This window comes from Ixodes scapularis, unplaced genomic scaffold (assembly GCF_016920785.2).
Source record: "Ixodes scapularis isolate PalLabHiFi unplaced genomic scaffold, ASM1692078v2 PGA_scaffold1__304_contigs__length_218370807, whole genome shotgun sequence".
Taxonomy (NCBI): domain Eukaryota; kingdom Metazoa; phylum Arthropoda; class Arachnida; order Ixodida; family Ixodidae; genus Ixodes; species Ixodes scapularis.
This window is the reverse complement of record NW_024609846.1, coordinates 68,989,994-69,062,082: the sequence shown is the minus strand read 5'-3', so window position 1 is coordinate 69,062,082 and position 72,089 is coordinate 68,989,994. Positions and strand designations below refer to the sequence as shown.

Below are 72,089 nucleotides of genomic sequence, written 5' to 3'. Positions count from 1 at the left end.
TCATCATCACTGATGACGTCACCGGCATCCACATCGTCATCGTCATCATCACTGATGACGTCACCGGCATCCGCATCGTCATCGTCATCATTACTGATGACGTCACCGGCATCCACATCGTCATCGTCATCATCACTGATGACGTCACCGGCATCCCCATCGTCATCGTCATCATCACTGATGACGTCACCGGCATCCACATCGTCATCGTCATCATCACTGATGACGTCCCCGGCATCCACATCGTCATCGTCATCATCACTGATGACGTCACCGGCATCCGCATCGTCATCGTCATCATCACTGATGATGTCACCGGCATCCCCATCGTCATCGTCATCATCACTGATGTCACCGGCATCCACATCGTCATCGTCATCATCACTGATGACGTCACCGGCATCCACATTGTCATCGTCATCATCACTGATGACTTCACCGGCATCCACATCGTCATAGTCATCATCACTGACGACGTCACCGGCATCCGCATCGTCATCGTCATCATCACTGATGACGTCATCAGTGACGTCACCGATGTCGTCACCGGCATCCGCATCGTCATCGTCATCATCACTGATGACGTCATCAGCGACGTCACTGATGACGTCACCGACATTCGCATCGTCATCGTCATCATCACTGGTGAAGCCATCAGTGACGTCACTAATGACGTCATCGGTACCCGCATCGTCATCGTCACGGATGACGTCATCAGTGACGTCAGTGATGACATCATCGGCATTGGGGGTCACGTGACCCCCAAGGTCACGTGACCCCCCCCCCCCCCTGGTTAGTTTACCCCCCCCCCCGTGCCCTTCCCTCCTCCTCCTCAAGAGCTGCGCTCTAATTCGGCGTTACAGGGAGTTGTAAGCGGCTTTCATTTTTTTTTACGCTCATTGATTTGAAATCCGAAAAAATATCAATTAGCTTAAGATACGCATCCTGGTGATTAAAATTTTCAATAAGTATATTCCAATTATAAGAAGAAATTAATCTATCAAACTGACGGGAATCCACGATTGTTGTTTCTTTTTGCTGTTGTATAGGTTTTTCTGAAATACCACAAAAGTTAATGCGACACGCTACGAAATAATGGTCCGCCAATTTTCGCAAGATTACTGCCGATGTTACAGGTATACCAGAGTTTCTAACGTTTATATGATCAAGGCAAGACGAAACCAGTTTATCGGACAGGTGTTCCTCTCGTGTCGGTACATTTATTATGCATTCGATGCCGTAGTTAGCGAGAATATTTAAATAGTCACATACGAATGATCTTGAAGGCATCATTACGTCAATATTTAGGTCACCCACGATGCAAAGTTTACTGGTAGACGCTATACTTTCTAAATTAGTATTTAACTCCTCTAGAAATTTGTTCACATTTTCTGAAGGTGGCCTATAAACCGAAAATAGAAATATTTCGAAATTATTTTTATTTAACTTCAGCGAGAGACACTCGGCATGATTAAAGGAGACCGCTAAATCTACTACTGACCATGTTTTGTTTACATACACTGCTATTCCTCCTCCCCTCCCTGCGTCACGCGTCAAAAAGAAGCTGTCAAATTCCGGTAAAGAAAACTGATCCTGTGAAACGAAAACCTCCCGAACATTTATTTCGGTTAAAACGAAAACGTCGACAGAATTCTCGACTGCTCGAGCAATCAACTGAAATTCATCCCAATATTTTCTAATGCTTCTTAGGTTAACATGAAGTACAGTGAGCGCACTAGCACTAGGCGGGAAAAGGTCAAGAAACGAAGGAAAGCCAGAAAGTACTACTGGGTTTTCCATTATCATACTATTTTTTGTAAATCCCTAGTGCTAGAGATGCGCACTGCCGTCGAGTTTTCGTCCTTTTTTGCAAAGATAGTAGCGTTCTTTACCCAAACAAATTTGTAGGATTTGTCCCTGCCTTTGGTTCTGGCTTGCCAGAACAGGTCCTTGTTTGTTCTTGTCAAGTTGTCGTTGAAATAAATCTTTGAACGGAACTCTGACCGAGGTAGCGTTGCCAACTTCTTACGCGCATTCATCCAGCGGTCCTTCGTGGGAACCGAGGTGAACTGAACCAGTATGGGAGGGGCCCCCTCGCGCCTAGAGCGCAAGCGGTGACAGACTACCACATCGGCGGGGTTAAAATCCGCGATGTTCAGTTTGTGTGCAAGGTCGGTGATGGTGGCCCCCAAGTCTTCCTCATTCACGTAAGAAATACCATGTATTTCCATATTGCATCGTCGGCTATACTGTTCCGTCGAGTTTATGTTTGTTTGTAGTTAATCGATCATAACGGTTTGCTCAGACACGGTGGCCTGTAGTGCTCCAACTTCGGTTCTCAGTAGTTTAACTTCTTTATCATTTTCTGTCACAAGTTTCATGGTAGATTCATACTTCTTCACAGATTCTTGGAGGCTCCTGATTGTTTCTTTCATCGCATCTACTGATGGCTTCAGGGCAAGGAGCTCTTCTACTTTGGCAGGAAGATCTGAGAGTCGATCAACGTTTGCCTTTAGTGAATGAAGAATTTCGAGCTTGGCGTTTATTTCGGCTAGCGTCGTAGGGACTATTTCGCTAGCAGCTGGTGTCAAAAGTTCACTGGAACCTCCGGCACTCATCCTGATTTCACGATGCCTGCACGTACGGCAGTTCCATTTTTCGCGTTTGGCGGTGCCCATTGATTTGAAAGTTCTGTCCGCGATTCCAGAGCACGCCTCAAGATGGTAAACGTGACTGCAGGAATAGCACTTCATGAAACTTCCATCACCCGGCACTGATTTAAAGCACACAATACAATCAGTGTCACTTGACTCAGACATGGCTCGTTCAGTTGCAAAATTTGATAACACAAAAAATAAAGATACAGAGATACAAAACGCACTTGTTGCAGTCGACGGCAAAGTTGAAGATAAAAACTAATGAAGCATGGTTACAAATACAGATTCTCACCTGCCGAAAACGACACAGTTAGTATCGAGCCGATGACGGGCCGCCGACTGCGCCGAAGGAAGCCGTGGGAGTTGTTCTTGTGGCGTCGGATCCAGTTTCCCGGATGACGGCTCACCACGTGGCAGCAACAGCGTAGTCGACGAAGAGCTGCGTCAGGTCCACTTCATCTGGTACTGTCCGGGTGCGAAGATGACGCGCCCGAAGTCCAGGAAACGCGGGACTGCTTTGCCCTGCCGAAAACGACACAGTTAGTATCGAGCCGATGACGGGCCGCCGACTGCGCCGAAGGAAGCCGTGGGAGCTGTTCTTGTAGCGTCGGATCCAGTTTCCCGGATGACGGCTCACCACGTGGCAGCAACAGCGTAGTCGACGAAGAGCTGCGTCAGGTCCACTTCATCTGGTACTGTCCGGGTGCGAAGATGACGTGCCCGAAGTCCAGGAAACGCGGGACTGCTTTGCCCTGCCGAAAACGACACAGTTAGTATCGAGCCGATGACGGGCCGCCGACTGCCATGTTTTACTTATAGGAAAAAATTTGACAACAGCGCATATATATTCTTTCCTTAGTTTCCAGAGTGTAAAAATAATTGGATTGTTAAGAGATGTGTGCAAAAAAAAAGTAACACTTAAAAAGTCTTCACTATTTTTGTTTTGCTATGCTAACAACCCTATTGAAAATTCTGATTTGTATGAGAAATTCCTTGTGTCCAATAAACACATATGAATCATACAAGATATATAAGAACATATAAGAACATATAAAAACTATATAAGAACCATACAAGAACTATATAAGACATATAAGACCATACAAGCACCACATAAGCAACTTGAGAGAATTTTTTTTATAAGTTTCTTATATGGTTCTTATATATCTTATATAGCTCTTGTATAGTTCTTATACGGTTCTTGTATGGTCCTTATATGTTCTTATACATCTCGTATGATCCATATGTGTTTATTGGACATAAGAAATTTTTCATACAAATGACTTTTTTCACTAGGGAATTCACTACATGTAGAAATAGTCACTTCGTATTAGTATCCGTTTGTTATTACGTTTACTTTAAGTTGCCCTGTTCACTTCGAAAATGTCATAGCGATTCTGCCCCCAATATGTATGGACTCTACCGAGGACTACGGTTCATTGCATACCAGAGACGAAGCTTTTTCTTTACTTGTTTAGTTACGGACGCCAATAAATCGAATCCAGGTTGACGTTTCCGTGTATTGATATACGAGGGGCGTTCATACAGTTCGTATTAACGGTACAAAAAATTTAAAAAAAAACAGAACAATTTAGGCATCAACATGAGCGTGCGTCCCTCTAGTTTCCGCACAGTATAGACGTCGCATGCTATAGTAGCTCAAAATGCCCCTAGGGAGTCGAAACAAAAATGACACCGCCCGTCGGTGCCAAGCACATGCAGTCATTCGTATTTTATTTTTTTATTTTTTTTTTTAAGGGAGGCAATGCAAAGAATATTCGTTCCAATCTGGAAGCGTTGTTCGTAGACAACGCCCCAGTTTAAGACACTTGGGTTAAATGGCGCAGACACTTTCAGTGTGGCCAAATAATACGAAAGCATTTCAAGGACGGCGACCAAGTTGGCTTGACGTTCCGCGCTTGTATGAAGTTCAAAGGCAGCCGTGAAACGATGCCGAGACATCAAAACTCTATTCATAATTTCGATATCTATTTTTCTTTTCTGCGTCCGAAATTGAAATGGTTTGCCTCATAGTTTAAAAGGCATTGTACTTAGGATTTTTTTTTGTTATAAGTTTACATTAGCGTTCTTATTTCCGGGTTACTAACCCTAATTTCTACTAATATTCCTTACAAAAATATTTCGTACAACTTTATGGCGCATTTGTGTATAATTTCTGCCATCATGCCGTACACAACTTTATGCCTTGGCCGGCGAAGACCGATGGCAGTTTTATTTACATAAATAAAATATAAAAAATCAAATTACTAGGCTTGACTCGTTGCTTCATAGATTTCCTACAATCTTGTTAGTTGAATGATAATGTAACTGTCAGTTGTTTATGGTGACAAAAAAAGGAAACTGAGAGGTCCATCTGATTTTCGATATCAAAATAATATATTCGCGATCAGTTGTTCTTTCCAAATCCACGTAACGAAAAAATAAAAAGGAAACTTATTAACAAAGAAATAAAAAAAAAGGGCGTACATCCAAAGTTCGACTTGCCGACGTTGGCACTGGCTTACGCTGGTTCTAGGCGCCTCCCCGGTTGCAGAAGCCGGTCTCGTTTGGCTCCAGCTGCCAGCGTACCGATGGTGATCAGTCAACCAGTTGTTGTGATGGCTTTGCCGGTGCGTTCTTGAGACAGGCTTGCCGTTTAGTGTTGACGGTGAGGACTGGTCGGCGGACTTCTGTGGACGACAGTTTCGCCGGTGTATTCCGGAGCCAAGCTTTTCCGAATGCGTCCGCTCTCAGTTCAGTTCAAAGAGCGTTTATTGATGCCATTAAGCAGGGAGAGGGGTGTAAGAATGCATCCGTGGCTAATAGTCGAGGCCTGGATGCGGCATACTATTTAAAATATGTACACTAAATAAACGATTCCAGCTTTGCCTCGTGGAGGAAGTCCAGGAGACTTCGCAGGATCGCTCGTTGTTGGTTCTCGTTTCCAGGGGGATGAGTCCAGCCTTCCAGAGTGGCAATGTTCTGAGGTCGAAATTTTGCCCTTTCTGCGTGATACTTGGGGCACACCCACACTTGGTGGTATGTGTCCGCCTTAGCGTTCATGTCGCACTGGGAACAAAGGCCAGACCTTTGCCTTTGTTCCACGATGCGAGTCTCGCGGGTGATAGTGTTGCTTCTGTGCGGACTCGGGTGAGCAGAACCTGCCCTCGTCGTCCAAATCCCCGTGAAGGGAGCAGGGGATGTGCCGGCTCGGGCAGGAGCTCTTCAAGTTTCGCCTGGTATTCATTTTTTATCCCGGCCTTTTCTTCGGCGGGGTCATATTCTTGTGACTGCCAATCGACGATGGATGCTCGATCTCGAGCGGTCACGTCATATTGGTGATCTTGAAGTGGAAGCGTTTCATCTCCGGGCCCGCGGAAGGAAGGGGTAGCAAGGGCGTCGCGGGCCAGTTGATGGGCTTCTTCGTTGCCTGGGATCCCCGCATGACCAGGAACCCACTCGATTCTTATAAAGACACCCCGCGACCTAAGTGTCGTGGCGAGCTTTTTTATCTTGCGTACTTAGACGCTAGGGCTATTCTTGCTTCGACACTCTTTCACCGCCTCCTGTGAATCCGTAAAGATCCTGAGGTTCTCAGGGAGGTCGGTGGCTTGAGTGACGACCGTCTCTAATGCAAGGCGGATGGCTGCCAGTTCTCCTCCCTTTGTCGACACCGTAGGGGGTAATGCTTCAATTGCCTCGAGTCGAAGTGCTGGGAATACCACGGCAGCCGACTTGAGGGTGACGGGGCCTTCAAGCGATGCAGTGTCCGTATAAGCAGCAACTACGGTCTTGCTTTGCTTCCAGCTCTCCACCATTTTGTTGTGTGCTTTTACCCGGCGGGCCAGTTGTTTGGTGTCCCCTTTTCTGCATGCCCTTAGAGGCTTGCTGCTTGTGATGGCCGCGAGGTCTTCCCACGGAGGCAGTTGTTTCTGCAGCTCTGGGAGGCCATCTACCGATTTTTTTAGGAGTCGCATGATGCCTCTTCCTTGCGGTGTCGTCTTAAGGCGTTCGTCGTGCGCGTTCCTTCTTGCTTCCACGACGTCGTGCAATTTGTTCAACTGCGCGTACTGCCTCAGTTTGACGAGAGGAGTGAAACGGGGCAGTCCAGTGATAACTCGCATAGCGTGGTTGTTCAAAGCTTCGAGACGTTCCCATTGCCTTGCTGTCAGCCAATAGTGGCGTGCTCCGTAGCATACCCGGGATACTACGAGAGCCTTGACCATTTTTTTGGCAATGTCTTGTGACGCTCCTCCGCGTGCATTGCAGATCCGTCTGATCATGCTGAGCACCGAGTTGCACTGTTTGAGTGTGTCGCGGAGCCAAGCGTCTCCTTTGCCGTTCTCCTCGATGGTAATCCCCAGGATCTTTACCGAAGGGGACGGCTGGATTCGTTTCCCCGCCAGGACCAGGTTGAGTTTGGCTGCATAGTCCTCCTTCACGCGAATTCTCGGGCTGCGTACGACCGTGTAGTTCGTCTTTTCTGGTGCCGCCTGCATTCCCACACGGGCCAGGTGAGCCTCGATTATATCTAGTCCAGATTGTAGTATATCTCGCTGCTTTTCGAGATCGTCCCCATAAGCCCAGATCGAAACATCATCCGCGTATACGGTGAATTCTAGGCCAGAGATCTTACTGAGTTCGTGTGGTAGCGCCACCATCGTCAGATTAAATAGCGTAGGCGAGAGGACCGAACCTTGTGGGACACCCACGTGGTTCGCTCTTGGCGCGCTATCGTGCCTGCCGCAGCGTACCGAGAATGTCCTCCCTTCCAGGAAACTCTTGATGAAGTTGAGGGTCCTGCCGGTGATGTTACGCCGGCTGGCTTCCTTGATAATTGTCGAGTGGGGCACCGAATCGAACGCTTTTTTCACGTCGATGGCCACGATGGTCCGGAATTTAGATTTGTGCACGTTGCAAATGACGCTGGACGATATCAGGGCCAGACTTTCTTGGGTGCCCAGGCAAGGCCTGAACCCGGTCTGAGCTGGATGAAAGGCCCCCGTAGATTCGAGATGCCAGTCAATTCGGGCCAATACCATCCGTTCCATGACTTTGCACGTGCATGATGTTAGAGAAATTGGCCGATAATTGTTTAGTGATTCTTTGTCCTTGCCGGGTTTCGGTATGGGAATGACCAAAGAGTGTTTCCAGTGCTCGGGCAGCTTGCCGGTGATCCAAATGAGGTTAATCCAATTTAGCAGTTGGAGCTTGGTGTTTTCGGGGAGGTTCTTGAGCATAGTCATTGTGACTTTGTCTGAGCCGGGAGCCGAGCAGGATTTCCCCTTGTGGAGCGCCCACTCGAGCTCACCCAGAGCGAAAGGCCGGTCCATGCCTTCGTCCGGTGCAAGGACATCTATGTTGTACGGATTTCCGAGCCCCTGATCATCCTTACATGGCGGTTGAGGAAAAAAAAGATCTCCGGCCATGTCAGCGAGCTGCTCCTCTGTCTTGTTCATCTTTAGTGCCAGTATGCTGGTGCCCTTCTTGCTCTTTTTCTTCCCGAGCAAGGCTCGACTTACCGCCCAGAGCCGCTTCACCGAAGTCTTCTCGGTTAGCGAGGAGCTGAAGCCTATCCACCTATTGGTGCCGAGTTGCTTAGCGTACTGCTTGGCCTCTACCGTGGCTCGCGTGATTGCTCGCCGGGCTTGCGGGGTCTTGCGTCCATTGCGGTACCGCTGCACCGCTTGAAGTCGCTTAGCCCATATTCGCAAGAGGTGCAGGTCGGGAGTTGGCGCATCTTCTTCAATTTTGGTCTCGGTGGTCGCTTCTTTCAAGGCGTTGTTGAGCAGACTCTCAAAGCTGGACCCGGGAAAGTTGTCCGCTTCTAGCGCTTGTCGAAACTTGTCCCAGTGAACCGTTTGCACGACCCTTTTCTTGCTGCTGCCTTTAATCTTCCGAGTTGGTGAGAACTCAAAGTAGATTGGCCAGTGGTCGCTGCCCCAGAGGTCCCTGGCTCGCTTCCACTTTTGATGTTGAGTGTAAGGGTTCGAAGTCCACGTGAGATCAGGGGTGGTGTCTTTCTGCCTGACGTCCCCCATTCGCGTTTTGACTCCTGATTTGTTCACTAGTTGGATCCGGTGCGCCTGCATTTCACCGAGCAGCTGCTCCGCTCCCTTTGTGTTTGCATCGTAACCCCATAGATGGTGTTGTAGATTAAAGTCACCTCCGTAAAGCTTTTGCTCCTTTGGGTAGAGACTGTGTAAATGCCCTATCCATCCGTGATCGTAGTTGTGTTTCTTGCCTCTTATAGGTCGGTAGTAGACTGATGTGAAGATGACGTTCACTTGCCGCTGGACCGTGGTGCGAACTGCTACTATTTCCTGGTCGTCATCGCAGTACTTTGACAGGTCAACCTGGTGCTGATCCCAGTCCTCTTTGATGTAGACCAGGGCTTTCCCCGGAGGGTCGGCGCTCTGTCCCGGACGATTATTAGAGATCGATGGGCTTGAGTAGAGAATAAAACCTCGTAGGTTAATGTCGTGTGCGTTGGCTTCCTGCACAAGCAGGACGTCGGGCTTCTCGTCGGGTTTGTCTTGGAATCTTGCTCTGAGCTCCGCCACTCGACTGCGAAGCCCCCGGCAATTCCACTGAAGCACCTTGATTATGCTTTAATGCCACATATGCTGCTGGCGAGTGTCTTCCATTGGTTAAAGGAAGCTTTGTATTGTCTGTTTTCTTCTTGCAGCGTTTGAACCGTGGCTTTCAGCCTATCCAATTCTGCTTTCAAGGGAGCGTAGGTGTTCTGATCTGCTGGGGGTGCTGCCGGGTCGAGTCCCTTACGGAGCCTGTCAGCCCAGAGTTGTGAGGCGCTCGGCGGCACCTGGATCCTGATCTCCCTGGAAGCAACCTCTCGCTTTTGCTGCAGCTTGTGCTGTTCCTTATAGCTTCTGACTTGTTCTCTCATCCGTTTGTTGGTTTCTTGCCATGTGGGGCAGGCACGGTTTGTGCCTATGTGCCCAGCCTTCTTACACCCTTGGCAGAACAGGGCGTTCGGAGTTGGGCATCCCACCTGGTTTTCGCTATGCGTGTTGCCGCACGCTGCGCAGACCGTAGCAGTCGGGCAAATGTCCGGCTTATGCCCCAAGCGGTGGCAGTTAGCGCAGGTCACTGCTTTTGGCATGTACGGGAACACTCGCATGTACCGCCTTCCGTACAAGACGGATCGCGGTGGCTTGTCTCCGTCGAAGGTTAACATTGCGGTGTTGGTCTTGCCCAGACGTCGGGCGGCCACCACGCGCACCTTCTCCGATTCCAGTTCAAGGTTGAGTACCTCGTCTTGGGGATCTTCTTGTAGGGTGTGAATGTCGTAAATTACTCCCTTGCAATAGGTTGCGCCGTAAGTGCGAAAGACTTGAACGGGTATTTTCTCGCCCTCGATGTCGACCTCGACGATCTTCTCTAGGACGGCCGCCAATGCCTCCGAGTCAGTCCTGACCGAGATGGTATTGGCCTTTTCTATTAGGTACATGGTGTATGTCGTTGGTGCATGTGTGAAGTTTAGAAGCACTTTGAGTCTTGGAATGAGCGGCTTGATCGAAGTACGTGATCTTGTCAGGCGGATCTTGTACTCGATTTGCCGACGCTTTTGGGGTTTGGCGACAACCCCCGTTATTAGAGAGTTTTAGTAGATCGTTCCGATACCTCCGATAGCCCCGATAACGATACTATGCATGCGCAAGGGAGGCGGTGGCGGAGTATCGGGATATCGTTATCGGAGTCATGGGAACGATCTACTAAAACTCTCTATTGCTTGCGCATTCGGGTTCCCCCGTGCCCGTTTGCCTTTTTTCTTGTGTGTTACGGTTATCCAAGGATCTCCGCTGTCTTGCGGCATGGGCGCTTCCTCTACCACAGCTGCAGCTCTTGGCTGCGACGTCCTATCCTCCGTCGTGTCGTGGGGCTGACTTCGCGGAGGAATATTTGACGTAGCGCCTGCAGGCGTGTGTGTAGGGACGGTCGACGCCTTCTCGTTGGCCTTTTTGGCTTTCGTTTTCTTCTTCTGTTGCTTTTTGCCAACAGGAACAATGTTGTGAGTCTCTCCTAAAATGCTTTTGAAAATGTCTACAAGGCTTTCCTTCGAAATGCTCGAAAGTAAAGTTCGTAGAGCCTGCTCAACAGTCGGTGCTGAGTTCTCTGGTGAAGAAGTGGCTTGCTCACCGAAATGAAATACAGTGGGCAGCTCGATGACTGGTGTCATAACTAGCAAAGGTTTCGCTGGGGTCGAGCTTGCCGGTCCCGTCATGACAGCGGCGGGTCCGGCGCTTGGCCCGGCGAGGTTTCTCGTGTCCATGTCCATGGTTTCTAATTGCTGGTCTTGAGGGCTCGAAGTCTTGGCCGCTTCTTCCTGGTTGTCCAGAGGAGCCGGCATCATTGTCTTTCGACAACCAGCCCCCCAGACTTTCAAGACGGGGTGTATTAGGTGCTAGGCCTAATATCGGGAGCCTAGAAAAACGCGTCCGATCTCTTCGGTACTTTCTTCTTTCTCCTCCGTTCGCTCTCTGTCCTGAATCTCGTCGTACTCCTCCTCTTCTTTTTCTTCCGTCTTTTTTTTTGTATTTTAGTATCCTTCTATTGCCTTCCTCTTTTTGTCGCCGTGTTCATCACATCATTACAATACCACATCCTTTTTTTTTCTTTATGCAACTTTGGCGTTGTTTTGCCAAGCAGTCATAAAGTGCAGGCGAGCTGGTAATAGATCGACATCTTGTACACCCTGAGATGGGCAACAATAAAAAAAAAACGGACGAAGACAAGAAAATCTCAAACGCAGCTGAAATTTATTGATTTGAGCACACCAATAAATAGAGTATTTATTGTCTATTTATTGGTCTATTGATTATTTGGAAGTCTATCATTGATCCTGTTATTAGTTGGTAGTATATTTATTTGTGTGCTCAATTCAATAAATTTCAGCTCCGTTTGAGATTTTGTTGTCTTCGTCCGTCTTTTATCGTTCCTCATTTCCGAGTCTACAACATGTTATTTTTCTGTTCTTTCAGGTAAGAACGTGTAAATTTTCCGGGACTTATATTCCCTTATTTTTTTCTTATGTTTGACTAAGCCCGCAGTTACCGTAACTTTTGATCGGACGGCGATGCCCGTCTGCAGGTTCAGGGTAACCGTCTAAAACACAATGAGTTTCAACAGACTGGCAAAAATCATCTCTTAGCAACGTTCCTCAGGTTAGTATGTTTGATTCAAGAAATAACAACATGGAAGCGGCAATGACGACGTAAAAGCGATCTTACTACTACTAGATCAAACAAGGTAAACGTTTCTCCTTCTACGTGTGCGCTTGTTTCTCACCTGAACTTCAGAAGGCACTGAGCAATTATTGACTTTTAAGGTGAAGTCATTCCTACCTTAAGTGTCACAAACAGCATCTTAGTGTTGCTAAATGAAAGTCCCTTGAATTATCAATTCTGTCGGATGTACCACCTCTGCTTTTTTATTAATTTAATAATTTTCTACGGGTAGAAGAGACCACGATGCAATGTCATTTCTTTGCTGACGATTGTGCTTTGTGTTCCAGTTTATTATATGTTACTTATCAGAAAACATTCGGCAATAGCTCTTCATATACTCCTTTCCTAATCTCGAAACTGAAAAATGAATTTGAATGTTAAAAATCTGTGCAAAGAAATTAACACTTGAAAAGTCCTTCGAGGTTTACTTCGAACTATAATAAAAGGTTCACTTCGATAATATTATAGCGATTGCGCCCCCGAAAAATGTGACCTCGGCACAGGACTATCCGTCAATGTACACAAATCCAGGTTTACCTCTTCGTGTGTTGGTAACAATACATAATTTCTTTAAAAAAAAAAGAAAAGAAACAAAGCTCGTGACGCACACTTTTTTTATTTATCCTCTATTAGATTGTGTGGCTAGAAATGTGACCCGCATTTCAAGTCGTTATCGACCAACCAGAAAAAGTTCAGAAAAACACACTTCGATTTATTTATAATGCATAGGGCAAAGGCACATCTGTAGTATGCCTTTATGACTCGCCCAAATTAACCCAGTTATTGAATCGCGGCAAAGGCAAACGTTTGAACTTTTTCAACAAAGCATGATAAGCTTGCCTTTACGTTAGGCGATTATATCTATTCAAAGTACAATGAAAGTCGTAATATATGATGGAAACATGAAAATTATATTCGCAAATTTTAAAATTGTTTTTTGAAAGCTTTTGAAAAATCGAGAAAGATGCAGTCCACCTAAGATCCCTGATCAAAAGATCAAGGTCGCACTGATGCCTGTGCGACCTTGAAGTTTTGCAGCTGTAGGACCTTGAAGTTTTGAAGCAGCCATTAAAAAATTCAGGCTGGTGCAAAGCCCACGCAAATTAAATCAACATGTGTCAATATTGAAAATGAATGAAGAAATGATTCCTGCCGGGTAACTTCAAAACGAGAGTTATAGGACTTCATTTTTTTTTTAGAAATTCTCCTCAATGAGGGTTTTCTTGAAAACTATTTTCTATAAATGACTAAGGCTCTTACAAGGTATAACGAACACTAGGCATATGCTTGACAACAAGCTGGATTTACTTGAAAAGATTTCTTAAAACTTTGATACCACACCCGTGAAAATGGTTTCAAACTGAAGCTGAGAAAAATATGAGAACGCCTAATAACAAATATGTATTAAGATATACATATATATATATATATATATATATATATATATATATATATATATATATATATGTATATATTGCAATGTTATTTGTGACCTACGTTTTGTCAAATGTTGCTCTTCCAATCTGTTATTTTCGTTCTCCACTTCGCGCTTCTTAGTACTGTGTATATCCATCATTTATTTATGTCGATTCTGGTAGAAACTTCTTTACAATGTATTGTACTAACCCTTCGTGTCACAAACTCCAAAAGGAAGTTAGCAGTATTAATGAAAATAACAATACTTGTTTTACGTGTCGCAGCTTCCCAATACTTGGGTCAAAAGCTTGTACTGAACTCATTCATTTCAATACTTTCGATGGTTTCATTATAACAGGACGCTTCAGCGACATGAATTAGCACTTTGACCTGTTAGCGATGAACGTTAAAATATCATATCAGCAGTCGTAATTTTCTGAGCATGTCGATAATCCACAACGCAGACATGAGACTCCTTTCCTAGACAAAATGACTTGCAACTGTGTTTATACATTTTTTGCAAGCATGACCTATATACAAGAGCGGTGCTAAAAGGATGTTTATAACTATAGACCTCTCTTATTATTTTAGCTAAATTATCGAATATTCTTTTTTTATATAGACATTGTAACTTTCTTGGTACCCACGCATTTTGGTAAGACCAAATGGGGTCCCATCCGGAGACTTAACCGTGATCCTATTTAGTCACACGAGTTATGAATTCGCTACAATATAGGGTAACGATGGCCAAGTAGATGCAAATGATTTATATTTCGCGAATACTTTTGAGAAAGCCTCGTGCGCTACGCAATTTTTGGCTTTGCGGTGGACTGAGATTTTACCTTCTGAATTGCAAACAGCTTTTTACTGTTGTTAATGAAAAGTCCCTAGAACTACCAGTTTGATTGGGGGATACCCCAGGCGTCGCTTCTTGGGCCTCTGCTTCTTCATTCGTTTGATAAATTTCTACGGGGAGCGTTTGATATAATGTAATTTCTTTACAGACAATTCTGTTTCGTGTTCCACTCTATTATGTTTTACTTATAGGTAAAAATTTGACAATAGCGCACATATATTCTTTCCTTAGTTTCCAGAGTGTAAAAATAATTGGATTGTTAAGAGATGTGTGCAAAAAAAAGTAACACTTAAAAAGTCTTCACTATTTTTGTTTTGCTATGCTAACAATTCACTACATGTAGAAATAGTCACTTCGTATTAGTATCCGTTTGTTATTACGTTTAATTTAAGTTGCCCTGTTCACTTCGAAAATGTCATAGCGATTGTGCCCCCATTATATATGGACACTACTGAGGACTACTCTTCTTGCACGCCAGAGACAAAGCTTTTTCTTTACTTGTTTCGTTACGAACGCGAATAAATCTAATCCAGGTTGACGTTTCCGTGTGTTGATATATGAAGGGCGTTCATAAAGTTTGCATTATCTTCTCAAAAAAATTATAGAAAAACGGAACATTATAGGGCCTCCAACATGAATGAGCGCGCGTCCCTCTAGTTTCCGCACGATATAAACATCGCGTGCTATAGTAGCTCGGAACGCCGCTAGGGTTCGAAACAAAAATGGCACCGCCCGTCAGTGCCAAGCACATGCAGTAAGCCGGGTTTTTTTTTTTTTTTTTTTTTTTATTTTAACGGAAGCACTGCCAAGAATATTCATTTCAATCTGGAAGCGTTGTTCGGGGACAACGCCCCAGTTTATGACACTTTGGTAAAATGGGGCAGACACTTCCAGTGTGGCCAAATAATAGGAAAGCATTTCAAGGACGGCGACCAAGTTGGCTTGACGTTCCGCGATTTCATGAAGTGCAAGGACAGCCGTAAAACAATGCCGAGACATCAAAACTCCATTCAAAATTTTGATATTTATTTTTTTGTTTTTGTTTTTTTGTTTTTTTGCGTCCGAAATTGAAATGGTTTGCCTCATAGTTTAACAAGTATTGCTACTTAGGATTTCTTTGCTCTAAGTTTACATCGGCATTCTTATATCCAGGGTTACTAGCCGTAATGTCTACTAATATTCCTTACAAAAAATATTTTGTACAACTTTATTGCGCATTTGTGTATAGTGTCTTTCATCATGCCATACAGTACTTTATGCCTTGGGCGACAAAGACCGATGGCAGTATTATGTACATAAATAAAATATAAAAAATCAAATTACTAGGTTTGTCTTGTTGCTTCGTAAATTTTCTACTATCTTCTTAGTTGGATGATAATGCAACTGTCATGTTTTTATGGTAACAAAGAAAGGAAACTGAGAGGCATGTCTGATTTTTAATATCAAAAGAATGTATTCGCGACCAGTTGTTCTTCTTTCCGAATCCAAATAAGGAAAAAAGAAAACTGATTAGCAAAGAAATAAAAAAATGACGTACATCTAAAGTTCAACTTGCCGAAGTTGGCACTGGTTTACGCTGGTTGTAGGCGCCTCCCCGGTTGCAGAAGCCGGTCTCGTTTGGCTCCAGCTGCCAGCGTACCGATGGCGATCAGTCAGCCAGTTGTTGTGATGGCTTTGCCGGTGCGTTCATGAGACAGGCCTGCCGTTTAGTGTTGACGGTGAGGACAGGTCGGCAGACTTCTGTGGGCAACAGCTTCGTCGGTGTATTCCCGAGCCAAGCTTTTCCGAATGCGCCCGCTCTCCACACTGAATCTCGTCGTACACCTCCTCTCCTTTTTCTTCCGTCCTTTTTTTTTTTTTTTTTTTAGTATCCTCTGACTTTTTTTCTATTTTAGTCGCCGTATTGATCACATCATTACAATAACACATACTGTTTTTTGTTTCTTTACGCAACTTTGGCGTTGTTTTTCTAAGCAGTGATAGAGTGCAGGCGAGCTGGTAATGAATCGACATCTTGAAGACCCTGAGATGGTGAACAATAAAAAGAAAGGGACGACACAACAAAATCTCAAACACAACTGAAATTTATTGACTTGAGCACACCAATAAATAGACTATTTATTATATATTTATTGGTCCTTTTATTATTTGGAAGTCTATCATTGATCTTGTTAATATTTGGAAGTATATTTATTGGTGTGCTCAAATCAATAAATTTCAGCGGCGTTTGAGATTTTGTTGTCTTCGTCCGTTTTTTATCGTTCCTCATTTCCGGATTTACAACATGTTGTTTTTCTGTTCTTTCAAGTAAGAACGTGTAAATCTTTGGGGACTCATATTCCCTTAAACATTCGTATGGTTGACTAAGCCCGCAGTTACCGTAACTTTTTATCGGAGGGCGATTAGCGTCTGCAGGTTCAGGGTAACCGTCTACATCACAGTCAGTGTCAATAGACGCAAAAATCATCTCCCAGCAACGTTACTGAAGTTAGTATATTTGATTCAAGAAATAACAACATGGAAGCGACAACGACGACGTAAGAGAGATCTTAGTACGAGATCAAACAAGTTAAACGTTTCCCCTTCCACGTGTGCGCTTGTTTCTCACCTGAGCTTCAGAAGGCACGGAGCAATTATTGACATTTAAGGTGAAGTCATTCTTACCTTAAGAGTCGCAAACAGCATGTTAGTGTTGGTAAATGAAAGTCCCTTGAATTATCAATTCTTTCGGATAATGGGCGTACCAACCGATGGGGGGGGGCGGGGGGGGGGACAAGGGGGGCGCTTGCCCCCCGGTTCTCAGAGTAGGGGGGGGGGGCAAGGCATGTGCTTTGTCCCCCCTGAAACAGCCGCCACCGGGCAAGGCAAACAGTAGCCGGCGGTGCCTAAGGGATACCAAGGGCATCGCCCCCCGGTCCTGAGGGGGGGGGGGGGGGGTTGTCTGGTTTGCCCCCCCCCCCCCTCAAAAACAAGTTGGTACGCCACTTGATGTACAACCTCTGCTTCTTTATTAATTTACTAATTTTCTACGGGTAGATGAGACCACGACACAATGTCATTTCTTTGCTGACGATTCTGTTTTGTGTTCCAGTTTATTATATTTTACTTGTCAGAAATCATCGGGCCGATAGCCCCTTCATATACTCCTTTCCTAATCTCGAGATTGAAAAATGAATTTGAATTTAAGAAATCTGTGCAAAGAAACGAACACCTAAAAGGTCCTTCGAGGTTTACTTCGAACTATAATAAAAGGTTCACTTCGATAATATTATAGCGATTGCGCTCCCGAAAAATGTGACCTCTGCACAAGACTATGCGTCAATGTAGACCAGAGACGAAACTTTTTTCTTTCCTTGTTTATTTACACATTCGAGGTACTCAAATCCAGGTTTACCTCTTCGTGTGTTGGTAAACAATGCATTATCTCTTTAAAAATGAAAGCCCTTTACAACTCCCTGTAACGCTGAATTAGAGCGCAGCTCTTGAGGAGGAGGAGGGGAAGGTACGGAGAGGAGGGTATGTCCCTCTCCTTTCCTGCTCGCCTCCCATTGGGGGGAAATTTTTCCGATAAATTTAGCGGGGAAATTTTTCCGCTAAAATTAGCGGGGAAATTTTTTCCGCTAAATTTAGCGGGGAATTTTTCCCATAGATTTAGCGGCAAAATTTTTCCGCTAGATTAAGGGGGGAAAATTTACCGCTAAATTTAGCGGGGAAATTTTTCCCTTAGATTTAGCGGGGAAAGTTTTCGGCTAGATTTAGCGTGAAAAATTTTTCCGATACATTTAGCGGGGAATTTTTTCCGCTAGATTTAGCTTGGAAATTTTTCCGCTAAATTTAGCGGGGAAATTTTTCCGCTAGATTTAGCGGAGAAAATGTTCAGCTAAATTTAGCGGAGAAATTTTTCCGCTAGATTAGCGGGGAAATTTTTCCGCTAGATTTAGCGGGGAAAATTTTCCGCTAAATTTAGCGGGGGAATTTACCCATAATGCACCGTGGGGTTAAGCCGACGGCGACGGCGACGCCGATGGCGACGCCCCTCAAGCCGGAAACGGGCGCCTGAGAGCTGCGCTAAAAAAATGAAAAGAAACAAAGCTCGTGACGCACAATATTTTTATTTGTCCTTTATTAGAATGTGCGGCTATATACGTGACCCGCATTTCAAGTCGTTATCGACCAACTACAAAACGTTCAGAAAAAAACACTTCGATTTATTTATAATGCATAGGGCAAAAGTACATCCGTAATATGCCTTAATGACTCGCCCAAAATTAACCCAGTTATTGAACCGCGGAAAAGGTAAACCTTTGAACTTTTTGAACAATTCATGATAAGGTTGCCCTGTCGTTAGGCGATCATCTATTTTAAAGTGCAATGAGAGCCGTAATATATGATGTAAAAAGAAATTATATTCGCAAATTGTAAAATTAGCCTTCGTTATTTTTTTTTTTTTTTTTTTTTGCTTGACCAAGATTTGGTTATGGTTTGCATCATAGTTTTACAGGCATTGCTACTCATGATTTTGTTTTTGCTATCACTTTATATTAGCATTTTTATTGGCGGATTACTAACTATAATATCTATTACAACGGTTAAATCAGCTGAACTACGAAATTAGGGAGAAAGGAGTAAAGACAGGTGATCGCTGGACCTGTCTTTACTCCTTTCTCCCTAATTTCGTAGTTCAGGTGGTTTAACCGTTGTAATATGTACCACCAACTCGCTCAGCTGTTATAATATATACTATCACTCTTTACAAAATAAAATGCGTCTGACTTGTATTGCGTTTATGTGTATAATATCTGCCCTGATGGCGTATACTCATCTATGCCTGAGCCGACAAAGACAGATGCCAGTATTATTTACATAAATAAAAATAAAATTACAATACTTGCCTTATTTCTTTGTAGATTTCACAATATGATGTTAGTTGAATAATATGGTAACAAATGCCATTTTTCTTTCAGTAATTTCGGCGTTGTTTTTCTGTTCTTTCAAGTTAGGGCGTGTAAATGTTCAGGCAGTTGTATACACTTGTACTTTCTTATGGTTGACCACTCCCGCAGTTACAGCTCCTTTCAATCGGACGGCAGTGCCCGTCTGCAGGCTCCTGGTAAATCTCTACAGCCCAAGGAGTGGCAATAGACTAGCAAAAATCATCTCCGAGCGACATTCCTCAGGTTAGTGTACTTGACTAAGGAAATAATAACATGGAAGCGGCAATGCCGACGTCAAAGCGAGCGTAGTACGTGACTCACCAACGTAAAATTTTCCCCTTCTATGTTTATGCTTGTTTGTGACTTAAGCGCGAAAGCGACCCCGCCTAGTGTGCCTCCCTTATTCCACCTAGACTACGGGTATAAAAAGAACTGAAATTTGCTGCTGTTCACTGGCAGTTTCCCAGACGCATCTCAACTACAACAAGCCATCATGATCGCCGTAAGTCCTCGCTTGTTGCTTAAAAGCATTTAAACTCAAAGGTTACCGCTAAGTGCTGGCTTCACTTGATCTTTTTTTTTAAGTTGACAAAGTGAACAGAATATTATTCTTTAAAATATATATGGTATTGACATCACTCGTACATATAACACAAAAACCACTTGATTCCCCAGATAAAAAGGATGCGCTCCAAAACTAGTTCAAGACACAATAACAAATTTATTTTCATGCGAAAAAATTATCTTTATATTCAATATTTAAAATGTGTAAACTGAAAACTGATATATATAACATACATAAAATGTTGAAAAATATTTCTCAGATATTATCTTTAAAAAGACAAATATTAAGAATAGATGTTCCGTCATCGTGATGGTTCGCCTGAATTCACTTGATCTAGGCGTAAAACAAATTGTACTACTTTTCTTCCCTTCCAGTTCCGTGCCTGTCTCCTCGTGGCTCTGGCCAGCTGCGCATTTGCCGGCTACGCCAGTCCCTTGTACGGCTACAGGACCCCTGTGGCAGCCTACCACGCCGCCCCAGTGTACAGCAGAGTCGTGGCCCCAGCCGTCACCGCCGTCCACCACGGAGCAGCCGTGTCCCACGTGTCGAGCGTGAGCAGCTACCGCAGCCAGCACCCCGTGGCCACCCCGGTCGCCCGCTACGCCTCCGTCCACACGGCCCCGGCTGTGGCCACTGTCCACACCGTCCCGGCGGTCGCCAAGGTTGCCGCCTACGCCGGTCCCGCGTTCTCCGCTGTCCACGCAGTCCCGGCTCACGGATACGGCCTCGGATACGGCTACGGTCTTGGCACTTACGGACTTCGCTACGGCCATGGCCTGAGCACCTACGGCTACGGACTCGGCTACCATCTGTAAAGACTATGTTTTATTTTTAAAAAAAAAGAACGACTAATAAAGTTATCTATTTACTAAAAAAAAAAGCGGCTTACTTTTTAATTGACACCTGCGAAACCAGGCCTTCTATTTCAACGTATGATTCACACTGAGGATAAGTAGCCATGACTTATGCACGTCGCTAAAAGTTTAATACATTAATCTACTCTTTTTAGTTCAACCGTTTTTTGGTTTCTAAAGATGTTTTTAAAAATATACTGACTACTACATTATAAATAAAAAAAAGTTAAGTATAACGGACCATTATTAGGACGGTCAATGACGGCGATGTGAATGAAAAGTCATGGACCAATAACATCCTAAATCAGCAAGCCTGGCATTTATGTCAGGCTGAGTTCTGTGATCGGGTTCAAGACTCCTGAGAGAAAAGATGCAAGGGTGATTGTCCCTCATGCAGTGAGTGAGTCCGGCATTTTGGCCGACTGCCTGAACGTCTTTTGTGAACCCAAATAGGTCCAGCGACGTCGAGTGCGTCTTGATGAAATTGATCGAAAATCTGACAGTTGTCCATTTGAGCTCGTGTGTGTAGAGCGTGTAAAACAGCTTGAAGCGAAGCTCCGTCAAGATAAGGTTTCGATGTCTAACATCGACCGGTTGTCAACACCCGCTCATGTCAATAACATAAACAACAAAGAAAAGGGGATGGTAATGCCACCGGGAACGAGAATGAGAACGGAACCATCTTTGGTGCACTGCCTTTAGAGTGGCCTTCACGGACTTCAATGAACGAATGAACGAGGGATGCGAGCATGTTTTTTCTGCAGGCTGGTACTATAGCCACACGCGCATACGATGGCCGGCTGCCGTACATCCGGCTAACATTACGAAACATTTCAACAAATCTAATAGAATATTGACAAATGCAGTTTACTGCTCTTTGCAACATCTTGTCTGCGTGCAAGCAACTCCAAATGATATTAAATTATCTTATAATTTAGGCCTAACGAGGGCAATGGTTGCTGATAAGAATTCTCTCTGTCTGCATTGCTGGAAATGACAACGAACGCATTTCAGGAAGGCAGTGTGAGAAGGCTCAATATGTCCCTTAGGCACAAAACACGACACACCCTTTTATCAATTTCAGTGGATTAAAAAAATAACCACAATAACCAACAAAATTCTAAGTGGATCTTTTTCTCACCGTGGCTTTGCATTCCTGGTTCTAGTGTTCCCCAATAGATTTGGATTACAATGTTCCTCCTGCAATCATATTGATTTTTTTTTTGTTGGTTTTTTATTGAACTACGGATACACGTGCTCAAGCGAAATCACATCGGAAAAATATCAGTGGATTAAACAGCAACGGTAATAACTGGTCTTGCTGCCAGTTATAGGTGCCAGTTATTCTTATGTTGTACCCACCTTCTACTTCATGGCCTGTAGATGTAGAAATAGAAAAATTAGAAAAAAAAATTATGATTACGCGTATTGAGATGATAGAAAACAGTCATGCCCTTAGTTTTTAAGTGTTCGTTGACCATACGTTGAAACAAAACAAACATGGCTTAAAACCGAAGGGACAGACAGCTTCAATACTGCATCTATTCTTTAGTTGTTCACCCAAAAATTGTATGTTCATTAAATAAAGCGAAAAAAATGGGAGAATAATATTTACGATACAAATATTTAGACGGCCTAATTTCGGTCTGAAGCGGCCTTTTGTTTCTAAGTTTTGAATGTAGGATAATTGCAGCAGAAACTACATAAGAGCAGGCCATTACAGTGGCCGCGTGATTGAAATCAGGTTTGAATATTGCAAATTTAAATATCGTTTTATGCCGGCAAATTTTTCAAGACTAAAGTTATATATGGCTTTAATTTCTGGGAGGAAAGTCACTAATGAGTGTCCTCTTCAAATATACTGCAACTTCTTTCGCTTACATGCCCTTTATTTACATTACTGGACGTTCTCTTTCTTTGCTCCTTGGCTTCAAACTCTGCACTCCAATGTCGTGGTGTCCTCCTCTTCTTTCTCGCAAATCGTGAAATTACTCTTGCAGCAATTCGCTCTTTAAACTAAGATATTGAGGTGGGCTAGTTGGATATGCATGATGTAAAAATTAAATAGCGCAAAGGTTAGACAAAGGACAAAGGACAGAACATGTAGACAGGACAAGCGCTAACTCACAACTGGCGTTTTAATAGAAAAGAAGAGAAGGAAGCAGCATAGAAATACGCCGAAAAAGGAAAAAAAGAAGATTTATAATAAAAGGAAAAAGTGAAAGGTATATACAAGAATGAATAAAAGAAAACAAGAAAATGAGAGAAAGGGGGGCTGCGTAACTAAATTAATTCCTGGGAATATATTGAAATTAAGAAAAGGCTGTAGCTTAAAGAAAGAAGAAGTTGAGAAGACTAGAAGTTCCCGCTGAATCAACCTCAAGTTGGCCACCGAAGGTAAGTTAATTCTTTTTCAGTTAAAGCCACTGAAGGTGCACTCACACAGGCGTCTTCCTTGTCTTTGATAGTTAAGGCCTCGTAGATTTCTCGCGAAGTTTTATCGCGAGAAACGTTTTTGACAAAAACGAAAATCCTACGACGGTTCCGCGATAAAACTTCGCGAGAAATCTACGAGGCCTTAACCATCATAGACAAGGAAGACGCCTGTGTGAGTGCACCTTCAGTGGCTTTAACTGAAAAAGAATTAACTTACCTTCGGTGGCCAACTTGAGGTTGATTCAGCGGGAACTTCTAGTCTTCTCAACTTCTTCTTTCTTTAAGCTACAGCCTTTTCTTAATTTCAATATATTCCCAGGAATTAATTTAGTTACGCAGCCCCCCTTTCTCTCATTTTCTTGTTTTCTTTTATTCATTCTTGTATATACCTTTCACTTTTTCCTTTTATTATAAATCTTCTTTTTTTCCTTTTTCGGCGTATTTCTATGCTGCTTCCTTCTCTTCTTTTCTATTAAAACGCCAGTTGTGAGTTAGCGCTTGTCCTGTCTACATGTTCTGTCCTTTGTCCTTTGTCTAACCTTTGCGCTATTTAATTTTTCGCTCTTTAAATGGCTAAGCCTGTAGTTAGTTTCAGCGACAATTGAATGTTTGCTGAACAACATGGCATGTCTGACTGAAAATACGTAACAAAATTCAAAAATACCACTCTCGCAAACTGTTTAATATTGAGGAAGCTTAGGAATATGAAAGTTGTCTTATAACATATATAAAGGCAAGCTCTAATTTTTTTATATCAAAGTGGGTAAGTGAATGAGGCACGTGACTTAAGACAAGACTATCGGGCGCTGTCAATTTACGTCCTTAGCTCACGTTTTTTTTTTTTTTTTAATACTGAAAAATTGTTAGTGACCTTGGTTTTTTCTGCATGTGTTGCGTCTACAATGGAAAGTTCCCTTCCTGATATTTGCGCATCTCCAAATGTATCTCCAAATTTTAGTTTTATTCATTCTGGTATAAACTTACGTGCACTACATCGCCCTAACCTCTTTTGGCACACCAAAATAGGTTACCAGGTTTATAGAAACGATATACATCCTTAAAACGTCGTAGGTTCTCAGTGCGTGGAGCAAAAGCTCGTGCTGGGCTCATTCATTTCAATATCTACCGTCGTGGTTTTGTTAGAGGGGGAAGCTTGAGCGACGTGAATCTGCTTTCTGACTACTTGACGATGAAACTTAAAGTATCAGATTATCAGTCGTACATGACTCGGAAGGTCGATCATCCACATTGCTGATAATAAGACGCCATTTCTAGGCGAACTGACTTTCCCAGTCTATGTTTTTATTACAGGCAGGGCCTATATATAAGATCACTTTTAAAAGGGTGTTTGTTACTACAAACACGTCTCACTGTTGAGTGTATGCGCAAGGTTCTCGAATATTTCTTAACATTTCGTAACCTTCTTTGTAGCTAAAGCAGTTCTGGAAAAAGGTCAGAACGGCTTCCACGCAGACACTTCACATTAATGTACCCTCTTCACACGTTTCATGAATTCGCTACTATGGTGGATAACGAGGGCCAAGTGAGTTTTCTTGTTTAAGATTTTTCGAGGGCTTTCAACAAAGTGTAGTATCGGAAATTAAGATATAAATTTATGCAAGCAGGGAAAAGTAACACCTATTTTGGTGGACTAATTCTTACCATACAATTCGTAAGCAGATTGTGTACTCTTGCGAAAGCGATGTTTCTATACCCTGTCTCACATTAAAGGGGCAGTGCAACGATATTCTGCTAGTATGTGTTTCTCTTTACATGAGCACGGGCACTAGTGAAACCCAAGTATACTCGCTCCGTAACGTAATTCATCCAGAAACCTTCTTATTATTGTGCAGAGATTTCCCTAGACCCCCCCTAGTTTTCCTAGACACCCCACCTTGATTCTAAAAAAAAAAAAGGAAAAAATAAAATAAAATTCTTTTTTTCAGATTAAGTAGAAAACACCACGTCTCAGGTGTATATATAGAGGAAGGGAAACCTACATTACGGGTATGAGCATTTGGTTAATAGACGTCTGTAATTTAGCTAGTGGACTAAAAAAGAAACAGTTTTATATTTTATCTAGCCTCGCCTCGCCTCGCATCACCTCCACCCCCCCCCCCCCCCCCCCCCCCCCCCGCCCTGAGCCATTCGGACACCCCCCCTTGATTAGAATCCTGGGGAAACCCCTGTTATTGTGTAATATCACGAATGAAAGCGAGCGATTTCTTTTAGTCTATTCTTCGCACAACTTGATGACGTAGTTTGGAGGTCGCAGTGCACTCGATGTGGGCTCGCGATAATCAACAGTTTGACAAGCGTCCGGGTAGTGGCTCCTGTTCAATCGCTCCAAGGTCGACGATCGCCGAACCCTAACAATGTCTGAATCTGAGCGCGTGTCCCATGCTCAACCAAACCCAACGCGTAGCTACAATAAATATTGGCGGCATATAATCGCGTCCAGATCACGTGGCTGCTTGTTCTGGCTGCGAGTTGGAAGGAAGAACGTTGTTCGTGCATGTTTCTTTTTTTTTTTTTTTATAAGGAAAAACCTAAGGCGTGTATTTGTATTATTTTATAAGGAGAAAACTTAAGGCGCGCATCATAGGTTGTAAACGTCAGGGATTAATTATAAGTGGTATTTATAAATAAAAAAGTACTCAAATAGTTGCACCGCCCCTTTAAGTGTTGCCATAGTCGACACTGCTATTCGAAAAAGCCGATCAGTGTTACAGAATAGGCACTCCCCCCCCCCCCCCCCCCCCGCCCCATTCCATTTCAATTTCATTCGAGGAATTAGATCTTCCAACAAATCCATTCTCTTCAACTCCTCAATGAAAGCATTCAGGCCGTTCCCACTCCTGGATGGGATGAACTCAACCATTCCATTTATTTAATTCGTAAACGGGAAAATATGGCAGTTGACAGCCACACAATGTTGCTGGAAAAAAAGCACATAACGCTACTGACGTTATAAAACACGGAGACAACTGCAAAATTATGCATAAGACTCCTTAAATCATTAATTTTACTAAGCCTAAACGCGATCGCACAAAGCGCATCGTGGCACTCGGTGTCACTTCAGGCATCGATCGCGCAATCAAGCGTAAAAGACTTGTGAGTCGCAACATTCGCGCCACCTATTTTCTTCGTAATCCGGCAGTAAACCACAACAGATGCATGATTAGCGTGTTGTTTGTTTGATAAGAACTTAAAAATGTCTAGTTCGTGCGTGGCGCAAGAAGAAGCTACTTTGGTTTCTGCTTCGAATACTTGCACAACAGCACAGCTAGTGCGCTGTTAGAAGTGACGCCGCGTATACCTGCCCCAAATCTCCACACACTGCGTCAAGAACAGAAAACCGCTGACAAAGTGCCAACGGTATATGAGGCCAGCACAAGGCAGTGTAGCTGCGTATTATGGAAACCCGCCTTAAATCGTAAACGTAGGTTGGAAGCAAGGAGTCAAACTGGTCATAATTCCAGTTTGGTTCGGGTTCAGTAGCGTTGAGTTTTGTTCCGGTTGGGTTCTTGTTCAGTGATGTGTTTGGAATAACGGTTCGCTGACCGGTTTCACCAAGCACAAACCAGTTTAAACCGGTTTAAAAAAAGTCAAAAACTCCCATTCATTAAAAACAATAAAAGATTACTTAGTGTAATCTACGTTTTATTAAAAAAGTAGGTCATCCAGAGCCGTACCGCGGGAATGAGGACAGCAAACAGACATGCTTAATTTCGTTTTGTGATCTTGAACTTTTAAAGCAAACACCGTTCAATGAAAATTACTTTGTTATACAGGCGCTTGGAAAGAGTAACAAAGTGCAGTACTCATGAAATTGATCAGCCAGCACGTATGGAGAGACGCTGACGGTAGCATGCACCGTACTTACAAACTACCCCCCAAAAAAAAAAAAAACGAATTAGTTCTTAGTTGTTAAGCAGGAGTTTAGTTTGCAAGAGTTTATGGTGCCATTGTTACCCACTGCAGATGAAACATTTATCCAGTGAAGTACGACTACTAGCGTAGCGTTTTCAACTCTAATCACGCAGTACTGATGCACGACCGCACGCCGGTACCATGCTCATCCAGCTCGAAACGGCTAACTACCCACACCGCGCGTCCGGTTGACTTTTTCGAGCAACTGAGTTGAAGAGGAGAAAAACAGCGAAGGCCCATCGAAAGGCTACTAAAACAGATAACGTGTAGGATTACGAAAGCATTCGTATACGCCGCGCTGAGCCCTCTCGAGCGACCTCTGCGTAAAGCGCGATCCAAACCAACGCTTCTTTTTGCGCCTGTAGGTCGTGCGGCTGCGGATGTGACGCATTTCGTGGCGTTTTTGCTGTTTCCGGGCGCGCTTTCTGAGTCAGAACCGTGCGCTTTGGTTTGGACGGGCGAAACTTCGGGCGAGCGCGCACGCGCGCACGCAGGCACGAGCGCACAAGCAAAGTGCAACTGCGACAGACTGGCCGGCCAGACGGCGAGAGAAAGAGAGAGAGAGAGAGATCGCGTTGTCATGTTGGAAGAGAATAAAAGGGGGGGAGGAGAGGGCAGCCAGACGGCGAGAAACGCGGAGCCGGAACTAGCTTGCCCTCCACCGATTGGCCGGGACACAGGAGCGCCCTATACGTCATCGCGCGTTTTTGTGCGCGTTGAGAAAGAAGTTGAAATCAACCAACTTTCTTGTGCGCGCCCGGAAGGAGCGAAGAAGCGGCGCGACGTCACGAAAATACGTCACATCCGCAGCCGCACGACCTACAGGCGCAAAAAGAAGCGTTGGTTTGGATCGCGCTTAAGGTGCCCGGGCTAGCTCTGCGGCCGGCCGCCACGGCCGCTCTGAAGAGCCCGGCCACCCCCTCCCTCTTACCGGCGGCCGGGCCGCTGCGCCATGAAGAGGGCTTCTCTGTGGGGTGGTGTTCCTTGGAACTATGCCGCGCGAAAGTCAATGGGAGTTTTCCATCAATTCGCTGACAGACTACAGGTTTCGCTCTATGGGACAGGGGAATTCAGGTGCCGTTTGGACCGGCTTCAAAAGCTAATAACGCCGGTTCGCTCCATGGGACACTTTATGTTTCCGCATTTAAAAGGACAAAAAATACAACGGGAGACTTGCTGTTTCTAGGAAGCACGCACACACAGACACAAAATTACTTCACACAGCGTCCAGGGCTCTGGGTTACTGGCGTCTCGGCGACCAGCACCGCAGTCTCTCGCTCGTCTAAGCTTCGCATCTTCGCGCCTACAGATTTTGCCACCGCGGAACAAACCCACCGACAGCCGTCAACTTTTTGTTTTGATTTTCACGTTTATGTTTGCTTTTTGCTTCCTTCAGGAATATCGCTTGGCAGCAAGAAAATAGCACACACACACACACCCGCGCGCGAACACAAACACAAAGAATTTGTATTTAGCCTCAATGCCACCAGATATACTCGGTTTCTCACCTTATGATGTACCACGAAGGACGCTACGAGCTACACAAGCCAATCCATAGGTTCGCAGCTTGTCTCGTGACTTGGCGCTCACCGCGTCGCTCCGCCCAACCGGACGGACACGTGACGCCCTCCGAGCTATGAATTGGCTCCGATGGCTCGTGGCGTCCTTTAGGGCTCATCGTAAGGTGAAACCAGGCACACAAGTTTACGTCTTCCCACCGACTTGCCGACGCCAATTCGTGCTGCACATACGTAAAATATGCTTGTGTATCATTATTATTGACCCGTCTCCATGCCGTCGCTGACGTTTCTTTAATCAAAACTGAGCCACTCATGCAACCGTCGCAATTGTTTAATTGAATTCGCTCCGCCACCCGCAAGAAGCCGCGGTTCCATTTCATTACGCCAAACCATTTTCAGTGATTCGGTAACCGCCACATAAGATTACGGTTTCGTTCCTGTTTGGGTTCAATATCAAATGTTTCATTTGATTTACAGTCTGGTTTCGGTTGAGATAGAAATAACGACTTTGCTCCGGTTTTCGGTTCCGTTCAACACCCTGGGTAGCGGCTACATGCTAATCGCGCATGATTACAACAGCCGCTTTGTCGCGTCTCGCGACGCCAGGAAGGACACATTGTTCGTCTACAGCTATTCAGTTTTGGATGCTTCACTGAAGGCGCGCCATCTTCATCCTCTACGGAGCATGGACCAGTGATACAATCAAGCCGTCATACACCTCCAGTGCAATGATGCTGTTTCAAGAGCCACCTACCACGCCTTAAAGAATTGTGCCATTAGCCGGTAGGCCTTAAATAAGAATCAACACAGCTTGCACAAGAATTGAGCCCCCAATTCATACCCACTCCATTCCGAGCAAAAGGCATCTAATGCCATTCCCATCCCATTCCGGGGTAGCATAAGTGCGGAAGGATTCCAAAGTCATTTCAATTCCAGAGTGGCAACTCCACAACACTCTAGCCAGTCAAGCACCGCCAAAAGTGCCTCGTCACGGTGCTCGCCTTCTGTGTGCGTTTTCCATCACCGCCCTAAACCAATCACGCAAAGTAAAAAGAGATGGATTCCGGTGCAATTGCTGTGCAGGATAGGTTGAGACGGCCTTAGCGAACGCACAAAGACGACGAGTGCCATGACATCACATATTTCGCGCTGTCTTATTGGCTCTGCAAGCAAGCAAAGCGCAAAAATTAGACGAAGGACCAGTGAGAGGAATGTACACGACAAGCGGCTAACTTATGTTGTATTTAAATTTTTCGCAGTTTCTATATGCACTACCTAGGTGCAGCTACTGTCCACCATTGCGCCCGTGTTGTCAGGGTTACGTCCCCGTAATGCTTGACCCCTATGTTGTTTACCGTTGAATGAACGGAGTACTCTACCAGGCACCCTCCTTGTCGGACGCCTCTTTCCTTCCAGGGCTCCCGCGCCCCCAGCCCCGCCGGTCACCACCTCGTCATGTGAGACCCCTCGTCTTTTCTGGAAGCCCGCGTGGGCTCTGCTCTTTTATTTTCTCGGGTGACCGCCTTTCATTTTATTTACTGCAATTTACAACTAATTTTTATTTAAGACGAAACATGAAACCCTCGATCCACCAAAACACAAAATCCGCCAATCTTATCATTGTGATTACAATCTTCCTTCGTAACAACACATGTAAGAAATCTCGCTGCCTAACAAGGCAACGGACGGCAACCCTTTTCAAGGCAACCCTTTTCGCACCATGACATGACAAAAGCCTTCGTAATCTCCCTAGGACTTTGGTTAGTGTGCCGAGTTTGCCGGATCATACCATCGTTAGGGTCAGATTTATATTAAAACGGAGCATATAATTACTTGTACTTTAAGGGGTTCGCCAGGGATCGGTGTCCCGTTCTCCGCATTGTGTAATGTATCAATGACCCGCGGTAAACTTATGATTGATTGATTGATTAATTAATTTATTGATTCATAAACCAAACATACAGTTTCGCTTTTTGCTGTCCATAGGTGTTTGGTTTTGCAGTTAATGATGTTCCACTCATCAGAAAAAGTTAAGGCGACAGGCTTCATATGGTATTTCAATAGAATCGAGAGTGTAACATGAGATTGAATGTTAATAAATGTGTGCAAACGATAGTAACATTTAAAAGTCTCCACTTTTGCGTGTGCATTGCGATCAACTTACTACCTCTAGTTATTATCACTTGGTGCAAGTATTTATTAGTTGTAACTGCGTCTAATCTAAGATTGATTGTTCACTCCCAGAATATTATAGCGATTGCATCCAAACAAAGGTGGACTTTAGGAAGGACCATGCCTCCTTTTATACCAGAAACGTAGCTCGTCGAGAACACTTCTTTTAATATTCCTTTACTGAAATATACGCACGCGCTATGGGACCCGAATTCCCAGTCATTTAGTGAAAAATTCTAAGACGTTAATAAAGGCACTTGGAATTATTTGTAATGCATATACCGGAGGGGAACCTCTGTATTATACTTTGATGACTCAGTCAAATTACCTTAGTTCTATCATCGCAAAAAAATGAGGCGTTTTAATTTCGGTGTAATCCAATACACGATAATGCCGGCTCAAAGTTCGACGATTATCTGAAACGCAATGACAGCAGTGAAGCAATGTGGAAACATGAATAACATATTCGTGAGTTCCAATGTAGAAAACAAATTGTTAATATTACTTTCCTTCTTACGGTTGTCCCGGACTGGGATGTTTTGCTTTATAGCTTTACATGTACTGCTACAGAGGCCCTTTTGCTAGAACTTTTCAATAATGTTTCTATTCACAAGTAGCCGACCATAATGTCTGCTAATGCTAATTGGAAAATCAAATATGCATATCTTGTATTACATCTTTGTCGATAATCTCTGCCCTGATATTACATACTCTCAGTGCCCCGGCCAACAATTTCAGTCCGCAGAATAAATATACAGAGTTTTCCAATTACTTTGTAGATCAGGTATTGTCAATTTAAATTAAATAATATGGTAAAAAGGGCAGCTCATATCTTTCCTCACTTTTGGCACTATTTTGCTGCTCTTTCAACTCAGAACCTTTAAATTATTGGGTAATCACATACACATTCCCTTGCACTTTGTTGTAATTCACAATACCCTGACTACAAACAAAGGTGCGTCTGTACAGGCTCAGGGCAAACCCGTAACGTTACAATGAGTGGCAACAGGCTGGCGGTAATCCTCTCATGACGGCGCTCCTTTGGTTATTCAACTTGATTCAGGAAACGTCAAAATGAAAGCAGCAATGCCAACGTTAAAGCGATCTTTGTACGTGACTCAAAACCGTAGAATGTTTCCCTTCCACACGTCCGCTTGTTTGTGACTTGGGCGCGAAAGAGACTCCGCCCCTTCCGTCTCCCCTGTCCCACCCCTCATCGAGGTATAAAAAGAGTGGTAATTTGCTTCTGTTCACTGCCAGTTGCCCAGAACCTGCTCAACTACAAGCCATCATGATCGCAGTAAGTCCTCGCCTGTCGCTTTCTCGTCGTACATAAAGAAACTTCTTTTACTTGAGCTTAATTTTACCAAACTTCATTTTATCCATTTAACTAGCGGAAATCGCCACGTTTCTAAAATTAGCATTTTCTGCTTTATTACCTTAAAGCAACAATTTGAAACACATGAGCAGCTAGACATACACGATACGCAAATAAAACTAGTCCAAGCCTTCACCACAACACTTTAATGATAGTGCTGCTTTTATATACAAAACAATGATTTCACATAGTTTTTTCTACAACGTTTTCGCTACAAATTGATACACCGTCCGCTGCGTAAATAAAACACAGCTCTAACCATCATCAAAACGTCGTACTCTGAAAAATAAATCCTTTAAAGAGGGTCCTTCGATACCTTCCTTGTGCTTTTATTTAATAGGCCAACGTATAATACATATTACTCTTTTCGCAGTTCCGTGCCTCCCTCCTCCTGGCTCTGGCCAGCTGCGCCTTTGCCGGCTACGCCAGTCCGCTGTACGGCTACAGCGCCCCTGTGGCAGCTTACCACGCCGCCCCAGTGTACAGCAGAGTCGTGGCCCCAGCCGTGGCCGCCGTCCACCACGGAGCAGCCGTGTCCCACGTGTCGAGCGTGAGCAGCTACCGCAGCCAGCACCCCGTGGCCACCCCGGTCGCCCACTACGCCTCCGTCCACACGGCCCCGGCTGTGGCTACTGTCCACACCGTGCCGGCCGTCGCCAAGGTCGCCGCCTACGCGGCTCCGGCGCTCTCTGCTGTCCACGCGTTCCCAACCCACGGCTACGGGCTCGGATATGGCTACGGTCTGGGCACTTACAGACTTCGCTACGGTCACGGCCTGAGGAGCTACGGCTACGGACTTGGTTACCATCTGTAAACACGATGATTTATTTATAAACCAGCAATAAATAAAGTTCTAGATTTACAAAAATAGTGACTATGCAATAACACATTCCCAGACCAGCTTGTAAGAGTAAGTAGCAGTGATTTATGGGGATCACAATAAAACGTTTAATATTATGGCGAGTCACAATAAAACGTTTATTAACAAAACAAATTTTGCTAATAATGGATTTACGCAAAAATGTTCCAATTGCCGGGACTGGACATGATAAAACAAATAACACCGGCTTGACTTAACGAAATTAACAATTTAATCAGAAGTTTCCTTTGTCATCCGGGAAAGATCCTCAATGAGTCGTCTCCCATGCGGGAGACATCCTCACTAAGTACGCCTCCCCGTTTATTTCAGAACGGGATGGTGTACAAGTTGAGTTGTCGGGACTGTGATGCATCGTACATCGCGGAAACCAGCAGCAAGCGAAGCACCCACTTCAAAGAACATAAAAGAGACGCAGAAAGGGCGACGCATGTTACCAGGTCAAAAACCGAACTGGTCGACTATTGTTTGACCACCGGTCACAGCTTAGATTTTGACAACGCAGAGATCTTGGAACGGAAACAAAGGTGGGGTCCCCGGAAATTCTTGGAATCGTGGTGCATCCGAGGCGACCAATCGGCTTGCAACGTTAACCGCAGCCCACTTTCTGACGTGTACGCGGATTTACTGTAATAGGGTTTGCTCTCACTCGTGTCCCTCTTGGCACTCACTGATGATGTCTCTTGCATGAGAGATAAAACGTATGATTAAACTGCTCATTTTGTTAAGTCAGGTCGGTGATATTTGTTGTATCATAAGGAATTTACATTTCATCAATCGAAAAAATCTAAAATAATATTTAACGAACACATTTTTAGAAAGCCAGAGTTCGTTCTGAATTGGCATTCAGATTATATATATGTTAAAATGAAGTGGTTGATTGATTAATTGATTGATTTATTCATTGATTTATCTATAGTGTTCATTCCTTTTTTTTTAATTTACCCACGAGGCAAGGAGCCACTACAGAGGGGGTAGCAAATAAAACAACAAAAAGAGAGGTAAATCGGGAACAACATAACAACAACAAAGATCAGAAAGAATAGGGAACTACAATAGTTAGCTGTATTAGTACAAAGAAGACTGCAGTCAACAATTGATGTCAGTGACGCAGGTAAGCGATTCCAATCATCGGGAGTTCTAGGAATTAATGACGCAAAAATATGAATTAGAGTGAAAAAACGGAACACCGACATGGTGGAGATTATTGAAACGTGCGGAAACGAACGATGGTGAGATTATTAGCTCTGCACTGAGTTGAGGAATATCATAATATATCTTATTAAAAATACAAATACGATAACTTCTGCGACAATCTGCGAGACTTGAAACTAGTAAAGTATTTTATTGCTGAACGCTTGCAGAGCGATTATAATTGGCTGGGATTAAACGCGCGGACCTGTTCTAAACGGCTTCAAGTGAGTCAGTGAGATAGTTGGTAAAGAAATTCTAGATGGAGGCTCCAGGCTCGAGTTTAAGTCACACTAGCGTTTTAGAAGAAAATAGTTTTAATGACAAGGAAGAAGTTACGCTCGAGATAACAAAGCCTACGATTCGCCTTGTTAGGTAAGCATGCAGCTGCAAGGGTATATTGGCGATTATTGTCACACACAGATGTGAGTACGAATCTACGAGCTTTAAGGGTTTGTGATAAAGGCTAAAAGTAGCGGAAAGTGTAGTTTTACATGTTTTGCGCATTGTTTTCCACTTGGTAATATTAAGTTGCATTGACCAGAGTTCACACCACTGAAAATTTGAATATAAATCATGTTGCAGTTTTTGTTAGCCGGAGTCGCTGGATATAACAGGGTAAATAGCTGAGTAAACACAAAAGAGTTTCACTGAAGAAAAAAACATTGGTCTGCTAGTCGTTCATATAAATTAGAAAAAGTAAGGGACCTATAACGAACTCATGAGATACACCAAAAGAGACGAACGCGCCAGAGGAGTCAGTGCAATTACACGTTACAAATTCCGAGCAATTAGTTAGGAATGCAACAAGCCATTTAAACACGTCAAAATCAATGTTAAGTTTACCTAGCTTAAGCAATAAACGTTTATGTGACACCTTTATCGAAGCTTTTCAAAAATCGAGAAAGATGCAGTCCACCTAAGATCCCTGATCAAGAGCTGCATACCTGTGCAACCTTGAAGTTTTGCAGCTGTATGACCTTGAAGTTTTGAAGCAGCCATTGCAAAAAATCAGGCTGGTACAAAGCCCACGCAAATTAAATCAACATGTGTCAATATTGAAAATGAATGAAGAAATGACTCCTGCCGGGTAACTTCCAAAAGAGAGTTATACGACTTTATTTTTTTGGAGAAATTCTCCTCCAATGAGGGTTTTCTTGAAAACTATTTTGTATAAATGGCTAAGGCTCTAACTAGTTATAACGAACACTAAGCATCTGCTTGACAACAAGCCGGGTTTAGTTGAAACGATTTCTTAAAACTTTGATACCACACCAATGAAGATGGTTTCAAACTGAAACTGAGAAAAATATCAGAACGCCTAATAACAAATATGTATTAGGCTGCATTTCGTTTTTTGCGATATAGATGTGGGAGAGTGCGTAAATTCCGGTATTTTCCTTTCATATTAACCTATTAGGTGTGGTCATATACTTTCCTCAGCTATTTATATATATATATATATATATATATATATATATATATATATATATATATATATATATATATATATATATCTGTGTGTGTCTGTGTGTGTGTATTGCAATGTTATTTGTGACCTACGTGCTGTCAAATATTGCTCTTCCAATGTGTTATTTTTTTTTCCGCACTTCGCGCTTCTTTCTACTGTGTATATCCATCATTTATTTATCTGTATTCTGCTAAAACTCATCTACAATGCATTGTACTAACATCTCCTGTCACAACCTCCAAAAGAAGGTTAGCAGTATTAATAAAAATAACAATACTTGTTTTACGCGTCGCAGCTTCCCAATACCTTGATCAAAAGCTTGTACTGAACTCATTCATTTCAATACTCCCGATGGTTTTGTTATAACAGTCCGCTTCACCGCCATGCATTCGCACTTTGACTTGTTAGCGATGAACGTTAAAATATCATATCGGCAGTCGTACTTTCCTGAGCATGTCGATAATCCACAACGCAGACATAAGACTACTTTCCTAGAGAAATGGACTTCCAACTGTGTTTATGCATTTTTTACAAGCATGACCCATATACAAGAGCGGTTTTAAACGCATGCTTAAAACCAAACACCTCTCTCATTATTTGGTACGTCTAGCTAGGTTATCGGATATTCTTTTTCTTATATAGACATTGTAACTTTCTTGGTACCCCACGCATTTTGGTAAGACCGAAATGAGTTCCCATGCGGAGACTTAACCGTGATCCTATTTTGTCACACGAGTTACGAAATCGCTACAATATAGGGTAACGATGGCCAAGTAGATGCAAATGTTTTATATTTCGCGAATACTTTTGAGAAAGTCTTGTGCACTGCGCAATTTTTGCATTTTGCGGTGGACTGAGTTTTTACCTTCCGAATTGCAAAGAGGTTGTTACTGTTGTTAATGAAAAGTCCCTAGAACTACCAGTTTGTTGGGGGGGGGGGGGGGGGGGGGTACTCCAGGCGTCGCTGCTCGGGCCTCTGCTTCTTCATGCATTTGATAATTTTCTACGGGGAGCCTTTGATATAATGCAATTTCTTTACAGACAATTCTGTTTCGTGTTCCGCTTTATTATGCTTTACTTATCAGAAAAAATGTTGACAATAGCGCTCATATACTCTTTCCTTAGTTTCCAGAGTGTAAAAATAATTTGATTGTTAAGAGAGGTGTGCAAAAAAAAGTAAAACTTAAAAAGTCTTCATTATTTTTGTTTTGCTATGCTAACAATTCACTACATCTAGAAATAGTCACTTCGTATTAATATTCGTTTGTTATTACGTTTAATTTAAGTTGACCTGTTCCCTTCGAAAATGTTATGGCCATTCGCCCCCAATATGTATGGACTCTACCGAGGACTACGGTTCATTGCATACCAGAGACGAAGCTTTTTCTTTACTTGTTTAGTTACGGAAGCGAATAAATCGAATCCAGGTTGACGTTTCCATGTGTTGATATACGACGGGCGTTCATACAGTTCGTATTAACGGCACAAAGATTAAAAAAAAAAAAGAACAATTTAGGCATCAACATGAGCGTGCGTCCGTTTCCGCACAATATAGACGTCGCATGCTATAGTAGCTCAAAACGCCGCTAGGGAGTCGAAACAAAAATGACACCGCCCGTCGGTGCCAAGCACATTCAGTCATCCGTATTTTATTTTTTTACTTTTTTTTTTTAAGGGAGGCAATACAAAAAATATTCATTCCAATCTGGAAGCGTTGTTCGTAGACGACGCCCCAGTTTAGTACAATTGGGTTAAATGGCGCAGACGCTTCCAGTGTGGCCAAATAATACAAAAGCATTTCAAGGACGGCGACCAAGTTGGCTTGACGTTCCTCGATTGTATGAAGTTCAAAGGCTGCCGTAAAACGATGCCGAGACATCAAAAATCTATTCATAATTTCGATATCTATTTTTCTTTTCTGCGTCCGAAATTGAAATGGTTTGCCTCATAGTTTAAAAGGCATTGTACTTATGATTTTTTTTTTTGTTATAAGTTTACATTAGCATTCTTATTTCCGAGTTACTAACCCTAATTTCTACTAATATTCCTCACAAAAATATTTCGTACAACTTTATGGCGCATTTGTGTATAATGTCTGCCATCATGCCGTACACAACTTTATGCCTTGGCCGGCGAAGACCGATGGCAGTTTTATTTACATAAATAAAATATTAAAAAATCAAATTACTAGGCTTGACTCGTTGCTTCGTAGATTTACTACTATTTTGTTAGTTGAATGATAATGTAACTGTCTGGTTTCTTATGGTAACAAAGAGGAAACTGAGAGGTCCGTCTGATTTTTAATATCAAAAGAATGTATTCGCGACTAGTTGTTCTTCTTTCCGAATCCACATAACAAAAAAAAGGAAACTTATTAGCAAAGAAGTAAATAAAAAAAAATGGCGTACATCCAAAGTTCCACTTGCCGAGGTTGGCACTGGTATACGCTGGTTTAGGCGCCTCCCGGGTTGCAGAAGCCGGTCTCGTTTGGCTCCAGCTGCCAGCGTACCGGTGGTGACCAGTCAGCCAGTTGTTGTGATGGCTTTGCCGGTGCGTTCTTGAGACAGGCTTGCCGTTTAGTGTTGACGGTGAGGACAGGTCGGCAGACTTCTGTGGACGACAGCTTTGCCGGTGTATTCCGGAGCCAAGTTTTTCCGAATGCGTCCGCTCTCCGCCCTGAATCTCGTCGTACTCCTCCTCTTCTTTTTCTTATGTCTTTTTTTTTTTTTGTATTTAGTATCCTTCTATTTTCTTCCTCTTTTTGTCGCCGTATTCATCAGATCATTACAATACCACATCCTTTTTTTTTTTCTTTCTGCAACTTTGGCGTTGTTTTGCCAAGCAGTCATAGAGTGCAGGCGAGCTGGTAATGAATCGACAACTTGTACACCCTGAGATTGGCAACAATAAAAAAAAAACGGCCGAAGACAAGAAAATCTCAAACGCAGCTCAAATTTCTTGATTTGAGCACACCAATTAATAAACTATGTATTGTCTATTTATTGGTCTATTGATTACTTGGAAGTCTATCATTGATCCTGTTATTATTTGGTAGTATATTTATTTGAGTGCTCAATTCAATAAATTTCAGCTCCGTTTGAGATTTTGTTGTCTTTGTCCGTCTTTTATCGTTCCTCATTTCCGAGTCTGCAACATGTTATTTTTCTGTTCTTTCAGGTAAGAACGTGTAAATTTTCCGGGACTTATATTCCCTTATTTTTTCTTATGTTTGACTAAGCCCGCAGTTACCGTAACTTTTGAACGGACGGCGATGTCCGTCTGCAGGTTCAGGGTAACCGTCTACAACACAATGAGTTTCAACAAACTGGCAAAAATCATCTCTTAGCAACGTTCCCCAGGTCAGTATATTTGATTCAAGAAATAACAACATGGAAGCGGCAATGAAGACGTAAAAGCGATCTTAGTACGAGATCCAACAAGGTAAACGTTTCTCCTTCTACGTGTGCGCTTGTTTCTCACCTGAGCTTCAGAAGGCACTGAGCAAATATGGACTTTTAAGGTGAAGTCATTCTTACCTTAAAAGTCACAAATAGCATCTTAGTGTTGCTAAATGAAAGTCGCTTGAATTATCAATTCTGTCGGATGCACCACCCCTGCTTCTTTATTGATTTAATAATTTTCTACGAGTAGAAGAGACCACGATACAATGTAATTTCTTTGCTGACGATTGTGTTTTGTGTTCCAATTTATTTAATTTTACTAATCTAATCTCGAGATTGAAAAATGAATTCGAATGTTAAAAAATCTGTGCAAAGAAATTAACACTTAAAAAGTCCTTCGAGGTTTACTCCGAACTATAATAAAAGGTTCACTTCGATAATATAGCGATTGCGCCCCCGAAAAATGTGACCTCGGCGCAGGACTATCCGTCAATGTAGACCAGAGACGAAGCTTTTTTTCCTTTTTTTTTTAGACACAAATTTAGGCTTACCTCTTCGTGTGTTGATAACAATACACAATTTCTTTAACAGAAAAGAAAAGAGCCAAAGCTCGTGACGCACACTTTTTTTATTTGTCCTCTATTAGAATGTGTGGCTATAAATGTGACCCGCATTTCAAGTCGTTATCGACCAACCAGAAAAAGTTCAGAAAAATACACTTTGATTTATTTATAATGCAATAATAATATATACTTTTACTGCGCAAAATAAAATGTGTCCCACTTGTATTGCGTTTATGTGTATAATAACTGCCCTGATGGCGTATACTCATCCATGCCTTAGCCAACAAAGACGGATGGCAGTAATATTTACATAAATAAAAATAAAATTAAAATACTTTCCTGATTTCTTTGTAGATTTGACAATATGTTGTTAGTTGGATGATATGGTAACAAATGCTATTCTTTTTTCACTAATTTCGGCGTTGTTTTTCTGTTCTTTCAAATTAGGACGTGTAAATGTTCAGGCAGTTGTATACACTTGTACTTTCTTCTGGTTGACCACTCCCGCAGTTACAGCTCTTTTCAATCGGACGGCAGTGCCCGTCTGCAGGCTCCTGGTAAATCTCTACAGCCCAAGGAGTGGCAATAGACTAGCAAAAATCATCTCCGAGCGACATTCCTCAGGTTAGTGTACTTGACTAAGGAAATAACAACATGGAAGCGGCAATGCCGACGTTAAAGCGAGCTTACTACGTGACTCACCAACGTAAAATTTTCCCCTTTTGCGTTTATTCTTGTTTGTCACCTAAGCGCGAAAGAGACCCCGCCTAGTGCGCCTCCCTTATTCCACCTAGATTACAGGTATAAAAAGAACCGAAATTTGCTGCTGTTCAGTGCCAGTTGCCCAGACGCATCTCAACTACACGCCAACATGATCGCCGTAAGTCCTCGTTTGTTGCTTAAAAGCATTTAAACTCAAAGTTTACCGCTAAGTGTTAACTTCACTTGATTTTTTTAATTGACAAAGTGAACAGATTATTCTTTAAAATATATATGCTATTGATATCACTCGTACCTATAACGATTGCCCAGCTAAGAAGGATGCGCTCCACAACTAATTCAATACACAATAACAAATTTATTTTCATGCGAAAAGATCTCTTTATATTCAGTATTTAAAATGTGTTAACTGAAAACTGATATATATAACAAACATCAAATGTTGAAGAATACTTCTCAAATATTATCTTTCAAAAAACAAAGTATTAAGAATAGATGCTTGGTCGTCGTTGGGGTTCGCCTGAATTCACTTGATTTAGACATAAAACAAACTAAACTACTTCTCTTCCAGTTCCGTGCCTGCCTTCTCGTGGCTCTGGTCAGCTGCGCCTTTGCCGGCTACGCCAGTCCGCTGTACGGCTACAGCGCCCCAGTGGCAGCCTACCACGCCGCCCCCGTGTACAACAGAGTCGTGGCCCCAGCCGTCACCGCCGTCCACCACGGAGCAGCCGTGTCCCACGTGTCGAGCGTGAGCAGCTACCGCAGCCAGCACCCCGTGGCCACCCCGGTCGCCCGCTACGCCTCCGTCCACACGGCCCCGGCTGTGGCCACTGTCCACACCGTCCCGGCGGTTGCCAAGGTCGCCGCCTACGCCGGTCCCGCGTTCTCCGCTGTCCACGCGGTCCCGGCTCACGGATACGGCCTCGGATACGGCTACGGTCTGGACACTTATGGACTTCGCTACGGCCATGGCCTGAGCACCTACGGCTACGGACTCGGCAACCATCTGTAAAGACTATGTTTGATTTAAAAAAAAGAACGACTAATAAAGTTATCTATTTACTCAAAAAAACGGCTTTCTTTTTAATTGACACCTGCGAAACCAGGTCTTATATTTAAACATATGATTCACACTAAGGATAAGTAGCCATGACTATGCCCGTCGCTGAAAGTTTAATACATTAACCTACTCTTTTCAGTTCAACCGTTTTTTTTTTTTGGTTTCTAAATATGTTTTTAAAAATATACTGACTACTATTTTATAAATGAAAAAAGTTAAGTATAACGGACCATTATTAGGACGCTCAATGCCGGTGATATGAATGAAAAGTCATGGACCGATAACATCCTAAATCAGCAAGCCTGGCATTTATGTCAGGCTGAGTTCTGTGATTGGGTTCAAGACCCCTGAGAGAAAAGATGCAAGGGTGATTGTCCCTCATGCAGTGAGTGAGTCCGGCATTTTGGCCGACTGCCTGAACGTCTTTTGTGAACCCAAATAGGTCCAGCGACGTCGAGTGCGTCTTCATGAAATTGATCGAAAATCTGACAGCTGTCCATTCGAGTTCGTGTGTGTAGAGCGTGTAAAACAGCTCGAAGCGAAGCTTGGTCAAGATAAGGTTTCGATGTCTAACATCGACCGGTTGTCGACACCCGCTCATGTCAATAACATAAACAACAAAGAAAAGGGGATGATAATGCCACTGGAAACGAGAATGAGAACGGAACCAACTTTGGTGCACTGCCTTTAGAGTGAGCTTCACGGACTTCAATGAACGAATGAACGAGGGATGCGAGCATGTTTTTTCTGCAGGCTGGTACTATAGCCACACGCGCCTACGATGGCCGGCTGCCATACATCCGGCTAACATTACGAAACATTTAAACAAATCTAATAGAATATTGACGAATGCAGTTAACTGCTCTTTGCAACATCTTGTCTGCGTGCAAGCAACTTCAAATGAAATTAAATTATCTTACAATTTAGACCTAACGCGGGCAATGGTTGCTAATAAGAATTCTCTCTGTCTGCAGTGCCGAAAATGACAACGAACGCCATTCAGGAAGGCAGTGTGAGAAGGCTCAATACGTCCCTTAGGCAGAAAACAAGACACTTTTTTATCCATTTGTGTGGATTAAAAAAATAACCACAATAACCAACAAAATTCTGAGTCGATTTTTTTTTCTCACCGCGGCTTTACATTCCTGGTTCTAGTGTTCCCCAATAGATTTCGATTACAATGTTCCACCTGCAATCATATTGATTTTTTTTGTTGGTTTTTTATTGAACTACGGATACACGTGCTCAAGCGAAATCACATTGGAAAAATATCAGTGGATTAAACAGCAACGGCAATAACTGGTCTTGCTGCCACTTATAGCTGCCAGTTATTCTTATGTTGTACCCACCTTCTGCTTCATGGCCTGTAGTATTCTAAAAAAAAAAAATAGAAAAATTAGAAAAAAAATTATGACTACGCGTATTGAGATGGTAGAAAACAGTCATGCCCTTAGTTTTTAAGTGTTCGTTGACCATACGTTGAAACAAAACAAACATGGCTTAAAACCGAAGGGACAGACAGCTTCAATACTGCATTTATTCTTTAGCTGTTCACCCAAAAATGGTATGTTCATTAAATAAAGCGAAAAAAATGTGAGAATAATATTTACGGCACAAATATTTAGACGGCCTAATTCCGGTCTGAAGCGTTATTTCGTTTCTAAGTTTTGAATGTAGGATAATTGCAGCAGAAACTACATAAGAGCAGGCCATTACAGTGGCCGCGTGATTGAAATCAGGTTTGAATATTGCAAATTTAAATATCGTTTTATGCCGGCAAACTTTTCAAGACTAAAGTTATATATGGCTTTAATTTCTGGGAGGAAAGTCACTAATGAGTGTCCTCTTCAAAAATACTGCAACTTCTTTCGCTTACATGCCCTTTATTTACATTACTGGACGTTCTCTTTCTTTGCTCCTTGGCTTCAAACTCTGCACTCCAATGTCGTGGTGTCCTCCTCTTCTTTCTCGCAAATCGTGAAATTACTCTCGCAGCAATTCGCTCTTTAAATGGCTAAGCCTGTAGTTAGTTTCAGCGACAATTGAATGTTTGCTGAACAACATGGGATGTCTGACTGAAAATACGTAACAAAATTCAAAAATACCACTCTCGCAAACTGTTTAATATTGAGGAAGCTTAGGAATATGAAAGTTGTCTTATACCATATATAAAGGCTAGTTCTAATTTTTTTATATCAAAATGGGTCAGTGAATGAGGCACGTGACTAAATACTTAAGACTATCGGGCGCTGTCAATTTATGTCCTTAGCTCACGGGTTTTTTTTAATACTGAAAAATTGTTAGTGACCTTGGTTTTTTCTGCATGTGTTGCATCTACAATGTAAAGTTCCCTTCCTGATATTTGCCTATCTCCAAATGTATCACCAAATTTTAGTTTTATTTATTCTGGTATAAACTTATGTGCACTACATCGCCGTAACCTCTTTTGGCACACCAAATTAGGTAACCAAAATTTATAGAAACGATAAACATCCTTAAAACGTCGTAGGTTCTCAGTGCGTGGAGCAAAAGCTCGTGCTGGGCTCATTCATTTCAATATCTATCCCTCGTGGTTTTATTAGAGGGGGAAGCTTTGGCGATGTGAATCTGCTTTCTGACTACTTGACGATGAAGCTTAAAGTATCAGATTACCAGTCGTACATGACTCGGAAGGTCGATCATCCACATTGCAGATAATAAGACGCCATTTCTAGGCGAACTGACTTTCCCAGTCTATGTTTTTGTTACAGGCAGGGCCTATATACAAGATCACTTTTAAAAGGGTGTTTCTAACTACAAACACGTCTCACTGTTGAGTGCATGTAGTAAAGCTCTCGAATATTTCTCAACATTTCGTAACCTTCTTTGTATCTCAAGGAGTTTTGGAAAAAGGTCAGAACGGCTTCCACGCAGATACTTCACATTAATGTAACCTCTTCACACGTTTCATGAATTCGCTACTATGGTAGATAACGAGGGCCAGGTGAATTTTCTTGTTTAAGATTTTTTGAGGGCTTTAAGCAAAGTGTAGTATCGGAAATTCAGATATAAATTTATGCAAGCAGGAGAACGTAACGCCTATTTTGGTAGACTAATTCTTACCATACAATTCGTAAGCAGGTTGTGTGCTTTTGCGAAAGCGATATTTCTATACCCTGTCTCACATTAAAGGGGCAGTGCAACAATATTCTGCTAGTATGTGTTTCTCTTTACACGAGCTTACGGGCACTTTAGTGAAACCCAAGTATACTCGCTCGCAACGTCATTCATCAAGAAACCTTCTTATTATTGTGTGATATCACGAATAAAAGCGAGCGATTTCTTTTAGTCTATTCTTCGCAGAACTTGATGACGTAGTTTGGAGGTCGCGATGCACTCGACGTGGGCTCGCGATAATCGACAGTTTGACAAGCGTCCGGGTAGTGGCTCCTGTTCAATCGCTCCAAGGACGCTGATCGCCAAACCCTAACAATGTCTGAAACTGAGCGCGTGTCCCATGCTTAACCAAACCCAGCGCGTAGCTATAATAAATATTGGAGGTATGTAATAGGCTCCAGATCACGTAACTGCTTGTTCTGTCTCCGACTTTTAAGGAATAACGCTGTTCGTGTATGTTTCTTTTTTGTTTTGTTTTCTTATTTATGAGAAAGAAACCTCAGGCTTGTATTTTTAATATTTTATAAGGAGAAAACCTAACGCGCGTATCATAGGTTGTAAACGTCAGGGATTAATTATAAGTGGTATTTATTAAAAAAAAGTACTAAAATAGTTGCACCGCCCCTTTAAGTGTTGCCATAGTCGACACTGCTATCCGAAAAAGCCGGTCAGTGTTACAGAATAGGCAACCCCATTCCATTCCAATTCCAATTCCAGGAATTAGAGCTTCCCAAAAATCCATTCCTTTCAACTCGGAATGAAAACATTCAGGCCGTTCCCACTCCAGGATTGGATGAACTCAACCATTCCATTTATTTAATTCATAAACGGGAAAATATGGCAACTGACAGCCACACTATGTTGCTGGGGAAAAAAAGCAGCATAATGCTACTGACGTTATAAAACGCGGAGACAACTGCAAAATTATGCATAAGCTTCCCTAAATCATTAATTTTACTAAGCCTAAAGGTGATCGCACAAAGCGCATCGTGGCACTTCGTGGCACTTCAGACATGGATCGCGCTATCAAGCGTAAAAGGCTTGTGAGTCGCAACATTCGCGCCACCTATTTTCTTCGTAATCCGGCAGTAAACCCACAACAGATGCATGATTAGCGTGTTGTTTGTTTGATAAGAACTTACAAATGTCTAGTTCGTGCGTGGCGCAAGAAGAAGCTACTTTGGTTTCTGCTTCGAACACTTGCACAACAGCACCACTAGAGCGCTGTTAGAACTTAGAAGCCACGCCGCGTATGCCTGCCCCAAATCTCCACACACTGCGTCAAGAACAGAAAACCGCTGACAAAGTGCCAATGGTATATGAGGCCAGCACAAGGTAGTGCAGCAGCATATTATGGAAACCTGCCTTAAATCGTAAACGTAGGTTGGAAGCAAGGAGACGAACTGGTCATTATTCCGGTTTGGTTCGGGTTCAGTAACGTTGAGTTTTGTTCCGGTTGGGTTCTAGTTCAGTGATGTGTTTGCAATAACGGTTCGCCGACCGGTTTCATCAAGCACAAACCAGTTTAAACCGGTTTAAAAAAGTCAAAAACTCCATTCATTAAAAACAATAAAAGATTACTTAGTCTAATCTACATTTTAAAAAAGTAGGTCATCCAGAGCCGTGCCGCGGGAATGAGGACAGCAAACAAACATGCTTAATTTCGTTTTGTGATCTTGATGTTTTAACGTGAACAAAATGAAAATTACTTTGTTATACAGGCGCTTGGAAAGAGTAACAAAGCACAGTACTCATGAAATTGATCAGTCAGCACGCATGGAGAGACGTTGACGGTATAGCATGCACCGTACTTACAAATTAACCACAAAAAGAAAACGAATTAGTTCTTAGTTGTTAAGGAGGAGTTTAGTTTGCAAGAGTATATGGTGCCATTGTTACCCACTGCAGATGAAACATTTGTCCAGTGAAGTACGACTACTAGCATGGAGTTTTTAACTCTTATCACGCAGTACTGATGCACGACCTCACGCCGCTACGATGCTCATCCAGCTCGAAACGGCAAACTACCCACACCGCGCGTCCGGATGACTTTTTCGAACAACTGAGTTGAAGAGGAGAAAAACAGCGAAGGCCCATCGAAAGGCTACTAAAACAGATAACGTGTAGGAATACGAAAGCATTCGTATACGCATCGTATTCCTATAAACTGTGTGCCGCGCTGAGCCCTGTCGAGCGACCTCTGCGTAAGCTGCCCGGGCGAGCTCTGCGGCCGGCCACCACGGCCCCTCTGCAGAACCCGGCCACCCACTCCCTCTTACCGGCGGCCGGGCCGCTGCGTCATGAAGAGGGCTTCTCTGTGGGGTGGCGTTCCATGGAACTATGCCGCGCGCCAGCCAATGGGAGTTTTCCATCAATTCCCTGACAGACTACAGACTTCGCTCAATGGGACTGGGAAATTTAGGTGCCGTTTGGACCGGCTTCAAAAGCTAATAACGCCGGTTCGCTCCATGGGACACTTAATGTTCCCGCATTAAAAATGACAAAAAATACAACGGGAGACTTGCTGTTTCGAGGAAGCACGCACACACAGACACAAAATTACTTCACACAGCGTCCAGGCCTCTGGGCTACTGGCGTCCCGGCCACCGGCACCGCAGTCTCTCGCTCGTCGCGGCTTCGCATCTTCGCGCCTACAGATTTTGCCACCGCGGAACAAACGCACCGACAGCCGTCAACTTTTTGTTTTGATTTTCACGTTTATGTTTGCTTTTTGCTTCCTTCGGGAATATCGCTTGGCAGCAAGAAAAGAACACACACACACACCCGCGCGCGAACACATACACAAAGAATTTGTATTTAGCCTCAATGCCACCGGATATACTCGGTTTCTCACCTTATGATGTACCGCGATGGACGCTACGAGCTGCGCAAGCCAATCTGTAGTTCGCAGCTTGTCTCGTGACTTGGTGCTCACCGCGTCTCTCCGCCCAACTGGGGGGACACGTGGCGCCCTCCGAGTTTTGAATTGGCTCCGGTGGCTCGTGGCGTCCTTTGTGGTTCATCGTAAGGTGAAACCAGGCATACAGGTGTACGTCCTCCCACCGACTTGCCGACGCCAATTCGTGCTGCACATACGTGAAATATACTTGTGTATCATTATTATTGACCTGTTTCCATGCCGACGCTGACGTTTGTTTAATCAAAACTGAGCCACTCACGCAACCGTCGTGATTGTTTAATTGAATTCGCTCCGCCACCCGCAATAAGCCGCGGAACCATTTCATTACGCCGAGCCATTTTCAGTGATTCGGTAACCGCCACATAAGATTACGGTTTCGTTCCTGTTTGGGTTCAATATCAAATGTTTCATTTGATTTACAGTCTGGTTTCGGTTGATATAGAAATAACGGCTTTGCTCCGGTTTTCGGTTCCGTTCGACACCCTGGGTAGCGGCTACATGCTAATCGCGCAAGATTACAACAGTCGCTTTGTCGCGTCTCGCGGCGCCAGAAAGGACACCTTGCTCCTCTACAGCTATTCAGTTTTGGATGCTTCACTGAAGGCGCGCCATCTTCATCCTCTACGGAGCATGGGCCAGTGAGACAATCAAGCCGTCATACACCTCCAGTGCAATGATACTGTTTCAAGAGCCACCTACCACGCCTTAACGAATTGTGCCATTAGCCCGTAGGCCTTAAATAAAAATCAACACACCTTGCACAAGAATACAGCCCCATATCATACCCACTTCATTCCGAGCAAAAGGCATCTAATGCCATTCCCATTCCATTCCGGGGTCGCATAAGTGCGGAATGATTCCAAAGTCATATCAATTCCAGAGTGGCAACTCCACAACACTCTAGCCAGTCAAGCACCGCCAAGAGTGCCTCGTCACGGTGCTCGTCCTCTATGTGCGTTTTGCATCATCGCCTAAACCATTCAGGCACAGGAAAAAGAGAAGGGTCCCGGTGGCAATTGCTCTGCGGGATAGGCTGAGACGGTCATAGCGAACGCGCAAAGACGACGAGTACCATGACATCACATATCTTGCGCTGTCTGATTGGCTCTACAACCAAACGAAGTGCAAAAATTAGAAAAAGGACGAGTGAAAGGAATGTACACGACAAGCGGCTGACTTACGTTCTATTTAAATTTTTCGCAGTTTCTATATGTACTACCTAGATGGCGCCCATGTCCACCATTGCGCCCGTGTTGTCAAAGTTGCGTCCCCGTAGCGCTTGACCCCTATGTTGTTTACCGTTGAATGAACGGGATACACTACAGCCACCCTCCGTGTCGGACGCCTCTTTCCTTCCGGGGATCCCGCGCCCCCGGCCCTGCCGGTCACCACCTCGTCATGTGAGACCCCTCGTCTCTTCTGGAGGCCCGCGTGGGCTCTGCTCTTTTATTTTCTCGGGTGGCCGGCTTTCCTTTTATTTGCTACAACTTAGCACTAAATTTTTATTAAGAAGAAACATGAAACCCTCGAACCACCAAAACACAAAATCCGCCAATCTTATCATTGTGATTACACTCTTCCTTCGTAAAAACACATGTAAGCAATCTCGCTGCCGAACAAGGCAACGGACGGCGAACTGACATACACCCTTTTCCCACCGTGACATGCCGAAAGCTTTCGTGATTTCCCTCGTTCTTTGGTTGGTGTGCCGCGTTTGCCGGACCATAGCATCGTTGGGATCAGATTTAGATTAAAACGGAGCATAATTACTTGTACTTTAAGGGGTCCCCCAGGGATCGGTATTCCGTTCTCTGCATTGTGTAATGTACTATGACCTTCGGTAAATTTATGATTGATTGATTGATTCATTCATTCATTCATTCATTCATTCATTAACCATAAGATACAGTTTCGCTTTTATGCTGTTCATTGGTGTTTGGTTTTGCAGTCAATGATTTTCCACTCATCAGAAAAAGTTAAGGCGACAGGCTTCATATGGCATTTCAATAAAATCGAAAGTGTAACATGAAATTGAATGTTAAGAAATGTGTGCAAACGATAGTAACATTTAAAAAGTCTCCACTTTTGCGTGTGCATTGCGATCAACTTACTACCTCCATTTATTATCACTTAGTGCAAGTATTTATTAGTTGTAACTGCGTGTAATCTAAGATTGATTGTTCACTCCCAGAATACTATAGCGATTGCATCCAAACAAAGGTGGACTTTACGAAGGACCATGCCTCCTTTTAGACCAGAAACGTAGCTCGTGGAGAACACTTCTTTTAATATTCCTTTACTGAAATATACGCACGCGCTATGGGACCCGCATTCCCAGTCATTTACTGAAAAATTCTAAGGCGTTAATAAAGGCACTTGGAATTATTTGTAATGCATATACCGGAGGGGAACCTCTGTACTATACTTTGATGACTCAGTCAAATTACCCCAGTTTTATCATCGCAAAAAAATGAGGCGTTTTAGTTTCAGTGTAATCCAATACACGATAATGCCGGCTCAAAGTTCGACGATTACCTGAAACGCAATGACAGCAGTGAAGCAATGCGGAAACATGAATAACATGTTTGTAAGTTCCAATGTAGAAAAAAAAATTTTAATATTACTTTCCTTTTTACGATTGTCCCGGACTGGAATGTTTTGCTTTATAGCTTTACATGCACTGCTACAGAGGCCCTTTTGCTAGAACTTTTCATTAATGTTTCTGTTCGCAAGTAACCGACCATAATGTCTGCTAATGCTACTTGGAAAATAAAATATATTTAATTTGTATTGCTTCTTTGTCGATAAAATCTGCCCTGATATTAAATACTTTCAGTGCCCTGGCCAGCAATTTTAGTCGGCCAGTATTATTTATATAATTAAAAACAAAAATACAGACTTTTTCAAATATTTGTAGATCGGATATTGTCAATTTAAATTAATGATATGGTAAAAGGTGTAGTTCATATCTTTCCTCACTTTTGGCACTATTTTGCTGCTCTTTCAACTCAGAACCTTTAAATTATTGGGTAATCACATACACATTCCCTTGCACTTTGTCGTAATTCTCAATACCCTGACTACAAAGAGAAGTGCGTCTGTACAAGCTCAGGGCAAACCCGTAACGTCACAATGAATGGCAACAGGCTGGCGGTAATCCTCTCATAACGGCGCTGCTCGGGTTAATCAACTTGATTCAGGAAATATCAACATGAAAGCAGAAATCCCAACGTTAAAGCGATCTTTGTACGTGACTCAAAACCTTAGAATTTTTCCCTTCCACACGCCCGCTTGTTTGTGACTTAGGTGCGAAAGAGACTCCGCCTTGTCCGTCTCACCTGTCCGACCCTTCATCGAGGTAGAAAAAGAGCGGTAATTTGCTGCTGTTCAGTGCCAGTTGCCCAGAACCTGCTCAACTACAAGCCATCATGATTGCAGTAAGTCCTCGCTTGTCGCTTTTTCGTCGTACAGAAAGAAACTTTTTTTTACTTGAGCTTAATTTCACCAAAGTTTATTTTATTACATTTAACTAGGGGAAATCGTCACGTTTTTAGGAATTAGAATTTTCTGCTATATTTTCTTAAAACAATTTGAAACACATGGGCAGCTAGACGTAAACGATACGCCTATAAAACTACTCGAAGCCTTCACCACAACACTTTAATGATAGTGCTGCAGTTATATACAAAACAATGATTTCACATAGTATTTTCTCCAACGTTTTTACTACAAATTGATACACCGTCCGCTGCGTAAATAAAACGCAGCTCTAACCATCATCAAAACGTCGCATTCTGAAAAACAAATATTTTAAAGAGGTTCTTTCAATACCTTCCTCGTGGTCTTATTTAATAGGCCCGCGTATAATACATATTTCTCTTTTTGCAGTTCCGTGCCTCCCTCCTCCTGGCTCTGGCCAGCTGCGCCTTTGCCGGCTACGCCAGTCCGCTGTACGGCTACAGCGCCCCTGTGGCAGCCTACCACGCCGCCCCCGTGTACAGCAGAGTCGTGGCCCCAGCCGTCACCGCCGTCCACCACGGAGCAGCCGTGTCCCACGTGTCGAGCGTGAGCAGCTACCGCAGCCAGCACCCCGTGGCCACCCCGGTCGCCCGCTACGCCTCCGTCCACACGGCCCCAGCAGTGGCCACTGTCCACACCGTGCCGGCCGTCGCCAAGGTCGCCGCCTACGCGGCTCCGGCGCTCTCTGCTGTCCACGCGTTCCCGACCCACGGCTACAACCTCGGATACGGCTACGGTCTGGGCACTTACGGACTTCGCTACGGCCACGGCCTTAACACCTACGGCTACGGACTTGGTTACCATCTGTAAACACGATGATTTATTTATAAACCAGCTATGAATAAAGTTCTTCATTCACAAAAATAGTGACTATGCATTAACACCTTCCCAGACCAGCTTCTAAATTCCAACATGTGCTTCGGTGATGAGAGTAAGTAGCAGTGATTTATGGGGGTCACAATAAAACGTTTATTAACAAATCAAATTGTGCTAATAATGGATTAACGCAAAAATGTTCAGTTTGCCGGGACTGGACATGATAAAACAAATAACACCGACTTGTTTGACCGACGCACCGACGCAAAAATAACAATTTAATCAGACGTTTCATTTCTTATGCGGGAAAGATCCCCAGTGTGTCATCTCCCATGCGGGAGACATCCTCAGTAAGTACGCCACACCGTTCAATTCAGAACAGGGTGATCTACAAGTTGAGTTGTCGAGACTGTGATGCATCGTACATCGGGGAAACCGGCAGCAAGCGAAGCACCCGCTTCAAAGACCATAAAAGAGACGCGGCAAGGGCGACGCATGATACCAGGCCAAAAATCGAACTGGTCGACCATTGTTTGACCACCGGTCACAGTTTAGATTTTGACAACGCAGAGATCTTGGGACGGGAACAAAGGTGGCGTCCCCGGAAATTCTTGGAATCGTGGTGCATCCGAGGCGACCAAACGGCTTGCAACGTTAACCGCGGCCCATTTCCTGACGTGTACGCGGATTTACTGAAATAGGGTTTGGTTGCTTGGCTCTCACTTGTGTCCCTCTTGGCACTCACTGTGGATGTCTCTTGCATGAGAGATCAAACGTATGATTAAACTGTCCATTTTGTTAAGTCAAGTCGGTGATATTTGTTGCATCATAATGAATTTACATTTCATCAAGCGAAAAAATCGAAAATAATATTTACCGAGCACATTTTTAGAGAGCCAGAGTTCGTTCTGAATTGGCATTCAAATTATATATATATATAAAAATGAAGTTATGATTGATAAATTGATTCACTGATTTATATAATATGTTCATTCCTTTTTTTTAATTTACCCTCAAGGCAAGGAGGCACTACAGGGGGGGTAGCAAATAAAACAACAAAAAGAGAGGTAAATCGGGAACAACATAACAACAACAAAGATCAGAAAGAATAGGGAACTACCATAGTTAGCCGTATTAGTACAAAAAGGACTGTAGTCAACAATTGATGTTAGTGACGCAGGTAAGCGATTCCAATCATTGGGAGTTCTAGGAATTAATGACGCGAAAATATGAATTAAAGTGACAAAACGGAACACCGACATGGTAAAGATTATCCGAACGTGCGGAAACAAACGATGGTGAGATTATTAGCTGTGCACTGAGTTGAGCATTATCATAATATATCTTATTAAAAATACAAAAACGATAACTTCTGCGACAATGTGCGAGACTTGAAAGTAATAAAGTATTTTATTGCTGAACGCTTGCAGAGCGATTATAATTGACTGGGATTAAACGCGCGGACCTGTTCTAAACGGCTTCAAGTGAGTCAGTGAGATAGTTGGTAAAGAAATTCTAGATGGAGGCTCCAGGCTCGAGTTTAAGTCACACTAGCGTTTTAGAAGAAAATAGTTTTAATGACAAGGAAGAAGTTACGCTCGAGATAACAAAGCCTACGATTCGCCTTGTTAGGTAAGCATGCAGCTGCAAGGGTATATTGGCGATTATTGTCACACACAGATGTGAGTACGAATCTACGAGCTTTAAGGGTTTGTGATAAAGGCTAAGTAGCGGAAAGTTTAGTTTTACGTGTTATGCGCATTGTTTTCCATTTGGTAATATTAAGCTACATTGACCAGAGTTCACACCACTGAAAGTTTGAATATAAATCATGTTGCAGTTTTTGTTAGTCAGAGTCGCTGGATATAACGCGGTAAATAGGTGAGTAAACACAAAAGAGTTTCACTGAAAAAAAAACATTGGTCTCCTAGTCGTTCATATAAATTAGAAACGTAAGGGACCTATAACGGACCCTTGATGTACACCAAAAGAGATGATTGCGATGGAGGAGTCAACGTCATTACACGTTGTAAATTGCGAGCGATTAGTTAGGGATGGAACAAACCATTTAAACATGTCAAAATCAATGTTAAGTTTACCTAGCTTAAGCAATAAACATTTATGTGAGACTTTTTTAAAGCTTTTGAAAAATCGAGAAAGATAAAGTTCACCTAAGATCCCTGATCAAGAGCTGTATACCTGTGCGACCTTGAAGTTTTGCAGCAGTATGACCTTGAAGTTTTGACGAAGCCATTACAAAAATTAAGGCTGGTACAAAGCCCACGCAAATTAATTCAACATGTGTCAATATTGAAAATGAATGAAGAAATGACTCCTGCCGGGTAACTTCGAAACAAAAGTTATAGGACTTCATTTTTTGGAGACATTCTCCTCAATGACGGTTTTCTTGAAAACTATTTTCTATAAATGACTAAGGCTCTTACAAGTTATAACGAACACTAGGCATATGCTTGACAACAAGCCGGATTTACTTGAAAAGATTTCTTAAAACTATGATACCACACCCGTGAAAATGGTTTCAAACTGAAGCTGAGAAAAATATGAGACCGCCTAATAACAAATATGTATTAAGTCATATATATATATATATATATATATATATATATATATATATATATATATATATATATATATTGCAATGTTATTTGTGACCTACGTTTTGTCAAATGTTGCTCTTCCAATCTGTTATTTTCGTTCTTCTCTTCGCGCTTCTTAGTACTGTGTATATCCATCATTTATGTATGTCTATTCTGGTAGAAACTCCTTTACAATGTATTGCACTAACCCTTCGTGTCACAACCTCCAAAAGGAAGTTAGCAGTATTAATGAAAATAACAATACTTGTTTTACGTGTCGCAGCTTCCCAATACTTGGATCAAAAGCTCGTCCTGAACTCATTCATTTCAATACTTTCGATGGTTTTATTATAACAGGACGCTTCAGGCGACATGAATTCGCACTTTGACTTGTTAGCGATGAACGTTAAAATGTCATATCGGCAGTCGTACTTTACTGAGCATGTCGATAATCCACAACGCAGACATGAGACTCCTTTCCTAGACAAACTGACTTGCAACTGTGTTTATACATATTTTACAAGCATGACCTATATACAAGAGCGGTGTTAAAAGGATGCTTATAACCATACACCTCTCTCATTATTTCGTACGTGTAGCTAGGTTATCGAATATTCTTTTTCTTATATAGACAGTGTAACTTTCTTAGTACCCCACGCATTTTGGTAAAACCGAAATGGGTTCCCATGCGGAGACTTAACCGTGATCCTACTTAGTCACACGAGTCATTAAATCGCTACAATATAGGGTAACGATGGCCAAGTAGATGCAAATGTTTTATATTTCGCGAATGCGTTTGAGAAAGTCTCGTGCACTGCGCAATTTTCGGCTTTTGCGGTGGACTGACTTTTACCTTCCGAATTGCAAACAGGTTGTTACTGTTGTTAATGGAAAGTCCCTAGAATTACCAGTTTGATTGGGGGGTACCCCAGGCGTCGCTGCTTGGGCCTCTGCTTCTTCATTCATTTGATAAATTTCTACGGGGAGCCTTTGATATAATGCAATTTCTTTACAGACAATTCTGTTTTGTGTTCCGCTTTATTATGCTTTACTTATCAGAAAAAATGTTGACAATAGCGCTCATATACTCTTTCCTTAGTTTCCAGAGTGTAAAAATAATTTGATTGTTAAGAGATGTGTGCAAAAAAAGCAACACTTAAAAATCTTCATTATTTTTGTTTTGCTCTGCTAACAATTCACTACATCTAGAAATAGTCACTTCTTAGCAGTATTCGTTTGTTATTACGTTTATTTTAGGTTGACCTGTTCACTTCAAAAATGTTATAGTGATTGTGCCCCAATATATAGACCTTTTCTGTGTACTCTCGTCCCCAGCCACCTAATAGGCGTATCCGGTATGGACGACGAAAAAAATACTAAAACGTTTTAACCTTTAACTAGTAAAAAAATAAGTGGGAGGCAAAACGATAATGTGTGACATTTGCGCTTATATCCTAAGTGTCTGCTACTGGCGTGGCGACGACCAAACAATGTTTTCGCCCATACTGGAAGTTACGACAATTCAAGATGGCGGCGCCCTTGAAGAAAGGGTCTGTATGGACTCTACCCAGGACTACGCTTCATTGCACGCCAAAGACAAAGCTTTCTCTTTACTTGTTTCGTTACGAACGCGAATAAATCTAGTCCAGGTTGACGTTTCCGTGTGTTGATATACGAGGGGCGTTCATACAATTCGTATTAACGGCACAAAAAATTAAAAAAAAAAAAAAAAACAATTTAGGCATCAACATGAGCGTGCGTCCCTCTAGTTTCCGCACAGTATAGACGTCGCATGCTATAGTAGCTCAAAACGCCCCTAGGGAGTCGAAACAAAAATGACACCGCCCGTCGGTGCCAAGCACATGCAATAAGCAGGGTTTTTTTTTATTATTATTTAAAGGGAAGCACTGCCAAGAATATTCATACCAATCTGGAAGCGTTGTTCGGGGACAACGCCCCAGTTTATGACATTTTGGTTAAATGGCGCAGACAGTTCTGGTGTGGCCAAATAGGAAAGCATTTCAAAGACGGCGACCAAGTTGGCTTAGCGTTCCGCGATTGTATGAAGTTCAAAGGCAGCCGTAAAACAATGCCAAGACATAAAAACTCTATTCAAAATTTTGTGTCTTTTTTTTTTTTTTTCTGCGTCCGAAATTGAAATGGTTTGCCTCATAGTTTAAGGGGCATTGCTACTTAGGATTTTTTTTTGCTGTAAGTTTACATTGGCATTCTTATTCCAGGATTACTAACCCTAATGTCTACTAATATTCCTTACAAAAATACTTTGTACAACTTTATTGCGCATTTGTGTATAATGTCTGCCATCATGCCGTACAGTACTTTATGCCTTGGCCGACGAAGACCAATGGCAGTATTATTTACATTAATAAAATAAAAAAATCAAATTACTAGGTTTGTCTTGTTGCTTCGTTGATTTCCTACTGTCTTGTTAATTGAATGATAATGTAACTGTCAGGTTTTTTTATGGTAACAAAGAAAGGAAACTGAGAGGTCCGTCTGATTTTTAATATAAAAAAATGTATTCGCGACTAGTTGTTCTTCTTTCCGAATCCACATGACAAAAAAAAAAAAAGGAAACTTATTAGAAAAGAAATAAAAAAATAATGGCGTACATCCAAAATTCAACTTGCCGAAGTTGGCACTGGTATTAGCGGCGAGATGTTTTAGTGGCGCCCTCCTACGGTTCCCCCTTGTGACGTCAATACCTTGCAAACAACAAGTTCGATGGTGTTTGTAAATAGCATGGTGGAAGCTTGAAATCATCGCGCCCTCAAAGCAACACTGCCAACACCGTCAAAATGAAAGTTCTTTCATTCCTCTTATTTCCGTCGATGATAAATCCTTTTCTGACGTCATAGTCAGTGTTCGGCCAATCGTGGAAGGCCGACCACAGCGACGCTTCCGGTCGCGCACGTCGCCAATACGCTGGTTTAGGCGCCTCCCCGGTTGCAGAAGCCGGTCTCGTTTGGCTCCAGCTGCCAGCGTACCGGTGGTGATCAGTCAACCAGTTGTTGTGATGGCTTTGCCGATGCGTTCTTGAGCCAGGCCTGCCGTTTAGTGTTGACGGTGAGGACAGGTCGGTAATCTTCTGTGGACGACAGCTTCGTCGGTGTATTCTGGAGCCAAGCTTTTCCGAACGCGTCCAATCTCCGCCCTGAATCTCGTCGTACACCTACTCTTCTTTTCTTTTTTTTTCTAGTATCCTCCGAGTTTCTTTCTCTTTTTGTCGCCGTTTTGATCACATCATCGCAATAACAGATCCTGTTTTTTGTTGTTGTTGTTTTCTTCACGCAACTTTGGCGTTGTTTCTCTAAGCAGTCAAGAGAGCAGCGAGCTGGAAATAATCGACATCTTGTAGACCCTGAGATGGGGAACAATAAAAAAAAAACGGACAAAGACATCAAAATCTCACACGCAGCTGAAATTTATTGATTTGAGCACACCAATAAATAGACTATGTATTGTCTATTTATTGGTCTATTTATTATTTGGAAGTCTATCATTGATCTTGTCATTATCTGGGAGTGTATTTATTGGTTTGCTCAAATCAATAAATTTCAGCTGCATTTGAGATTTTGATGTCTTCGTCCGTTTTTTATCGTTACTCTTTTCCAGGTCTACAACACGTTGCTTTTCTGTTCTTTCAAGTAAGAACGTGTAAATCCTCGGGGACTTACATTCTCTTATACATTCTTATGGTTGACTGAGCCCGCAGTTACCGGAACTTTTCATCGGACGGCGATGCCCGTCGGCAGGTTCAGAGTAACCGTCTACATCACGATGAGTTCAACAGACTGGCAAAAATCATCACCCAGCAACGTTCCTCAGGTTAGTATATCTGATTCAAGAAATTAAAACATGGAAGCGGCAATGAAGACGTAAAAGCGATCTCAGTACGAGATCAAATAAGGTAAACGTTTCCCCTTCTACGTGTGCGCTTGTTTCTCACCTGAGCTTCAGAAGGCACTGAGCAATTATTGACTTTTAAGGTAAAGTCATTCTTACCTTATGAGTCGCAAACAGCATGTTAGTGTTACTAAATAAAAGTCCCTTGAATTATCAATTCTTTCGGATGTACCACCTTCTGCTTCTTTATTAATTTAATAATTTTCTACTGGTAAATGAGACCACGATACAATGTCATTTCTTTGTTGACGATTGTGTTTTGTGTTCCAGTTTATTATATTTTATTCATCAGAAAACAATGGGCGATAGCCTTCATATACTCATTTCCTAATCTCGAGAATGAAAAATGAATTTGAATGTTAAGAAATCTGTGTAACGAAATGAATACTTAAAAGGTCCTTCGAGGTTCACTTCGAACTATAATAAAAGGTTCACTTCACTAATATTTTAGCGATTGCGACCCCGAAATTGTGGCCTCTGCACACGACTATGCGTTAATGAAGACAAGAAGCGAAGCTTTTCTTTTTTTCTTTTTTCTTTTTTACTTGTTTATTTACACATTCGACGTACTCAAATCCAAGCTTTCCTCTTCGTGTGTTTCTAAACAATACATGATCTCTTTAAAAATAATGGAAAGAAACAAAAGCTCGTGACGCACGCCTTTTTTATTTGTCCTTTACTAGAATGTGGGGCTGTATACGTGACTCGCATTTCAAGTCGTTATCAACAGAATAGAAAAAGTTCAGAAAAAGACACTTAAATTTATTTATAATGCATAGGGCAAACGTACATCTGTAATATGCCTTTATGACTCGCCCAAATTAACCCAGTTATTGAACCGCGGAAAAGGTAAACGTTTGAAGTTGTTGAACAATACATGATAAGGTTGCCTTGACGTTAGGCGATCATCTATTCTAAAGTGCAATGACAGCCGTAATATATGATGGAAACATTAAAATTATATTCGAAAATTGTAAAATTGGCCTTCTTTTTTATAATTATAATGCAATTTTTCAAAATTGGATCATTATTCGCCTCATAGCTTTACAGGCATTGCTACTTATGATTTAGTTTTTTCTATCACTTTATATTACCATTTTTATTAGCGGATTACTAATCCATAATGTTTACTATTACTCTGCAAAATAAAATGCGTCCGACTTGTATTGCGTTTATGTGTATAATATCTGCCCTGATGGCGTATACTCATCCATGCCTTAGCCAACAAAGACGGATGGCAGTAATATTTACATAAATAAAAATAAAATTACAATACTTTCCTTATTTCTTTGTAGTTTTCACAATATGTTGTTCGTTGGATAATATGGTAACAAATGCTATTTTTTCTTTCACTAATTTCGGCGTTGTTTTTCTGTTTTTTTTTTTTTTTTAATTAGGACGTGTAAATGTTCAGGCAGTTGTATACACTTGTACTTTCTTCTGGTTGACCACTCCCGCAGTTACAGCTCTTTTCAATCGGACGGCAGTGCCCGTCTGCAGGTTCCTGGTAAATCTCTACGCCCCAATGAGTGACAACAGACTAGCAAAATTCATCTCCCAACGACATTCCTCAGGTTAGTGTACTTGACTAAAGGAAATAACAACATGGATGCGGCAAGGCCGAAGTCAAAGCGAGCTTAATACGTGACTCACCAACGTAAAATTTTCCCCTTCTACGTTTATGCTTGTTTGTCACCTAAGCGCGAAAGAGACCCCGCCTAGTGCGCCTCCCTTATTCCACCTAGATTACAGGTATAAAAATAACTGAAATTTGCTGCTGTTCACTGCCAGTTGCCCAGACGCATCTCAACTACAAGCCACCATGATCGCCGTAAGTCCTAGTTTGTTGCTTAAAAGCATTAAACTCAAAGGTTACCGCAAGTGCCAACTTCACTTGATTTTTTTTTAATTGACAAAGTGAACAGATTATTCTTTAAAATATATATTTTATTGATATCACTCGTACATATAACGATTGCCCAGCTAAGAATGATGTGCTCCACAACTAATTCAATACACAATCACAAATTTATTTTTATGCGAAAAGATATCTTTATATTCAATATTTAAAATGTGTTAACTGAAAACTGATATATATAACAAACATAAAATGTTGAAGAATACTTCTCAATTATTATCTTTACAAAGACAAAGTATTAAGAATAGATGTTCCGTCGTCGTTATGGTTCGCCTGAATTCACTTGATCTAGGCGTAAAACAAAATTAAAATACTTTTCTTCCCTTCCAGTTCCGTGCCTGCCTTCTCGTGGCTCTGGTCAGCTGCGCCCTTGCAGGCTATGCCAGTCCCTTGTACGGCTACAGCGCCCCGGTGGCAGCCTACCACGCCGCCCCAGTGTACACCAGAGTCGCGGCCCCAGCCGTCACCGCCGTCCACCACGGAGCAGCCGTGTCCCACGTCTCTAGCGTGAGCAGCTACCGCAGCCAGCACCCCGTGGCCACCCCGGTCGCCCGCTACGCCTCCGTCCACACGGCCCCGGCTGTGGCCACTGTTCATACTGTACCTGCAGTCGCCAAGGTCGCCGCCTATGCTGCCCCGGCGTTCTCCGCTGTCCACGCGGTCCCGGCTCACGGCTACGGCCTTGGATACGGCTACGGTCTGGGCACTTACGGACTTCGCTACGGCCATGGCCTGAACACCTACGGCTACGGACTCGGCTACCATCTGTAAAGACTATGTTTTATTTAAAAAAGATCGATTAATAAAGTGATTTATTTACTAAAAAAAACACGGCTTACTTTGTAATTGACACGTGCGAAACCAGGTCTTTTATTTCAACGTTTGATTCACACTGAGGATAAGTAGCCATGATTTATGCACGTCGCTGAAAGTTTAATACATTAATCTACTCTTTTGGAGTTCAACCGTTTTTGTTTTTTTTCTGAAGATGTTTTTGAAGATATACTGACTACTATTTTATAAATTAAAAAGATAAGTATAACGGACTATTATTAGTACGGTCAATGCCGGCGATTTAAATGAAAAGACATGGTCCGATAACATCCTAAATCCCCAAGCCCGGCATTTACGTCAGGCTGAGTTCTGTTGTCGGTCTCAAGACTCCTGATAGAAAAGGTGAAAGGGTGGTTGTCCATAATGCTGTGAGTGAGTCCAGCATTTTGGCCGACTGCCTGAACGTCTTTTGTCAACCAAAATCTGTCCAGCGACGTCGAGCGCACTGTGTCCCCAGTTCTGCTGTGCCCGGTTTGTGTAAACTTTGTTCCTAATTCTGTATAGTTCGTTCTTTGTTTTTGCTTGTTGTTAATTTTTAACCTTAGTTAGTTCTTTGATTGCCATTGCATCTTGCATTCGTTTGTATTTTTCTATCCCCCCCCCCCCTCACGTAATACGTTCGGACGAACGTCTTTGATGCGAATAAAACTTGAAAACTTGAACTTGAACTTGATGACATTGATCGAAAATGTGGCAGTCGTCCATTTGAGTTCGTGTGTAGAACGTGTAAAACAGCTCGAAGCGAAGCTTGGTCCAGATAAGGTTTCAATGTCTAACACCGACCGGTCGTCAGCACCCTCGATGTTAATGACACAAATAAATGAGGATGATCCGGAAACGAGAATGAGAATGAAAGAATCTTTGGTGCACTGCCTTTAGAGTGGCGTTCACGGACTTTAATGAACGATTGAACGAGGGATACGAGCATGGCTTTTCTGTAGTGTGGTTCTATAGCCACCGCGCATACGATGGCCGGCTGATATTGAGCTCGCGCAAACAAAGTCGTTTATGTCATTCACACCTTTCAAAGCGCTCGCAGAGTCACCATTGCGATAGATTTGCTTTGTTCAGTGCGCTTCTCTGCATGTGCCAGTGCGCTGCAGAAATTAGTTCTGGATGAAATCCCAAGAATAAGGGGACATACACACTTTTTGATAAAATAGAATCTAAAAATGTTCACATCCAATGGCTTCCCAGGAGACTTCTCGGGTCCGGATGCACTGTTACTCCGCAACAAGCAGGCTCTCTTGGGATGACAAGAAAAAACCCAGCGCCCTGAACGCTGTTCGAACCAGCACTCGGGAGAGTTGAAAAGCCTGTCAAGCGCTCGCTATCGGGACAGGCCGCTTACTTACGGTGGCTTCATACCTGTCTGCTCTATGCATCATCCAGCCACCTATAATAGAGATCAGTGGGCGGACGTCACTTTTACTCTTGTGATGCAGGTCCCTGCAAGTTCCCATAGGTGGGAACCTGCTAGCCCAACTGAGTCAGGCCTGCAGCCCTGCGGGGAATGTCAATTACACTTTTTTAGATGTAGACACCCACATTTTGCGTGTACCTGAAAGAAGCTCTAACAGAGAGCAAACAAAATGATTGGCCTTATTTTAATGCCTCATTTTCTTTTGCTGAGAACACACATACAAGTCATACGCTATTACACATTCAGCGGTGCGGCTTAATTTATGATAAGCACTTTTTTTTTATATAACTTCGAGCTTTTAGAGAAAAGATTCAATATAATGGTTTGGACATAAATGGTCGCTATGAACTATCCTATATATTTACACATTACCTGATATCATAAAAGCACTAGAGTAGGGTAGGGCTGTACTGCATCAATTATAAATTTCTAACCAATTAAAAGTTGGCATTTATTTATTTTTATTAATATTGGCTTGTATTCTTTGGAAAAGAATAACTGGGCGAGTTGGTACGATGGTAGTGTTTCCACTCCATCGAATATTAAGGTCCTTTTAACATTTTTTTCATGCTTTTGCTTTTTCTAACTGCTCTACTTTTTGTAGCGGCTTTCGCCGCCGCTAAAAACGTGACGTCCAAACTCACTTTATTCACAACACACAATCGCAAACTTGAAAAGCGCGCCGCTTCGGCATACGCAAAGAGATCGTCCGTCTCTACGGCACAGGCATCAGCACGGGCAAGAAATCATGCTGCTCACTCTTGTAACGTTTTTCTCGCTCCCGCTTTATGAAACAAATCGTTGGTGAGAGACTGTTGGGACCACACGTCAGAACTAGCATGACCTGTGATTGCTTGAACTGCCGTTAGACTGAACGTCGATTTTTTACAGTGTGGACCTCTAGATCGACGGTGTTGTTCGTTGTTGTAATTGTCAATCTGTTTTCACGTGAGTTGAGATGTCTTAGAGTTTTGCAAGATAAATCTACACCATGAAACACTTTCGGTGAAAGCTTGAGGTTGTTACATGAAGGCGCCGATTTCTCCAGCCAATTTAGAGCGAGCTTCCATTCATAACACCACTTCGCTTACGCGCTTCAGGAGTTGATTTGCACTAGATGTGACTATGCAAGGTAGAACATCTTGCGTCCCCATTATTAGCCGTGGTTTCCTTTGCCTCCTGTCCTTTTGCTTGCTGTGGATGCAGGTATCTGAAACAGCGTATAGTGCGCGGAGACCTGCATTGCAAAAACACTGGATAATCCTGCAAACGTAATTTGTCTACTAGCCTATGAGGAAGCACGCAAGTGGTGGTGCAGTTTGAAAACAAAGACATGTGCATGCTTTTGCATCAGCAGCATCAAACGCTTGGTGCAATTGCGATCGTCTATAGCCTCCGAACAGTGCTTACAGTTTTTTACAGTAAACTTTTATTCTTCTATAAAGGTAACAAATACAGTTCAGGAAAAATAAAAGCTATTTTTGCACTAAAATTATACTTTTCAATTGATAAATACAGTATAAATGGCTAGCTACAATAATTATTGACAAGTTAGGTAACGCTACTTTCCGTGGCGTACAATGCAGCTAATTTTTCTATTTGTGTTTTTTTGAAGGCGTATAGTTCATGTTGCATTTGTAACGTAAGTATGCTCTGACAGTGCCGGTCGTTCCCCCGAGAAACTTTTGACCACGTGGTCTGCACTGAAATGAGAAATGAAGCATCCCTTTGTCACAATATGTCGGCTACACCCAGTGCTATTTTTTAATCACCAGGTTTTTAGAAAAAGGGGGCTCACTGCCACGTTGATTCAGTCTTCACTGTGTCGTGCGACTCGGCGGACATTACATGGGTGAATAACCGCGGCAACATTTTTATTAATTAACTAAAAGCCGTAAATTACCTTTTTTACTATTGCTGTTTTAGAGGCAGTCATTACTAAAGCCTAACCCAATCAAAACTGTTCACGAAGCAGCAAGGTGCTTTGAGATAGTTATTTATCAAATTTTGCACTTTCTTCCCGCAATTAGAGAACCACGCGCGGCATAGGCGGGGAAAGTGGAGAATGACTTAGCGGTTTTGACATGACATGTTGGTGATGGCATGTTTGTGTTAGCGAGAACTTTTCATATTGGAGTTCCATGCATTATTTAATTTCCTAGTGAAGTTACAACCCTCATAAAGTGCTGTCGCATTCCGCATGAACAAACTTGCACACTTTTGACTGCGTGCCTTTGGTGGATGCTTTAGCATCACACCTCCAACAGTGCGTCCGAAGCGACTTCGTAAGCATAACATCCTGCACTCTGTCCAGCGCGCTGTTTTTTAATCACGCGACGAAAGGCAGACTTTTAGCTATGAATACCCCAAAACTCGTCGCCTTTTCGCAAATTGTTTCAGTTGGGCTAGAGTTTATTTATAGCCCCTTCAAAATTGAAAGTTCAACATGGTCAATTACACTGCAAATTTTAAAAAAAAAGTTAATTAGACAACGTATTGTGACGTTTATTTACTCATCTAATGTTCGCCGAGCCCCGCAAATATTCTGTGAAAACGGCATCGGCCTATCTATCGCGTTTTTAATCTGTTGATGTTAACAATCGCACTATATATATATATATACTCGTTACTATAATTTGAGCACGCCGACTGCAAGCACTGAAAGTAGGACTTTAGTACACTTGAGTGCACTTCTTGTATGCTGATTTTGAGCTACTTTTTACCGTGGGCACTACGATACTACTACATGTACTAGTTTTGTACGGACGAGTATACTTTCAGTCCACCGTCATTTTTATTGGAAGTATATTTTAAGCACACTTAAAGTATACAATCAGTACAAAGACCGCACTGAAAGTATACTTTCAGTATACTTCAGTACACTTCGAGTGTACTGATTTTGAACGACTTTTCGCTAAGGGCACGGCTACTGTCTGGACACTTACGGACTCCGCTACGGTCATGGCCTAAGCAGCTACGGCAACAAACTCGGTTGGAACTTGTAAAGATGATTGTGTATTTTTAAAAAAGCAAAGAATAAAGTTTTTTTTGTTTCAATAAAAAGAGTTGACCTAATAAATTGGTGCTCCCGCACTCAAGATCATAGGTTCAAAAGTGCGAATAATCAGCAGTGACTTACCCCCTTCAAGGACTACGATATTTAATTGCTTCTGTACATTTGATTTTACTCTAGATCTTAAAAAAGTTATAAATCTTCGTATGCAGCCGGCGAGAAATTCTCGCTCCATGCCAAATAATGAACAAAAAGGTTATGCTCATCACTTAAGAAATATGCCAGTTCCTTTTCTTATGTCGTGATAAGTGGCCTCATGAATATTTATTGAAAGCTATGACAATTCAATGTCGGATCGATTGCGGTTGCATTAACTATAGTAGTGTTGTCTGTGTGATAAAGCCAAGCAAGCCTCGGACCATTTGAGGCAAGCTCAACCTGGAAGAAGAACACGGGTGCGGATTTCCTGTTCCAGAGGTGATTGGGTCATGTACTAATTCGCTCAGAATATTTGGCTAAACCTGCGTGCTGGTTCGATCAGTAAATCGTCTGTCTTGCACCACGTGATCACGCTTCTCGGGCAAAAAGCGGGTTCAGACAATTGGCAGGCAAGAGATGGATTAGACCAACAAACATACAGCTTCCATCGCCATGTCAGCTGAGAGGAAAGCAAAGTAGACTAATGACAAGCAAGGTCGAGATATGTAAACCAAGTACAACTAATCATTATTCGATTAAACCATCGGTAGAAGCGACGATCTTGTTTTCATGTAGTCCTAAAACTTTTCACTGAACGCATGTTTTCTTTTCTTTTTTTATTTGTGAACTGCATGTATATAATGCTTGAAATTGAGGCATCTTCCAGTAAGTTTGAAACTCCTTCATCTTTTTTTTTTTTTTTTTTTCGCACCAAATATTTTCGAAACGTTCTGAAAGGGCAGGAATCATATAATAATGTTTATATGATCGGCGCAACCGTGGTTACTTTATATTACCCTTTTTTTTTTTATTTACGCAAAACCCAAATTTTAAATATATTGACAAAAACCGTTTCCTAGCACTCTTTTAAATTCGATCTGATTGAAGTATATACAGTATTTTCCGTCTATAGCTCCCACCGTATAGTCTGCAAAGACCAATTTATGTCGGAAAAACGGTTTTGGCTTGGATAGTCCGCACGCGGTGCATAGTCCATACGCCGTGCATAGTCAGCACCTGGTGCTTAGTGAACACGAAAATCCTCTCATTCACGGTGCACCTTGAGAAGTATCGGCTTTCTCAGCTAGCACAGAAGCTTGTATTATACATAAATAATCATTAACATACTTTTTTATTCACATAATCCGTCACAACTCGTCACAATGAACGACATTAAAAAAAATTGCTGTATAATCCGCACACGTAGATAGTCCGCACAGCCTAAAATTTCAACTTTTAAATATGTATAGTACGCAGGCTACAGCCCGGGAGATACGGTTCTACTAAAATGCATACAGTTCATCATTTTGAATACCTAAAAATAATAGTGGTGTAAATATTACATTATAAATAATTACATAATATATAAAACGTCTTTATATGCCCTCTTAGCATCAATCAATATTATGAATTGTGCAATATATTGGCAAATATACTACGTGTTCATATCGGAATTCGCAATGCGCTTTGATATCGCAGAAAGAAATACTCATACATAATATATAACGTTAATAATTGAAATTATGAATATTTATTGACCTTAGTGGAGCCTTTGACTGCCTTAACCATTCAAAACTCCATGATAAATTATCAGGTATACGTGGCATGCCTTTGATACTTGTTCACTCATACTTAGAACATCGAAAGCAATGCCTTTCAGTGAATGATCATGCTTCTTCTTTGCAACTCTTGAAGTTTGGTGTTCCCCAAGTCAGCCTACTCAGTCCTCTGTTGTTCAATATGTATAAAAACGATCTAGTCAATATATGCAACCAATCACGTTTTACCCTGTATGCGGACGACACGAGTCTATTTCTGCCTGCGTCGAATATGCGGACGAACTCATAAACACTGATGTTTTAGAAAAAGCTTCGTTCGTGGTACAATTAATTGTCTTAAAATAAACACTGTAAAATCTAAAGCAATTGTTTTAGGTCTGTAAATAATCACGTGACTAGCAATTATAATCTAAATATTGGTACCTAGCGACCAGATTGAAATACTCAAACAGTACAAAACACTAGGTATATATTTTTCAGAACATCTGCAATGGGATAATCATAAAGAATACCTGGTTAAGAAACTGTTAAAAGTTGTTGGAGTAATATGTCACTGTCGCTCTTTTTTGCCTGTAAATATTAAAATGCAAACTTATCACGCTCTGTTTAGCTAATAAATTAACTATGGTCATTTGGTTTGGGGTAAAACGACTAAATGTAATGTTAACGAACTTACGGTCCAACAAAAAAAATGCTGAGTTGTATTGCCAACGCGTCCTGCGAAACTGATACCGAACCATTATTTTCGGAATTCAACGTCATGAGAATTGCTAGTGTATACCAGTACCGTATGCTGTTTTCTTATTTATTTTCAACTAATAAGGTTTTCTTGTTTCGTTTTTTTTTTTTCTTGTTTTTTTTTTTTTTTTTTTTTTTTGTCTGATTTATCCCTTTTGACGAATTTTGAATCTTCTATCCATCCGATGCAGAGTTCCCCCTGGAATGTGCGTTATCTTCGCACCAATTACGCACTGCAGTCAATTTCTGATAACCTGCCAAGATAACTTAACAAGTTTATTATAGACCACAATGATATTGATTGTTTAACAAGATAGAATGTACTCGCGTGTTCTGTTCAGACAAATTATATTGTATAGTGATTGATTTTCATTACCATGCCCTGTAAATGCAGGGGCACCATACCCAGTCAAGCTGCCTTGTGGGAGCTTTTTGTCTGGCGCCCTCAGCACAATAGTGCTGAAATGAGCAAGATCAAGTTCAAGTTCAGAGTGCTATAAATACAGTTTGGAATAGATTTTTAACGTTTGAAAAAAATTTTTCGAAGAAACCACAAAACCAAAACTGGTAAAAATACTAATAGGACCAGAAATGTATTTGTTATTTATTTTTGCCTATTCTTTAGTGTAAATTTAGTCTGAAAAAAGCCTATTTCTATGGAGCATTGCAAAAAAGCCCAGCATAGCATTTTGCTTTCTCATTCTCAAACAAAAAGCTTGTAAAACAACTAATGGTTCCCGGAAATTTAGTGTTTATTTATTATAGCATATTCTTTAGTGTAAATCAAGGGAAAAAAGTCTATTTCTATTTATAATATCATTCAGTAGTAAGCTCTTCAAGAAAACAGCACAAAAACGCGAGATATAACGTGTATCTAACGAAGACAATCAAGTGAAGATACATTTGTTAAAATATATTATCTGTTTTGAAAACAAATTAAGAAACAGAAAGAAAACACAGTTTAAGAATCTGATTAGACATCTTTGCCTTGTGGTGTGATAAAAATAAGGCATAAATATACAATGATGCTTGACATTCGTACTCGCTTGTTTAACATAAAACTATTGATTGTGCGCGTGCTGATTACGCTGTTCTATCTCTAGAGTTCAAGAGGCCTTGGTTCAGTAAAAAAATAACCACAAACCAACTGACACTTCCAATTAATCGAGAGAAAGCTCGGCGAAGCTGATGCCCACGTCTCCTGAATTACGGCATTGCAGTGGCCCGTTGCACTTACTTCCGGTTATAATTTACTATAATACTTTATTTCATATATATATACCACATATATTAAATACATATGTAATAATTTTAACACAGTAGTACTTTGAGATTCAGGCTAAATGTGGCATACGTAATACTTGCTTTATGGCACCTAGCGGAAAGTGTATGCAAAAAACGCATAGAAAATAATGTCTTTGAAATGCATACGCCTACGATTCATCTTAGATATGCCATCTTAGATATGATATAATATAGATATAGAATACGTTTCAAGCTCTTGACTCACTCGCGTCAACGTAAGCTTAGAACGTAACCAAATCGCACGCAGTATGAATGATAGAAATTCTAGCGTTGCTACTCGTAAATTGCTAAGAGGTTGTGATGTTCTTCCTTTCATCGCAATATCGCCATTATATGGAAAAGCAGAATGATAAAATTATGAGTATGTTCAACCACACGGCGCTCATTCCCTCATTTCTTTTCTTTTTTCTCTCTCAATTTACGGTTTTATGCTCGCGGCGCACACTCCACATTAGTGGGACTTCTTACACGACATAAAAGTTAAAGGTAATACGCCACGTGGCAACACATCAATCAACTAGAAGCGCCTGTCACAAATTAATTGCCATGGAAAGGTCACGCAGCGCCAGGCACGCCGCTTTTCCTGCTGACTCAATATTTAAACAGTACATATCTTTGCTCTATCAAATGCAAAATACTTTATAAATTAAACAAACTAAACAAAGAACATTAGAAAGTTTTTTTTTTGTTTTTTATTGGTTTTTCTACATTTTAAGCCATTTTTTTCTTCCTTAGACCTAGAGTCATGTATATTTTAGGTAATAAAATATATCTAAGCTTACACCGCCTCTTTGCCTATGACCAGGGTTCCGTGTTTTCGGTAACTACCAATAAAACCCCAAAAGCAACCGCCGAGACGGTTTTATGAAAGTCGGGAAAAACCTAAAGACCCCGATTCGGAGTTGGCATTGAACAGAAAAGAACCCAAGCTTTAGAAAATGAAAATTTAATCTAGTTTTATTTCTGTTAAACCGAAACACTACTGGCTGTGAGGCGGTCTTTCTTTCTGTAGCACAGTCTTTATTGCGTTCATTATGTTTTATTTGTTGTTAGTACCAGGTCAATTTTCAAGTGTCGGGTACACATATTATGTTGCTTGGAGGCTGGGGAATTTCATTTCCGTGTCCTATTTCCTTCTGGATAAACACCGATAGTCATCGATTTTTGTTCGACACCAAATACTGATATCGAAAAGCCCCGAATGTGTAGAAAAATAGATCCAGCGAAACAACCCCCGAATTTAAATAAAATTACATCTTGTAAACATGGACGTTACTTACGACGACCGCAGTGACTGATTCCTCCCGCTATGCTTCGTGTTGGCATGCTGAAAGCAAGCTTCTCTTCGCGGAAAAGGAAACAAGGACTGGCAGAACTCCTTTCCCGACGGCGTTCCGCAGGGGCGTCAACCTGATTCCGGCAATGTATCAAAACAGAGCAGAAAGGCCGACGCTACAGGAATATTTCTACGTCATCCAGACACACATTCTTTACTCCAGACAGATGTCCGCTCGTGTATGGAGTTCGATGGTCGCCCCGCCTAGTCGGGTTTCCCACCCTACTGGACGTATAAAAACAGCCACAATTATTCGAGTCAGTACAAGTTGTTTTTACTCAGCTGAACTGCAAGACATCATGTTCGCCGTAAGTATCCTTTCAACGCTATTCCGTGGTATATAGCAAAGTTTAATGTTACGCGAATTACATTTTCTAGTTTCAATCAAAACTGCCAACTTACAGGTTACGAGCAATGCTCGACACGCTGCAGATATATGAGTGTTATTGACGTCAACTCAAAATAAAACGTTTCATTAAAGAAACCTTTATCACTCGTATTCACCAGTCGTGACAAACTAGCGCTGTTTTAAAGTTAGTATCGCGACTAAGTAGTCGCGAACTAAGAGAAAAAATCAGCGACTAAGGATTGACTAGTTCTGCGGTATTCACGAGCGCGAAGCGAGCGGGTGACTATCTATTCAGAACTAACAAGCGGAATGACATAAAAAGAGAGGTCACGCGCACGCGTAGTACTTTAACGCCGCTGTGCAAATGAGTATTTTATCGTATAAAAACTAATATTTAAATGTTTATCAGGAAGAGAAGAAGTTACAATCGTACTAATTGGCCGATACAGAGTTTTACAAGGAAAAATTAAAAAAAACGCCTGGAAGTAATACGGAAGCCAATTGCCAGCGACATAAACAAGTATGGAAGCACCCGTAAATGCGCTTTTTTCTCGCCGTCCAGAGCCCTGCTGAGATCGCTTTAGTGGTATCTCTGGCCGTTGAACATGGCTATCACACAATATTTGCTTCTCCAATTCTTTCTACATGCGTCCCCCAGCGTTCCGAGACAGTAAGTGCTTCGTTAGCGCTGGCGGTCAGCGGTGATACGAGTCGGCCATGGCGCTGAGCCGCTAGTCAGCCGCTAAACACCGGCTAAACTAGCCCTACCACATGTCTAAGATTTGTTACTCGACACCTTAGTCGCGCGGGGCGACCAGGCCCCAAACACGACCGGTGAATACCAAGCGCTCATTTAGCGGCGACTATCGCTCGCCCCGTGATCATTTTAGTCGACGACGTCGCTTGTCGGTGGTTAAACAGGCCCTACTCGCGCCTGGTGAATACGGGTGTATATGTTTGGTTCCAAATTTCAATTAAATCCTAATACGTCAATTGCTGCAACCACAAAAAAACTCATCTTGAGCATTTTTCAAATGCGTGTTAAAAATACTCGAGCGTCTGAAGAGTGTAGTTGAAAGTCACCCTCGTGACTTAGTTGAGTTCATTACTATCGTCCATGCATTAATTCAACGTGTAATATTTTCCTTCCAGTTCCGTGCCTGTCTCCTCGTGGCTCTTGCCAGCTGCGCTTTTGCCGGCTACGCGAGTCCCTTTTACGGCTACAGAGC

At 42.4% G+C, this 72,089-nt stretch overlaps 2 protein-coding genes and 1 pseudogene across 2 annotated transcripts in view; 2 read left to right on the top strand and 1 right to left on the bottom strand.

The window, feature by feature from the left end:
* Positions 1-1,731: 1,731 nt before the first annotated feature.
* On the bottom strand, positions 1,732-2,819 carry LOC120850419 (annotated as a pseudogene).
* Positions 2,820-19,604: 16,785 nt separating this feature from the next.
* On the top strand, positions 19,605-51,657 carry LOC120850417 (endochitinase A-like). The gene is made up of 5 exons (XM_040222891.2): positions 19,605-19,613; positions 20,051-20,350; positions 32,343-32,630; positions 40,764-41,093; positions 51,217-51,657. Exons 1-5 carry the CDS (start codon positions 19,605-19,607, stop codon positions 51,655-51,657), a joined length of 1,368 nt encoding a protein of 455 aa, XP_040078825.2.
* Positions 51,658-58,022: 6,365 nt separating this feature from the next.
* Positions 58,023-72,089, top strand: part of LOC120850400 (cuticle protein 38-like) — a 14,603-nt gene continuing 536 nt past the window's right edge. The window contains exons 1-3 of the mRNA XM_042290223.1: positions 58,023-58,109; positions 60,436-60,705; positions 72,013-72,089. The exon at positions 72,013-72,089 is cut by the window's right edge and continues 272 nt beyond it. Of these exons, the coding sequence (XP_042146157.1) occupies positions 58,023-58,109; positions 60,436-60,705; positions 72,013-72,089 (434 nt within the window). The remainder of the gene's footprint in view (positions 58,110-60,435; positions 60,706-72,012) is intronic.

Coding starts and splice junctions, on each gene's coding strand:
- LOC120850417 (XM_040222891.2), top strand. Junction 20,351..32,342: donor TCGCCAAGGTTGCCGCCTAC/GCCGGTCCCGCG, acceptor CTCTTTTCGCAG/TTCCGTGCCTCCCTCCTCCT. Junction 41,094..51,216: donor CGTTCTCCGCTGTCCACGCG/GTCCCGGCTCAC, acceptor CTCTTTTTGCAG/TTCCGTGCCTCCCTCCTCCT.